The sequence below is a fragment of the Euleptes europaea genome, chromosome 19, assembly GCF_029931775.1.
Source record: "Euleptes europaea isolate rEulEur1 chromosome 19, rEulEur1.hap1, whole genome shotgun sequence".
Classification (NCBI taxonomy): domain Eukaryota; kingdom Metazoa; phylum Chordata; class Lepidosauria; order Squamata; family Sphaerodactylidae; genus Euleptes; species Euleptes europaea.
In genome coordinates, this window is record NC_079330.1 from 7,138,583 (window position 1) to 7,198,440 (window position 59,858).

At 47.3% G+C, this 59,858-nt stretch overlaps 3 protein-coding genes across 6 annotated transcripts in view; 1 reads left to right on the plus strand and 2 right to left on the minus strand.

Annotated features, from left to right (window-relative positions):
- Window positions 1-5,741, plus strand: part of MMP23B (matrix metallopeptidase 23B) — a 16,483-nt gene extending 10,742 nt beyond the window's left edge. Inside the window, exons 5-8 of the mRNA XM_056865202.1 lie at window positions 1,036-1,200; window positions 2,810-2,920; window positions 4,327-4,453; window positions 5,567-5,741. Coding sequence (XP_056721180.1) covers window positions 1,036-1,200; window positions 2,810-2,920; window positions 4,327-4,453; window positions 5,567-5,741 — 578 coding nt within the window. The remainder of the gene's footprint in view (window positions 1-1,035; window positions 1,201-2,809; window positions 2,921-4,326; window positions 4,454-5,566) is intronic.
- Window positions 5,742-10,107: 4,366 nt separating this feature from the next.
- On the minus strand, window positions 10,108-35,776 carry LOC130491452 (cyclin-dependent kinase 11B). 4 transcript variants are annotated; one of them, XM_056865193.1, is made up of 20 exons: window positions 35,719-35,776; window positions 34,157-34,284; window positions 33,180-33,295; window positions 32,379-32,503; window positions 30,480-30,618; window positions 26,696-26,832; window positions 25,711-25,827; window positions 24,746-24,841; window positions 24,490-24,645; window positions 22,590-22,655; window positions 21,632-21,801; window positions 20,462-20,552; window positions 19,788-19,909; window positions 18,816-18,921; window positions 18,572-18,693; window positions 16,693-16,800; window positions 15,997-16,113; window positions 14,815-14,963; window positions 12,341-12,530; window positions 10,108-10,211 (listed from the first exon to the last, which is right to left on the minus strand). In XM_056865193.1, the coding sequence occupies exons 2-20, from the start codon at window positions 34,274-34,276 to the stop codon at window positions 10,119-10,121; spliced, it is 2,340 nt and encodes a 779-aa protein (XP_056721171.1). In that variant the 5' UTR covers window positions 34,277-34,284; window positions 35,719-35,776; the 3' UTR covers window positions 10,108-10,118. The 4 variants fall into 4 exon arrangements, with proteins under 4 accessions (XP_056721171.1, XP_056721170.1, XP_056721172.1 ...); XM_056865192.1 differs by having other exon boundaries at window positions 21,632-21,807; XM_056865194.1 differs by lacking the exon at window positions 30,480-30,618 and having other exon boundaries at window positions 21,632-21,807; window positions 26,696-26,851.
- A 5,764-nt stretch (window positions 35,777-41,540) lies between these two features.
- On the minus strand, window positions 41,541-49,777 carry SLC35E2B (solute carrier family 35 member E2B). The gene is made up of 8 exons (XM_056865198.1): window positions 49,456-49,777; window positions 48,614-48,749; window positions 47,103-47,230; window positions 46,675-46,795; window positions 44,965-45,018; window positions 43,448-43,520; window positions 42,848-42,993; window positions 41,541-41,790 (listed from the first exon to the last, which is right to left on the minus strand). The coding sequence occupies exons 1-8, from the start codon at window positions 49,775-49,777 to the stop codon at window positions 41,541-41,543; spliced, it is 1,230 nt and encodes a 409-aa protein (XP_056721176.1).
- Between the last annotated feature and the right edge of the window lie 10,081 nt (window positions 49,778-59,858).

The following is a 59,858-nucleotide window of genomic DNA, read 5'->3' on the forward strand; positions in this document are numbered from 1 at the left end:
GGTTGGACTGGACCCCCGATTAGTTGTGAAGTCTGAATGCGGCTGATTCACCGAAGTGGAACGTTCTGGCTGAAGTGTGTTCCAGCTGTGATAGGCGATAACGCCGTCTCCCTAGTTATGTTGAAGTCGTTGAACATCTGTTGTGGGTTCCAAATGCAGATGTTGTGAATTATAGCCGGTTTTAAAGCAATGCTCATCTTGCATTCTTTTGACTTTTGTACAAAAGTCCCAGATGAGGTCACTTGTATGCCACGGCCTTTTAACCACAATTCCCCCATTTATACTTCTGTCTGTCTGCCTGTCTGTCTAACATAAAAAGGTAAAGGTAGTCCCCTCTGTAAGCACATCCTGACATTTACTAGGCAGACTATGTTTATGGGCTGGTTTGCCAGTGCCTTCTCCAGTCGTCTTCCCTTTATCCCCAGCAAGCTGGGTACTCATTTTACCAACCTCGGAAGGATGGAAGGCTGAGTCGACCTTGAGCCGGCTACCTGAAACCAACTTCCGTCAGGATCGAACTCAGGTCGTGAGCAGAGCTTGGACTGCAGTACTGCAGCTTTCCACTCTGCGCCACGGGGCTCTGTCCTGTCTAATATATTTATGAAATAAATAAAATCTGCTGCCTAGGATTCACTTCACTATAATGAAATGGACTTTGGGCCATAGAACCTGAAGCCACAATGAATGGTAGACATTAAGGTGTCCCATGATACTTCCCCCTTCCCTTTAATATGCCATTTTAAAAATATCTGGCTGTGCAGCCTTTATCCCTCATGTCCTGAAACATGTTTCTTCTTCCTCCCCCCTCCACCTAAATTTCTTTTCCTTAGCATCTGGGTTGATGAAGAGTTCAACAGAAGTTCTGTTGAACTCTAAAGCTTGCTCACTGCTTTGTTGTGTGTTTGTTGGCGGAGAATTCTGTTGAACTCTCAAGTTTGCTCACTGCTTTGTTGTGTATTTGCTGGTCCTAACAGAAATCTGCTATGCATTTGTGACATTTGGTCCTAACTTTCAGACGTGTTCCCTTTTCTCCAGGGGTTTGGCTTACTGACCTGGTCCACATTGCTGCTCACGAAATTGGCCACGCCCTGGGGCTGATGCACTCCCTGGACCCGAACGCTCTGATGCATCTCAATGCGACGCTGACTGGGAAAAACGTAATCTCCCAGGATGAGATGTGGGGGATCTTCAGGCTTTATGGTGAGTGTGTGGGAGTGGAGGTTGCCAGGAGGAAAAACTGGCATTCTTAACAAACTTACTAACAAAATATTACACGAATTTGGGCAAGATAGCTGCACTGGTTGATTCTCCCTCTCTGTATGTCCATTTTCACTCTTGCCTCTTTGCTTCCAGGCTTCCTGGTTATGGCAGTCTTCACTCCTTCCCTTTTAATATGAGTTTTGTTGGTTGCTAGGCATGCAAATAGGTCTGAGAAGAGGGAGGAAATTAATGCAGTGGCTATGGATATTGCAAAAACACTGGTGGTTCCCTTCATCGGGAGGAAGCAGAGATATTCTCCTATGCATTTCCTAGTGAGGGCCTCTCTTGCTTGCCCTGCCCTCCTCAGGCTTTGCCCCCCAAACCTCCCTCTGGTAGTGAAGAGGAACCTGGTAACCCTAAGCCACCACCTGGAGGTTGGCAACCCTTAATCACTTGCCTAGTGGTGATGGACAGTGCCGGTGTTGAGTGGCAGCCGACTTATGGCTACCCCGTAGGGTTTTCAAAGTAAGAGACCTTCAGAGGTGGTTTGCCATGGCCTTCCTCTGCGTAGCGCCCCTGTTATCCCTTGGTGGTCACCCATCGAAATACTAACCAGGGTCGACCCTGCTTAGCTTCCAAGATCCGGCTAGCGTGGGCTTCGCTTTCCTACCCTGCAGAAAAGCTTTAAGGGCTAGATGGGTTAGTTTGTCCCTCTTCCTCCTGGCTTCGACTGCTTAAGCCAAAATCATCGGTATGGCCAAACCGAGAATCTTACACAAGACAAGATGCTTTTGATTTGGGGATTAGTGGCTTGAACTGCCTCCTCCATTCAGAACTTTTTTGGGGGGCGGGGGGAGAAAAAGAAAAATGTTTTCAACCCATTGCTGCAATTCAATTTATAGCTTCAGGAAAAGGAAACGGCCCGAAGGAAGACAGAGCCTCGCTACCCGCAGACCGAAAAGGAGGCGTCGGAAGGGAATCAATCTGGCTTTTTGTGCGCTTTTTCTTTGAAAGTGATATTTGCGTTGGCTTCCCCCTCTAGCCCTAGATCTCCCTGCCAAAACCAGCTCTCTGCACACTCCCAGGAAAGGGTTTAGAAAGCGGGGCGGGGTCCCAGCTGTGGTGGGTTGTTTTCCTATAAGCAAGTCAACACAAGACCTTTCCCTTCTCATTTGATATAATCCCTCCCAATGGTTCTGCAAAGGGTTTGTTTTTCCCACTCTTCTTATCCACACGTTCATGAACACCCACAAGTTGGCTGTAGGTTTTTTGACCCCCCCTTGTGTCGAAGGTGTGAATAGGCCCCTCCACTCCAAAGATATTCTTCCCCGGTTATGGCCACCACCTAGGGTTGCCAACTTCCGGGTCGTAGCTGGAGATCTCCTGCTATTACAACTGATCTCCAGCCGGTAGAGATCAGTTCACCCGGAGAATATGGCCGCTTTGCCAACTGGACTCTATGGCACTGAAGTCCTTCCCAAACCCATCCCTCCTCAGGCTCCACCCCCAAAACATCCCACAGGTGGTGAAGAGGGACCTGGCAACCCTAACCTTCTCCCTCGGTTGTGATTTCTATTTTATTTTCACCCGATGGCTCCTTTCGTTTCAGGATGTAAAGACCGACTCTTTCTCTGCCCTTCCTGGACTCGGAAGGGCTACTGCAAGAAACGGCCAAAACTGATGAAGAAGCATTGCCCGCACAGCTGTGACTTCTGCTTGGGTAAGGAGTCCTTGTTTTTTGTGAATGGTTGGGTGCCAGAAGCCACCCCCCAGAAGGCTCTGCTGTTAAAGACCCATAAAGCTGTTTTCGACTGGCTCTGGCAGCTGTTGGCACATCTGGTGGCGGAAAGTGCTGTCGAGTCCCAGCCGACTTATGGCGACCCTGTAGGGTTTTCAAGGCAAGAAACATTCGGAGGTGGTTTGCCATTGCCTGCCTCCATGTGGGCTGAGAGAGTTCGGAGAGAACTGTGACCAGCCCAAGGTCACCTTCATGGGGAGGAGTGGGGAGGAGTGGGGAATCGAACCCGGTTCTCCAGCCTAAAGTCCACCACTCTTAACCACTACACCACACTGCTTGTTGGTGCATCTAGACTAGTATTATCTAGGGTTTCCAACCTCCAGGTGGTGGCAGGAGATCTCCAGGCGATGGAAATGTGTTCCCCTGGAGAAAATGGCCGCTTTGGCCATTGGACTCTATGGCATTGAAGTCCCTCCCTCTCTAAACCCCGCCCTCCTCAGGCTCCACCCCCCAAAATCTCAAGGTATTTTCCAACCCAGAGCTAGCAACCCTAGTATTAGCCAACCTGCAGGTTCCCTAGAAATTTTTTAACTAGAAATGCCGGTGAACTGAGTTAGGAGTGTTACAGCTCATCCCCAGGAGGTTGGCATCGCAGCTTGGAGAAAGTGACCGAGGAGTGCATGTCTTCCAACATGTCTTCCTAGGCCTTTTGCCTGTGATAGAAAGGCACATCTTCAAGTGCTCACAGTGGCCTGTCTGATTTCCCCCCACAAGCTATGGGGAGGATGGAAGACAGTGATAGAGCACCCGGTTGGCATGCAGGAGCTCTCGGGTTCAGTCCCCGGCATCTCCAGTTAAAAATATCTCAGGCTTCGGATGATGGGCAGACCTTTCTCTGTCTCCAAGATCTGGATTGACAATAGCGAACTAGAAGGGTCAATCGTCTGACTCAAGGTAAGGTAATATTTTAACTACATTCACAAGTTACGAGTACTCTAGCGATTCACAAGTTGCGATGCTGAGTTTTACGTCATATCGTGTGTAGTGGTTAAGAGCGGTGGACTCTGATCTGGAGAACAGGGTTTTATTCTCCACTCCTCCACATGAGTGGCGGAGGCTAATCTGGTGAACTGGATTTGTTTCCCCGCTCCTCCACATGAAGCCAGCTGGGTGACCTTGGGCTAGTCACAGCACTCTCAGCCCCACCTACCTCACAGGGAGTCTGTTGTGGGGAGGGGGAAGGGAAGGTGATTGTAAGCCAGTTTGACTCTTCCTTAAGTTGTAGAGAAAGTCAGCATATAAAAACCAACTCTTCTTCCCTGTGCAACAGAGCTTACTGGTCTGACTTAAGTCCCATGCATGGTTTTGTTTTGGGTCTTCCCTTCCAGAGTTCCCTTTCCCGACAGTGGTGCCAACTCCACCTCCTCCAAGGATGAAAACAAGGATCGTCCCAGAGGGCAGGAACGTCACCTTCCGGTGCGGGCAGAAGATCATTCATAAAAAGGGCAAAGTTTAGTAAGTATCCTGCTTCTTCTCATAGACCCCTTCTTCAAACCACTCCACCTGGCATCCTGTTTCCAAGAATAATTTCTGAATCCTACAAATGGGGCAGGAAAATAAGAGCTCTGTCCTGTTGTTTGGTTGTACCCCAGCAACCAGTATTCGGGGATATACTGCCTTTGACCATGGAGGTTCCAATTTGCAACCTTGGCTGATTGTGGTTGATTTCTAAATTAATTTGCCCTGATTTCTGTTTTAAAGCCATCTGAGGCAGTGACCCTCACCGCATCTTGTAGTGGAAAATTCCATCAGTTATCTCTTCATGCAAGATATAAAAATTATTTTCTAACAGAGCGGTTCCTCAGTGGAACAAGCTTCCTCGGGAGGTGGTAAGCTCTCCTTCCCTGGAGGTTTTTAAGAAGAGGTTAGATGGCCATCTGTCAGCAATGCTGATTCTGTGACCTTAGGCAGATGATGAGAGGGGGGCACCTTGGCCATCTTCTGGTCACTGGGGGGGGGGTAATTGTGAATGTCCTGCATTGTGCAGGGGGTTGGACTAGATGACCCTGGTGGTCCCAACTCTATGATTCTACTCTGAATCTACTGCCCGTCAACTGCATTTCATAGGGATGAAAACTCAGAGTAAGGAAACTCCTGGAGATTTGGTAGAGGTGCCTGGGAAAGGTGGAGTTTGGAGAGGAAGAAGAAGAGTTGATTTTTATATGCCACTTTATCTCCCTCTTAAGGAAGACTCAAACTCCTTTACAATCACCTTCCATTCCCCTTCTCCTCTGTCTCTATACCGGTCATCATTTTTCTAAACCTCCTGGCCCCCTCAGGCATCTGTTCTCTAAACTACGAACGAAATGTTTAATACGGTCCCAGACCAACAATAAAAAAAACTTTTACCTCTAAACTAAAAAGAAATCTGCGGTGGAAGGGGTGGGGATATTAAAAAAAAAAAAAAACACCTTTCGCTGTCTGTGGAAATCCTGCGCTGGTGTTAGCATTTGCTGCCTGTGAAATAAAAATGTATAAAGTCTCTTAAAAAAAAAAACAGAAATATATCTGTGCCCATGCGTATCCTACCAGCTGATTGTCACCCGCTTCCCCCCCCCCCCCATATAGTTGGTACAAAGATAAAGAGCTTCTAGAATATTCCTATCCGGGGTACCTCTCGTTGAACGACGACCACATGAGCATCATCGCCAACGCCATCAACGAAGGCACCTACACTTGCATGGTCAAGAAGAAGTCGAAGATCCTCACCACGTACTCCTGGAGAGTCAGGGTGAAGCAGTAGCAGGGAGGGCGTTGCAGGAACGTTGGACGCTTGACAACTACATCGCTAATCTGCAAGGCCCACCCTTCCCTTCTCCTCCCCCATCTGTCACTCGGCTACCTTGTTGGGGATGCTGGAACTTCCTCGACCAGAGAAGATCGCTGCTTAAAAACGAAACAAAAAGTGTGTCTGGACAATTCAAACAGTTTCCCTTTTAGCAATCCTCCTGATCGTGGAGATGTTTGTTGGCTGACCACCGTGGTGTTACTGATGACAAAATACAAGGCAATTGCTTAAAAAACTGAACTCTCTCAAAGGTCTGGGCCAAGGTGACATCAGGCTTTCAGGTTCTGAGACCCCGGGATATTTATTTCAGTGGCTGACATCAGTAAAGTGGGGAGAAGTTTCTTTTGATGGGAGCGAAGAAGACCCTCGAGTCGAAGATCATCTCAGCCTTTATGCACCCTTCAACGTTCGACTGCTGCTAAAAACGCAGAAATGCCTTAAATCGCCTGAAAGGTGACAGAGATCATTGCTAGGAAGCGCTCCGAACCGCTTTACGGTCCTAAAGAACAATATTCATCGGCGCATTGGTCCTTAGCCGCCGCTTTTCGAAACTGTAAATGACACAGCTAAGCCCGAGGGGTTGGCTCTTCTGTTTAGCAACTTGGTGTATGCTGAGATGCGTTCTTCTCTCTCGGTTCAAAGCTGACCACAAAAGCCTTTTTCCATTATTAAAAACCCTCAAATTTGCAGCTTCTGGAAGGCTGTAGGGCTGCTTAGGAGTTTTGCCAGTAAATTACCGCTCGTCTGGTTTAATAAAGCGCTTCCCCCCCCACCTGGATTTTGAATTAGTTTTTCCTTCTCCACGATTATCTAGAATTATGGTGGCGACGTGGCCTTCGAAAATGAAATCAGAGGAGTCCAAATAAAGACTCAAGGTAATTAAGCAGAGAGAGAACACACAACTGCATGTTTTGAGTTAACATCCGCCCTGGCTTAGAATTACTCAGACCTCTCTTTTAGGAGACCGCCGTCTGTCTTTAAATCACATACTGGGATTGTTTCCCTCACTCCATCAAACATATTTGGCGAATAGGGTTGCTGACGTGGGTGTAGTATTGCCAAACGTAAAAAAGGGGCAAGCCTTAGAGACCAACCAGAACTCACCCCCCGGAACAGACATTATGCGTAAGCTTCCAGCCTACATAGAATTTCTTGGAAGCGGCTGTTCAAGAAAAATTAAAGCTGAGAAAGGCCGGCCACGTTTAATTTGAAGAATTGGTTTTTATATCCTGCTTTTCCTCTACCTTTAAGGAGTCTCAAAGCAGCTTACAATTGCCTCCCCCCCCCCGCCACAACATGCACCATGTGAGGTAGGTGGGGCTGAGAGAGTTCGGAGAGAACTGTGACTAGCCCAAGGTCACCCAGCAGACTTCTTGTGGAGGAGCAGGGAATCAAACCCGGTTCTCCAGATTACAGCTCACCGCTCTTAACCACTACACCATGCTGGCTCTCAGGACATGATGCTAAACCCTTAGCAGTAGCTGCCTTCTGAGGCAGACGATTTAGAAGGGTTGAAAATGGGAAGCCTGCCTTGCTGTTGTGTGTGTTAAGTGCCGTCAAGTCGTTTCCGACTCATGGCGACCCTATGAATCAAAGTCCTACAAAATGTCCTATCTTTGGCAGCCTTGCTCAGACTTTTGCAAATTGAGGGCTGTGGCTTCCTTTATAGAGTCAATCCAGCTCTTGCTGGGTCTTCCTCTTTTCCTGCTGCCCTCAACTTTTCCTAGCATGACGGTCTTTTCCAGTGACTCTTGCCTTTCTGTTATCTTGTTTAATTTGAAAAGGATAAAATGGCCCTTAATTTTAGCCCAGGACAGTTCGATGCACTTTTTTAAAAAATTGGAAGTTTCCAGCAACGTTACATCGACTCCTGGCCAAACGCAGGTGTTGACTCGGCCTTCGAGCCTTGGGTGGTCTACTGAAGCAGGTGACACTCAATAAGGAAAGCCACAATGGGCGATGTTTCAAGTCGACATTTGACCCAAAAAAGGGAAAAAAAGATTTTAATCTATGAAGAATAACCCAGTCAAATGGTCCCACAGTTTTATAGGCACACAACAAAAATAATCCGCACGTCTAAAAACACACACACACACACACACACACACACACACACACAAGTAGAGGAACATGGCTCAGTCCAACAATTTAGCAGTAAATAAGTAATGATATCTCTGCATGGTCTTCCAGCCCTGACCTGGATGGCCCAGGCTAGCCTGATCTCGTCAGATCTCGGAAGCTAAGCAGAGTCAGCCCTGGTTAGTATTTGGATGGGAAACCACCGAGGAATACCAGGGTTGCTGTGCAGAGGAAGGCACTGGCAGACCACCTCTGTTAGTCTTGCCATGAAAACCCCATAAAGGGGTCACCATAAGTCGGCTGTGACTTGATGGCACTTTACACACACACACGGTCTTCCACAGCGGTGCAAAACGTAGTTTCAAAGGAAAATATTTTATATACAAAAGTCACACGTCTGGTTTTCTTTTCAAATATACAACTGTACAAAGACACACCGCCCTTTTTCTTCTGCACAGGATTTTTTTTTAAAGCACCTTGCCACTTATGAGAAAAAAAATGTTTTGACCGCTGATGCAACAGTCCCACAAATCGGAGAACCGTCCTGGGTCCTGCTGCGGTCATCCCAGGACAGCTCCAGTGCCAGCCTTTGGCCATCCTGTGACGCAAAGGCTCTGATCGACGCCCAGAGTTTCCCCTGTCGGGGCAGTAAGGTGCTCCCCACCAAACAGACACACTGCCCAAGAGAGAGGGCAATTTCATACACAAAGTATCACAGCAAATAATGAAGAACAAGATGTAAAATACCCAGTGCATGTTTTTTTTTTTTAAACATCCAGTATAGAAGAAGAAGAGTTGGTTTTTATATGCCGACTTTCTCTACCACTTAAGGAAGAACCAGACCGGCTTACAATCACCTTCCTTTCCCCCTCCCCACAACAGGCACCCTGTGAAGTAGGTGGGGCTGAGAGAACTCTAAGAGAGCTGTGATTAGCCCAAGGTCACCCAGCTGGCTTCATGTGGAGGAGCAGGGAAACAAATCTAGTTCACCAGATTAGCCTCCCGACACTCACGTGGAGGAGTGGGGAATCAAACCCGGTTCTCCAGATCGGAGTCCTCCACTCTAAACCACCACACCATGCAATTTGTTGGTTTTTAGCAAATTCTGAACTTGTAAATTAAAAAAAAATGAAATCTGGGGCCTGCACACATTACGTCCTGGGTAATTTGCCTTTTTTGCTATGAACGGAGAAGAGCAAGAAGCTACGATGAGTCCCCAAAGCCCTGCCTCCAATTCCAGTAATTGGACCTTCTTCCGCTAAGCATGGCACACACAGTTTCAAGAACATCTAGGCAGCGATGAGCACTAGAAAATGCCTTCTGGAAATTAAGTGCCCCCCATTTTCCTGCAAAGGCATCCCAGCAGCAGCCCTGGAAAAAAAAAAACTCCTCTACAGAGGCATAAATGAAGCCCTTTTCATAAACGTATCAAAATCTTTTCCCAGGGGGAAAGATATATGTTTAAAAAGTTGCCGTTGCTTTTGGTTTAGATCACGTAACCTTTTAGAACATGGTACAGTCAGTCGAGAGTGATTTGGCCTCAGTCCGTTGCAAATAATTGCCGGCAGGAGACATGGGTTTAATTCAGCCCTGCTCTTTCTAAAGCAGGAGTTTTTTTCCAGACCAGCTCTCTATGTATAATAAAAGCCAATGGCTGGAAACTGCATTTCCTCTCATTAAAAAAACCTCTTACACAGACATTGTATTTCAATTTCCAGCAATGAAACTGAGAAAGGCAACCTTGGTACAGAGAATGCATTGCTAAGAATGAGAGAGATGCAGGGAAAAAGAATTAAAGCTTTGTGCAAATAGTTGTCCTTTCCTAAATCTGATGCTTGGAGTGGGGAGGGAGGGGGAGAATCTCCTTTACATAGGATTTAAACCATTTAAAAAGTAATTTTTTTATTCTACAAATTTACAAGCGAAAGACACCGACCAAAATAAAAAGCTTTAAAAATAAAAGGGAAAAAATAAACAGTTCCAAAACTGAACATTCAAGTTTGTTTGTTTTTCTTTAGAAGAGTCCTTGGCTTTTTTTGGATTAATTCCAGTCCGCAGAACGGAACACAGTATTGTATTCCAGACAGGCGAAGAAGCCTTCCGCTCACAGGCAATGTTCCGCAGCAAACAAAGAAGCAGGATCCAAACGGGAGGAAGGCAACAAGACCTTTTGCCAACTGCGCCGGCAAAGGGTGAAATGTTCACCGCTTTCTGCTTCCTCCGTCTCTGTCTTTGACCTGCTGCGCCTTCCGCTTAGAACTTCAAACTGAAGCCCGGGCCGGCAGCCGACGCCCCTTGGTTTGTGGTCGTCAGGTGGAAGCCTGTATCCTTCAGATCATCGTCACCCTAAAAAAGAAAACACACACCAACACTTGGAATGCTTTGCTAGCAGTAGGGTGCAGGATCTGTGCTCCCAAAGAGCGTTTCAAATACATTGCACGTTAGCGCATAAATCTGAATGATGACTGGGTTCAGAAGCAACTTGCACGAGTGGGTTTGAGGGATGGAGAAGAAGAGTTGGTTTTTATATGCTGATTTTCTCTACATTTTTAAAGGAGAATCAAACAGGCGTACAATCTCCTACTAGTCACATGAACACATGAAGCTGCCTTATACTGAATCAGCCCCTTGGTCCATCAAAGTCAGTATTGTCTACTCAGACTGGCAGCGGCTCTCCAGGGTCTCAGGTAAAGGTCTTTCACATCACCTACTTGACTAGTCCCTTTAACTGGAGATGCTGGGGATTGAACCTGGGACCTTCTGTATGCCAAGCAGATGCTCTACCACTGAGCCATGGCCCCTCCCCTGATGATGCATACCTATTCTCTCCAGTATCAGAGGAGTACGCATATATTGGGTGCTGTGGAACACTGGCAAGATGGTGCTGCTGCAGTCGTCTTGTTTGTGGGCTTCCTAGAGGCACCTGGTTGGCCACTGTGTGAACAGACTGCTGGAATTGATGGGCCTTGGTCTGATCCAGCAGGGCTTTTCTTATGTTCTCCTTCCCTTCCTCTCCCCACAACAGACACCTTGTGAGGTAGGTGAGGCTGAGCGAGCTTGAAGAGAACTGCACCCCTCTTAATCACCACACCACGCTGGTGTGGCTGCAGAGTATGGCTTTAGCAGGAAAGGGGAGCCCTGCCTCAGCTGCAGAGGAGGCGTTCTTCAGGGGCAGACGCACTAGAAAAAAGACCCCCTCAACTTTTCCAATCGCACAGGGGTCTAGTTTTCTCCTCAAGCTTCTTTGCTGACCCAGAGCTATCCAACCTTGCAGCAGCGTCTTGGAAGCCCATAAAGTGATATAACACGAAGGCGACAGTTATCCCTACTCTCCTCATGTTTAAGTATACTGCCTCTGAACATAGAGGTTCCCTTTAAATCCCACCAACTGTCTCATCCCTCCATGAATTTGGAATGCTCCTTCAATCTTCCTTTAGCTTTTGAAGCAGTTAAGCTCCAGTTTATGCAGAACACTTTTCAACTGTGATTTTAATTCATTTTCATGTTTTATGTTCTATTTACTTTATAAGCCGCCCTGAGACCCGTAAGACAGAAACGCAGTTAATCGGTGCTTTAATTAAATAAATACATAAACAGCAGGCGAGGTGATAAAAGTATATGCCCGGGCTTTGATGCTTTAGGCGGCAATTGCCTCACTGAGAAGGCTTCCCCAAGGGGCAGGGAGATGGAATTCCTGAAAACTATGAAAACATACTGAAAACTAACAGCTTCATCCTGATATGCTAGTTTTCTAAGTGCAGGGAGGTTCTGAATACAGAGGTGAATTTCACTCTAGCCCTGAGCCCCTCTGCAGAAAAAAAACTCCATTGTTGTGAACTAAAGCATTCTATAAAGCAATAGTGCCACCTGCTGGCGATCAAGGGCAGGGGACTTTTCAAGCAGGCCCCAATTTGTGACCCCACCCAACCAAAGGAGGGGGCCTGACAAAGACCCCCCCCCCATCAAAACAGGTTGTCAACCATTTGGCTCAGACGCCGCTTCAAGAATTGTTCACACGAGGTTGCAGAATCAGACGGTAAATCGGATTGGACCCATTCAGCTGCAAAGCCCATGCATGGATTTGAACTCGAGTCTTCCTGGCCCAACGCTCACATGAACACATGAAGCTGCCTTATACTGAATCAGACCCTTGGTCCATCAAAGTCGGTTTTGTCTACTCAGACCGGCAGCGGCTCTCCAGGATCTCAGGCAGAGGTCTTTCATGTCACCTACTCACGTAGTCCCCTTAACTGGAGATGCCAGGGATTGAACCTGGGACCTTCTGCATGCCAAGTAGAGGCTTTACCGCTGAGCCACGGCCCCTCCCCACTCTAACCTACACACTTCGCTGATTCAACAGCCGTACAATGTTATCACTGTAAGTTTACAAACTTTTTTTTGGGGGGGGGGGAAGCGGAAATTCTCAGGATGTTCAACTACTAGACTTCACCCCCACGAGCAAAAAAAGGGCCTACCAACTGGCTGTATCCTAAGCCCCCCTCGGGAGGCCGTGGACTCGTCCCGCGCTTCACCCGCTGCTGCTCGCTTTTGGCCGGCCACGTTGGGAACATGGACGGGTCGATCGGCAGGGGGGTCTCTTGGAAGTACTCATGCTTTAAGCCATCTTCCGAGTTGATTCTTTTGCCGGGGTAGTACGTCAGGAACCTGGAAAATGAGCCATAAGAGGGCAGAAGTGGATAGGAGCGCCAGAGAAGATACCCTCAAGGAGATGAAGAAGAAGAAGTAAAAGGTAAAGGTGTGCAAGCACTGGGTCATTCCTGACCCATGGGGTGACATCACATCCCGACGTTTCCTAGGCAGACTTTGTTTACGGGGTGGTTTGCCAGTGCCTTCCCCGTTCATCTTCCCTTTACCCCCAGCAAGCTGGGTACTCATTTTACCGACCTCGGAAGGATGGAAGGGCTGAGTCAACCTTGAGCCGGCTACCTGAAACCGACTTCTGTCGGGATCTAAATCAGGTCGTGAGCAGAGCTTGGACTGCAGTACTGCAGCTTACCACTCTGCCAGGGGGCTCCTAAGAAGAAGAAGAGTTGGTTTTAAATGCCAACTTTCTCTATCACTTCAGGCAGAATCAAACTGGCTTACAATCACCTTCCCTTCCCCACAACAGACACCCTGTGAGGTAGGTGGGGCTGAGCTCTAACTGAGCTGTGACTAACCCAAGGACACCCAGCTGGCTTCGTGTGTAGGACTGGGGAAACCAATCCAGTTCACCAGAATAGCCTCCGCCGCTCATGTGGAGGAGTGGGGAATCAAACCCGGTTCTCCGGATCAGAGTCCACCGCCCCAAACCACCGCTCTTAACCACTACACCATACTGCCAACAAGGGGAGTCTCCAGCCCGGCGGTTCAATCGGCAGCGGGTCTCAGACGGTCCGTCAGCCCCGCTTTACTAGGACGAAGCCTTGCGGAGGGTTGTAAGAGCGCACAGGCTTATCCACGCAGGGCTGTGCTGCCACAAACAATTCTTATCCAACTAAAATTTGCTCATCGGACTGAACGGCAGCAGGCACCTCGGGGGGAAGAACGCTGAGCAAGAGTTGAGTCAGACGCCCCAGATGATTCTGCAAAGTGTTCACTTAGCACGATTTCACGCACCATTTTCACGCCCTCGCGACAGATTCTCGTGCGACAGCATGTTGGGGGGGGGGGGGGACCATCAATGGAAAATATTTTTCCAAGATGGCCAAGAATTGTGCGCATGCTCCGGCGTAGCCCTGTTGACTCCAGCAGCACTATTTGGGTGTGTACGATAAAAATCTCAGGAGAGATCACTGAAAACCTGTCGCTACTGGTGCAGGGTGAAATCTCCTGGGTAATAAGCCAGGAGAACAAGGAGTTGGTTTTTATATGCCAACTTTCTCTACCACTTAAGGCAGAATCAAACCGGCTTACAATCCCCTCCCCCTCCCCACAGCAGACAACCTGTGCTGTAGGTGGGGCTGTGACTAGCCCAAGGTAACCCAAGCTGGCTTCGTGTGTAGGAGCAGGGAAAACAAGCCGGTTCGCCAGATTAGCCTTGGCTGCTCATGTGAAGGAGTGGGGAATCAAACCCAGTTCTCCAGATCAGAGTCCATCGCTCCAAACCACTGCTCTTAACCACTACACCATGATGGCGTAACTCTGGCCTAAAGGAAATGAATTTGAAATCCTGCATAAAAGTAACCCCCCTGAAAACAGAGAGCTATCAAAGGCAGCCTAGGCTGGTCTTCTCTGGAGTCTCTGGGTCCATTCCGGAGATGCCACTACCCGAGATCATTCCTAACCAGAAAAGCCAGGGATGGAACACCATCCCTTCTGCCTGCAAAGCAGGAACTGCACCACTGACCTAAGGAGGCTGCACAAAAAGAACCCGATGGAGCTGCTTTATATAGAACCAGAGCTCTGGCCCACCTGGCCTAATATCATCTACTATGACGGTCATCAGCTCCCCCAGGATCTCAAGCAGACTGCCCCAGACTGACTCAAGGTCCCTTTTCCTTAAGAGTCAACCTGGGCTCTCCTGAACACAAAGCATGTTTTCTCCTAGCTCGCTACAGCCTCTCAGAGATGGTCACCAGCATGGTGTCGTGGTTGAGAGCGGCAGACTCTAACCTGAAGAACTGGGTTTGCTTCCCCACTCCTCTACATGAGCGATGGACTCTAATCTGGTGAACTGGGTTCGATTCCCCGCTCCTCCACATGAAGAATGCTGGGTGACCTTGGGCCAGTCACAGTTCTTTTCGAACTCTCTCAGCCCCACCTACTTCACAAGGTGTCTGTTGTGGGGAGGGAGGTAACTGGCCCAAGGCCATCTAGCCAGCTTCAGGATCAGGGATGGGTGGGGTTTGAACCTGGATGCCATGCAGCACCATAGGCTCTGTTCTCTAATTGACTCTTTCAACTCTTCTCCCTCCCTTCCCCCACTCCCTAACAGGGGGCTACTCACTTGTTCATTAGATCAAATCCCTGGTCGGAGAGCAGCGCCCCGAACCTCTTGCGGAGGTTGTTGTATGGGTACTCCGTGAAGGTCATCTTCTTGACTGCTGGCAGCTCGTTGTACCCAGGCCAGATCTTCTCGCTTGGGGTGCCCAGGTCCTTCAGAGGAAAAGGAAAGGCTTTAAAAACGAGGACTTCCCCCATTTCAAGGCACCTTGGGTAATTCACCATGTGAGTTTTAGTAGGGCAATTGAATGCAGAGTACTGTAAAAAGTTAGGCTAGGCCAGCAATGTGTGTAAATGCATGCCAAATGCTGTGAACGCACCATGCAAACCTGCTAAATTATTAAGCACCCTCTCCCCCGGATCAAATTATCACCAAAAGGTGGTTAACCACGGAAGAAACATGGGTCCTGGTCGTCTTTTGGTGGCGGAGCAGTGAAACAACATTCTGGGAGGGGTGATATTAAACCCCTCGTGCCACTGTCCTTAGCGGGGCTTGCGGTGAGCCCAGGGGAAACAGCACCCTCCCCCGGTCTGCTTTTTTGAAACCTTGGAGATTATAGTCACTATAATCCTCCCTGTTGATCACACCCAGCATGGCAACCTCCTTAGGGGACCTACTTTTTCTGACTTCACACCATAACGCGCACATGCGTGGATAAGGAAATAATAAATGCCCCCTGGCTTTCTTCCCTTTAAATCAGCATAGGAAGCCAAAAAGAAATCAACATAACATCACATATCAACACTGCATGAAGTTATTTTGTTAAATTGCAGGCTGGGACAAATCAAAGTGCCAAACTGTGTAGATACACCATGCAATGAAATTGACAAGCCCGAAATCTCTATTGCGGCTGAAACCAATTAAAGTCCCAATATATGAGGATACATCATGCAGAGAAATTGACATGAGCGAAATCTCTGTATTGCATTCGTAGCTTCGTGGCTTTCTTCAGCATTGGTTATTGACAGTGCTATATTTACTCGAAGGTTCAAGCCAAGGATGGTTATCTTTAACTAGGGTTTGCCACCAGCTTCAAGCACTGATTTATTTTAAAAAAAAACCACGAACCAGGGTTAGAACCCATGTTTAGTGCTTTTAAAAAAGAGAGACAGGAAAAGAGAGGAGAGGAATTCAAGAGGGTGAATTCACGAGTAAAGGAATACCACAAGCGCTTGAAAGCTTTACCTTGAAAACTTTGTTAATTTGGTCTATTTCTGACTTCCCTGGAAAGAGCGGCTTCTGGGTTAGGAGTTCTCCAAATATACAACCCACGGACCACATGTCGATGGCTGTGGAATATTCCTGACAAAAAGATGGGGGGGGGGGGGGAGAGCAAAGATTTAGTTACTGTACCTTGGGGAGAAGGAGAGAGAAAAAGCAATAAACAGCTAGCTTATTAGCCACGGTTGCATCAGCTAAGTTTAACCTGGAATGCAAACTGATTTAATTTTACAATTAAATCAGTTCAGACTCTGTTTGCACAGACCCCCAACCATGGGTAGCTTTAAACCAATGTTGCACCCTGCTGGAAAAGGAAACAGAGAGGGGCTTTCAGATAGAAGAGAAGGAAAGAGCCTAAAGGGCACTTTCATTTTTTAAATTGTGGTTTAAGAGTCTAGCAATGTTACAACCACAGCAGCCTTTGAATTTAAGGGAACTGCACTTAAATGCAAAGGAAAGCGGAAGAATCTTTGCCACCAAGTTAACAATGGATGCAAAGATCCCTGCGGTTTACAATCTAATCAGAAGAGTAATCTGCGCATGTGATGCGCTCAATCGCTTAGAGCATTCAGCCCCAAAAGTATTTTTTTTAAAAAGAAAGGAATAATGAAGAAGTGCCTTTTTAGCTCCCAGGCAGGAGTGAATATAAAAGTTACTCACCTTGGCTCCAAGTAGGAGCTCTGGAGCCCTGTACCACAACGTCACAACTACGGGTGTGTACGGTTTCAGAGGTGACCCGTATTCGCGGGCCAAACCAAAGTCTCCAACCTAAAGCAAGAGGGAATATAAGAACACAGAAGTTACTCGGCTGGGTTGGTCCAAAGGTCCACCCTGTTTATTAGCTTTATTTTGACAGCCAGCTGCCTTTGGGAACTCACAAGCAAGGCATAAAAGCCAGGAAAAATCAAATGAAACCCTATTTCTTGCTCTTTATGTATATAGAAGAAGGAGAAGGAGTTGGTTTTTATATGCCAACTGTCTCTACCACTTAAGGCAGTATCAAACCGGCTTACAATCACCTTCCCTTCTCCTCCCCACAACAGACAACCTGTGTGGTAGGTGGGGCTGAGAGAGCTCTAAGAGCTGTGACTTGCCCAAGGTCACCCAGCTGGCTTCGTGTGTAGGAGTGGGGAAACAAATCCAGTTCACTAGATTAGCCTCCGTCGCTCATGTGGAGGAGTGGGGAATCAAACTCGGTTCTCCAGATCAGATTCCACCACTCCAAACCACCGCTCTTAACCATTGCATCATGCAAGCTTCTGCAGCACATGCCCACTAAGGCACATGAACAGGACAACTGCCCGGTGGGATTCAATCAGGGTTCTACCAAGCCCAGCATCCTGTTTCCATCAGGGGGGAGCAGTCAAGTGCCTCTGAATCGGCTTCCCGTTGCCAGGTTCTAAGCACCTGGGACTCAGGTATGCCTCCTCGAAGACAGAAACTCCCTTTAGCTATTGTGGATACTTCTCCATGAGTTTGTCCAACATATTCCTTAAAGCCAGCAAACCTTGAGGTAGTGGGTTTTACAATTAAATCATGCATTGAATGAGCAGCGACAAGGAAGCATGGTTGGAGGGAGAGTTCAACTGTAGATGCTCATGCAAACTGTCTCTGAACAAGCTCACGGAACAGTCATAAATCCCCCATAAAACTCCACGCTGTTTCTCCATCTTACTCTTAAGGACCCGACCGCCAACCCCTGGCTGAATCTGTTAGCGGAAAAACTAAAAGTACTGGGACTCCCAATCTCTGCTCCCTCTGACAACCTGGTTCCATTTCATTTAGTGGCAATCTTGAAGAGATTGAAGGAGTTAGATTGGGCCAGTACAGTTGGGAGGGCCAGACGTACTTGCTTCGGTCTGGTCTTGGGACTCCCCCCACCAGAGAAACTTCCAGAGTTCCACTTTACGGTTTCAATCTTCTCACATTGTCGGGCTCTCCTTTTAGCTTGTTTAAATGCCTTTCCATCCATGGTCATGTTGGGCAGATATACCGGGATACCTTTTCCGGACCGTCTCTGCCCATGTAACACGGGCGAAACTGAAACGCTGGACCGTCTGATGCTCCGCTGTCCTCGCTGGTCTCAAGATAGAAATGCTCTTATTGCTCCAATCCTCACCAGCTTGAACCTCCCTCTACATGCCTGGGTGTTGCCTTTTTTGCTTGGCGACTCAACTAATAGTGCAGCCACATCGAATGTTGCCCGCTTTTTGGCCAGAGTGGCTGCTCTTAAGAAGAAAGAACTCTCAACGCCTACCTCTGGCAATTTTTAGTCAGTTCGCTCCGCCCCCAGTTTATTTTAGTTAGGATTTTTACTTATTAGGCTGACGCCTAATTTTTAGCATTGTTAACTTAAGATTGTATTATCTTTATTATGTTTACTATGTATTATGCTTCCTATCCTCCCTCGTCTTCTCCTCCCTTGGTCAAAGACTGCGGTCATAGACCTAATAATAAATTATTATTATTATAAAACTCCACGCTTCCATGAAATGCTTGTCGGCACCCCCCTCAGGGAAAGATACGCTCAAGTCCTTACTTTTAAGATGCCAGCATGGCTCAACAGCAGGTTAGAAGTCTTCAAGTCTCGGTGCAGAATCCAGTTGTCGTGAAGGTGCTTGACTCCCCGTAACAGTTGAATCATCAGTGTTTTCACTTCGCCTGAAACAAACCAGCAGAGGATCACGGGAGGGTGGGTGAGAAGCCAAGTTCTGCTAGCCCACCCCACCCCATTCTGGCAGGGCGAATTCACCGAGCGTTCAGATGCCGAGAAACCATCTCACCTGGCAAGAAGGGCTGCTTCATCGTTTCCATGAGGCTCTTGAGGTCGTGCTCTACATAATTCATGACAATATAGATTTTGTCCATGTTGCTGCCGACGACAATTTCCTGGAAATCAAAACAAGACGCAACAGTGATAATTTATTTACAATGTTCTGTCCTGCCCTGGGAGCCGCGGGAGTCCCTGGAGGCAGCTGACAACTCACTTGAAGCCATCAGAGAGAAAACAAACAAACAACGGCAATCCAATTCAGCTAAGGTTAACAAAACGCAATCCAGCAGATAAATCGGCATCAGGGTAAAAAAAAGCCAGTCAATCAACTTCCCGCTAAAGCCTCAGGAAACATCATTTGTACTCCGTGTCTGAAAAGATAGCACGATGGTGACTTGATAGATATAGCCGGGAAGGATCTTCTACATTTGGGGGGGGGGGGGAAGAGAGAGAACCACAGGTCCTGTCAACCTATCCATCCGGCTTCTGTTCCAATCAACAGGACTAGAAGAAGAAGAGTTGGTTTTTATATGCCGACTTTCTCTACCACTTAAGGAAGAATCAAACCGGCTTACAATCACCTTCCCTTCCCCACAACAGACATCCCCTAAGGTAGGTGGGGCTGAGAGACTGTGACTAGCCCAAGGTCACCCAGCTGGATTTGTGTGTAGGAGTGGGGAAACAAATCCAGTTCACCAGATTAGCCTCCGCCGCTCATGTGGAGGAGTGGGGAATCAAACCCGGTTCTCCGGATCAGACTCCACCGCTCCAAACCACCACTCTTAACCACTACACCACATTGGCTCTCTGCATTCCATGTATCTCAGAGATCAGCTTTTCTCAGCTGTAGCGTCACAGTCAACACAATGGACAGATGGAGCTTTCCATGCACCGGCCTTCTTTCCATTACTCTGCAAAATGCCATTTTCAAAGAACAAGACAGATACAGGTGAAGAGCAACATCACAGGCCACCGGCCTTACCCTGACGGTGACAATATTTGGGTGTTGTGCTTTCAGGATGGTGTTGATTTCCCTTAGCGAGGTTATGGGGAAACCTTCTTTCTCCTTTTCCATTTTCAGCCGCTTCAGGGCCACGATCTCATCTGGAAAGAGAGGCGGCAGCGTTATTTCTACCGCATGTGCTGCGGGCAGCCTCAACACACCCCTGCAAGGCGGGCCATCGCAACTCCCATTTTACAGAGGGAGGTGACGGGGAACCAAGTGGCATAAAGGCTGCCAAAGAAGTCCCAGATCAATTGTATGTTGGCAGAGTATGCTAAGTCCTAAGCAGTGCAGTCTGATCCGCAGAGAAGTGGCAGACTCTCTGATTAAAGATAAAGTTAAATGTGTATTAGGGAACTACATTTCAGATACGTAAGCTGAGAGACAGAGATTGCCTCTAGCTGTCTAACTAGCTAAAGAGGGAGAGAGAGACTTCTGAGAAGGAGGAAATTAGACCTGAGAATATCAGTCTAAGGACAGACAAGAGGTGTAACAAAAGGGAGGAAAGGTCTCTAACCTTACAGCCCTATCTAGCTGTCCACTTGCCCGCCCCCCCTGCTGGGTCTTCTCAATTCCTTTGCCCGCTAGACACCGTCACTTCCAACACTGAAATCTCAAACCCCGAAATGTGGTTTTGCCAAAGGGAGACCAACCTGTTTTTTTGTCTTTTGCTCTGTACACCACACCGTACGTTCCCTCCTCTATTCGGTTCAAGCACTGGAACTCCTCCACACTACGACAGCCCTGGAGAAAATTGCGAAGAGGGTATTCAATGGGCAGGGCTGAGGGCATTTCCGCTCCAAAGTAAAACAAAATTCTGTAACCTCCATTGACTGCCGCCGCCGACGAGGAGTTCATTTTTATATACCAACTTCCCCTACCACTTAAAGGAGAATCAAACCAGCTTACAATCACCTTCCCTTCCCTTCCCCACAACAGACACCCTGTGAGGTAAGTGGGGCTGAGAGAAGAAGAAGAGTTGGTTTTTATATGCCAACTCTCTTTCACTTAAGGAAGAATCAAACCGGCTTAAAATCACCTTCCCCTCCCCACAACAGGCACCCTGTGAGGTAGGTGGGGCTGAGAGAGTGTGACTGGCCCACGGTCACCCAGCTGGCTTCATATGTAGGAGTGGGGAAACAAATCCAGTTCACCAGATTAGCAACTGAGTGACATTTAAGTCATATCCAGCCCTCGTAAAAATTGAGTTTGACACCCCTGCAAGAGACTGACAGTTATTCCTTCCAGAAGGGACCACACCATCTCCTATGACAACCCCTTTCTATTTTGCCATTTATCTTTTTCCACCGCCCCATCACAGACCCCTTTGTGCACAGAGGTGGGATGTCCACTGTATTCCATGAAGCTGCCTAATACTGAATCAGACCCTTGGTCCATCAAAGTCAGTATTGTCTACTCAGACCAGCAGCAGCTCTTGAGGGTCTCAGGCAGAGGTCTTTCACATCACCTACTTGCCTAGTCCCTTGAGAGCCAGCGTGGTGTAGTGGTGAAGAGCGGTGGTTTGGAGTGGTGGACTCTAATCTGGAGAACCAGGTTTCATTCCCCACTCCTCTACATGAGTGGCGGACGCTAATCTGATGAACCGGGTCGGTTTCCCCACTCCTACACATGAAACCTGCTGGATGACGTTGGGCTAGTCACAGCTCTCTTAGAGCTCTCTCACCCCCACCTACCTCACCAACCAACCAAAGGAAGAAGGGGTGAACTCTCTTGCAAGGGATGTCTCGCAACAGGTTCTCGGTCCTTTGTTGATAGCTCCGCTGGCTATGGGCAGAGACAAGCAAAAGTTCCTCCCCCCTCACCTGAAGGGCAGGAAGGTACTTGGGAAGCTCTTGCTTCAGCTCCACGGGTGACGACACAGGCGAATCGGGGAGGTAGTCTCCTTCCGTCATGGCATTGGACTGCGGGCTGGCCTCGGCAACCTCCTCCTCCTCCGCTTCGCTCCCCACCGAGTCCCGATCGAACCTCGACTCTGTAACTTCAAAAGTTAGAATCAGATTGTGGAAACAGGCGGCCGGTTAGGATTTCCCGAAGCCTTGGAAGAGAAAGCCCGTTTTTGAGCACCCCGCAGGAACCAGGAGAACAATGCTTGTAGGGTTCCCAACTTCAGGATGGGAAATTCCTGTAGACTTGGAGGGTAAAGTCTGGGGAGGGCAGTTTGGGGAGGGAAGGGATCTCCGTGAGGTATAATGCCATAGAGTCCACCCTCTAAAGCAGCCATTTACTCCAGGGGAACTGATCTGTCATCTGGAGATCAGGTGTAATACCAAGATGAAGGAACAAGACCTCAATTATCCCCTGTGGAATCATGAAGCTGGCAAGAGAAACTGGCCGCTTAGCTAATTCTGAACAAGCACTGTTTAGCTGTTATGCCAGAGTAGGACCTGAGAGACCCAGGTTCAAATCCCCGTTCAGCTGTGAATTTCGCTGGTGGCTCTAACCCAGCCCCTCTCCCTCAGCCTAACCTTCCTCACAGGGTTGTTGTGAGGATACAACGGAGAAAGGAGAGAACAACCCTCCCTGAGCACCTCGGGGAAAGGATGAAGATGTAGCAGAGAGACTGATTTGATCTACTTTGGGTTCGAGTGACGGCAAGGTTTCTTTACCCCACACCATGAAAAGTGGCTGAAAGAAATCTGTGATCTTAATGTACAAACTCTGGGTGGTGACCCTCCTAAAACCAGCTTTTGAAAAGGGGCTGCTAAAAGCAAAGATCAGAGAAACCGCAGCACAGAGCTGAATTCAGGGTTTGCCCCTTACCGACTGGGATGTGGTCGCCATTCTCCCGCTCCTCCTCTTCGCTCATTTCTTCGTCGCTCACCTCTTCTGTAAGACAAAATGGGGAAAAGCGGGCTTCATCGAAAGACCCTGTAAAAATAAGGAAATGGAGCAGCAGTGCTTTGTCCACCGTTCAGCCAAGATGTCCCTCACTGCCCAGGAAATAACGAGCCACACAATCCAGCAACTTCCCCGCACGGGAAGACTTGAGTCGGAACTTTTCTTTGTGAACCTTAGAATCATAGAGTTGGAAGGGACCACAAGGGTCATCTAGTCCAACCCCCTGCACAATGCAGGAATTTCACAACTACCTCCTCCACACACCCCCAGTGACCCCTACTCCATGCCCAGATGGCCAAGGTGCCCTCCCTCTCATGATCTGCCTAAAGTAATAGAATCAGCATTGCTGACAGATGGCCATCTAGACTCTCCTTAAAAATCTCCAGGGAAGGAGTGCTTACCACCTCCTGAGGAAGCCTGTTCCACTGAGCTCTAACTGTTAGAAAATGCTTCCTAATGTCTAGGCGGAAACTCTTTTGATATAATGTCAACCCATTGGTTCTGGTCCGACCTTCTGGGGCAACAGAAAACAACTCGGCACCCTCCTGTATATGACAGCCCTTCAAGTACTTGAAGATGGTTATCATATCCCCTCTCAGTCTTCTCCTCTTCAGGCTAAACATACCCAGCTCCTTCAACCTTTCCTCACAGGGCTCAGCCTCCAGACCCCTCACCATCTTTGATGCCCTCCTCTGGACATGTTCCAACTTGTCTACATCTTTCTGAAACGGTGGTGCCCAAAACTGAACACAATACTGAGGTCTAACCAGAGCAGAGTAAAGCTTCCTTGGCTTGGCAGGTTTGTTTCTCTGCACGCCTTCCTTTCAAATCGGTTGAACAAATCTGGGCTCTTTCAGAGCGGAGCTCATAACAAGGATAGTCCAGTACAACTCTCCGTAGGCTGCAAATGCAGGGGCTGAGGGCACAACTGGAGCATGTGCAGGGGTGGACCACTGCTCTTAGGCAGTGCGAGACATCAAGCCTGTCCTCTGTGTAATGTGCAGAAGGATCTCCAAAAGAGATCTGCTTGTTAAGCAACAGAAGCAGCATCAAATTTTTAAACAATTTGGCTCTTGCAAATTACTCTTGCTGCTCCCTCCTTTGTCTCTGCTTCTCTTAAAATCTACAATCTGAACTTCTCAGTATTATAGAAGAATGCAAAGAAAAATTGATGGAGTGTGCTATCATGGCAAAAATGACCTACATGATCAATATAAATAACGGCACGAAATATGAGCAGTTCCATGAAAAATGGAAATTATTTTATAAATACTTTGAGGTTTAAAACTAACAAAAATAAAATGAAGTAGAAGCTAACAAATGCTAACAATATTTAACCTAATTTTATTCCTAGAGAATAATCCTCATCGTTGCAATAAAACAGCAGAGAATGGTAAAGAAACAATCCTGATGGTAGAGCTATAACAGAGATATTTAATATGTATAACAGCTTACAAAATGATCATTTTTAGATTATATCATATGCTTACATATCCTTTTCATTTTATATTAAGAGTGAATATTTGATTACAAAATGGTCCATAACTGTAGGATAACGTAGTCTGCTAGACTTATTCTTGTATTTAATTTTTTTGGTAACCGTATGTTGGACATTTATATATATATTTCCCGCCGCCCCCTTTTTCCTTTTTGTACTCTTCCTTTACATAATAATAAAATTTAGGGTGGGGTGGAAATAAACTTCTCAGTGCAGGGCTGATTTCGCAGACTTTCTGTTGCGGAATTGTTTTGGTTTTTGATCATTTAATCCATAAAGCCAAAGAGAGCAGCGGTGTGCCCTTCGAGTAGTTCTGCCACTTACCAGCAGACTGTTCAGAGACTTCTTCAGAATTGCTCCCCGTCTCCTCTTCCTCTTCCTCCTCCTCTTCCTCCTCCTCTTCCGACTCCTCGCTGCTGGACTCCTCCTCCTCCTCCTCTTCTTCCTCTTCCTCCTCCTCCGAACCGGAGCCCGTTTCCCCTGCAGCAAGGGGGAAGGAGAATCAGCAGTCTAGAGCGGAACACGCATGGCTGTTTCCTTGGTGCGGACTCCGTGACCTCAGCGGGAGCTGGCAGCCTACCTGACGATGTCTCTGCTGAACTGGTTTTCCGCTCGCTGTCGCTGATATCCTGCAGATCTGAAAGGGGATCTCTCTCTTCTGGCTTTTCCTCTTTGACTGTATAGAAAAAAAAGCAGCAGTGGGTGAATAAGGGTTTGAGAAATCCCTCCATTCAAATGTACTGACTAAGGGAACCACAAGCAGCCCTGTATGTTCTCTTGTTTCCAAAACACTGGATTTCTGCACAAAGGTTATCCAAATTCAGGGTGGCCAGATCCAACCCTTCTCCCACTATTATCAGGAATAACATTATTATTAGCCCAGATTTTGATTATCTATGATTTCATAAAACCATAGAGATGGAAGGGGCCATACAGGCCGTCTAGTCCAACTCCCTGCTCAATGCAGGATCAGCCTGGAGGATCCCTGACGACTGTTCGTCCAGCCGCAGCTTGAAGACTGCAAGAGAGGGGGAGCTCACCACCTTCCCAGGCAGCCGATTCCACTGCTGAACAACTCTTACTGAATATTATTTTCCTAATATCTAGTCAATACCTTTCCGCCTGTAACGTAAACCTATTATTGCGAGCCCTATTCTCTGCTGCCAACAGGAACAGCTCCCTGCCCTCCTCTAAGTGACAGCCTTTCAAATACTTGAAGAGAGCAATCATGTCCCCCTTCAGCCTCCTCTTTTCCAGCCTGAACATTCCCAAGTTCCTCAGCCTTTTCTCATAGGGCTTGGTCTCTAGGCCCCGGATCATCCTCGTCGCTCTCCTTTGCACCGGCTCCACTCTGTCCTCATCTTTTTTGAAGTGAGGCCTCCAGAACTGCACACAGGAGTCCAGGTGCAGCCTGACCAATGCAGTGTACAGCGGGATTTGGATATGATTTACTGAACTGCTTGAAAACTTTTGCCAAAACCCATCTGGAAGGAATCTAATGCCACACTGGCACATCAGAACATGCTTCTCTAGGTTAAATTTTACCTGGCTTTCGGATCTCTCCTTGTTCCAGCTTCTCCCGTGGCTGCCGTAGGGGGCTGCGGCTCCAGACTCGGCCTTTCTCGCTGTATTCTTCTCTCACTGTTCTGTGATGTGCTGAAACTGGCAGAGACAAGGCAGACAGTTTTGCTGGGACGGATCCGAAAACCCCTCCTCTCCCATGCTGTTTTATACACACTAAACTTTCCCGCTGTCAAGTTAAATTGTGGAACTCCCTGCCCCAGGATGTGGTGACAGCTGCCAACTTGGAAGGATTTAAGAAGGGAGTGAACATGTTCATGGAGGAGAGGGCTATTTATGGCTACAAGTCAAAATACTAGTCATGATGCATACCTATTCTCTACAGTCTCAGAGGAGCATGCCTATTATATTAGGTGCGGTGAAAAACAGGCAGGATGCTGCTGCAGTTGTCTTATTTGTGGGCTTCCTAGAGGCACCTGGTTGGCTGCTGGGTGAACAGACTGCTGGACTTGATGGGCCTTGGTCTGATCCAGCTGGGCTTTTCTTATGATCTTATGCTCTTAAGGTCAATCTGCAGACCAGTGCCCAGAGATGTAGCAAGTCCCATTACAGTCCTAGATTCTTCATCACCCTGAGACTTTTTTTGGAAGAGCAGTATATAAATATTTTAAAGGAAAGAAACGAAACCCTCCCACGATGACGGAACGCCCTCTTGTAATCTCAAATACACCCCCCAAAAGTCCGAGCATTAAACAAAAGGAGTCTGATGATGCATTTAAACAGGAACTCCCAATCGCCTAGCGTATTGCCACAGATTCGCTTTTCTAAGTTTCAGAAGGAAGCGGAGACTCTTGAAGAGATGACTCGGACAGCCAAAACCACGCGCAAAGTTTCCCTGCGCTTTTGCGTTAACTGTGACCAAGAGCCGACCCAGGCAGAATTCTACAGCATGCACTTGCCCTGATCCAACGCGCCGCGATGGAGCAGCGCATTCCTCCGAGCTACTTACTATCTCGTCTGGCTTCCCGCTCTTTCCGCCTTTCCTCCGCTCGCCTTTCCCGTTCCTTTATCTCCCGCTGCTCTTTCTGCTGCTCTCGCATTTTCCTTTCTCGCTCCCGTTTTCGCTCAAGCTGTTCCAGGCGGTCCCTACGAAGGTTGCGTGGACCTGTGTTATTTTTATTAGTACGCAATCCAAATGGAAAGGTTTGGTCTTTTGCTCATTCTAAAACCATTAGCGGCTTTACAAAAAACAACAACTTTTCATAGCGAGAAATAATAAGGGCTGGGAGTTTGACCAGCCAAAGAGAAAACGGACCAATTGGACAATGGTCGAATATTTTTAAAGCATCAGCTTTTTCCCAAAACCAAAACACGCTTCAACTATCCACAGGCTTAATATTTATGCCAACTACAAAAACAGATTTGTTAAGAATAGGGCTGGATTCAATTTTCAATACTTGGGAAGTATTGTTAAAAATTTGTAATACTTCACCACTGCAAGTTTTTAAAAAAATCTCTTCTGTTTCATTACAATTTAGCTTGTTTAACATCATTATTGAGATATTGTCGAAGGCTTTCACGGTCAGAGTTCATTGGTTCTTGTAGGTTATTCGGGCTGTGTAACCGTGGTCTTGGTATTTTCTTTCCTGATGTTTCGCCAGCAGCTGTGGCAGGCATCTTCAGAGTAACTCAGTGTTACTCCTCTGAAGATGCCTGCCACAGCTGCTGGCGAAACGTCAGGAAAGAAAATACCAAGACCACGGTTACACAGCCCGGATAACCTACAAGAACCAATCATTATTTTATCAAGTATTGTATAAGGTATCTTATGATTAATGCTAAGAGTATTATGATAATCACAATTTAATGTCCATTAGTATAGCACTATTTACTGGTCATAACTGCTATTATTGTTTATTACATTATCTGTTTACTCTTTCTTTTATTTGTTCTTTGATCTAACTGTAATTGTTGTTTTGATATGGCTATTAATTTTTTTTCTATTCTGTTTATATCGATACAATATAAAATCTTTAAATAAACAAACAAAAAAGAATGGGACTGGATTGAAACCTTCATGGCTGGATCCAAAGGCCCCCCTTCCACCCTCATGAGCAAGAGGATGGCTTCCAGGATCAGAAGGGAATCTTTAACCCCCGGGTCTGGACAGACCAGAAATGAACTTAACTGGTAAAACGACTGTAATGACTTTAACAATACTGGGCAAGGTCGAACAATTCTACAGCTGGGATTGCAACAGCCTGCAATTGCAACATTTAAATAAAAATGCAGCTAAAGTAGAAATAAGAGCCCCGTGGCGCAGAGTGGTAAGCTGCAGTACAGCAGTCAGAAGCTCTGCTCACAACCTGAGTTCGATCCCGGCAGAAGTCAGTTTCGGGTAGCTGGCTCAAGGTTGACTCAGCCTTCCATCCTTCTGAGGTCGGTAAATGAGTGCCCAGCTTGATGGAGGTAAAGTGTAGACGATTGGGGAAGGCAATGGCAAACCACCTGGTAAACAAAGTCTGCCTAGTAAACGTCAGGGTGTGACGTCACCCCATTGGTCAGGAATGACCCGGTGCTTGCACAGGGGACTACCTTTACCTTTTTAAAGCAGAAATAAAACAAAATCAACCGCTAAATTGGCCAACAAAAATAAAATGTCTCAATAAAACTTTGAGATGGTGTGCTGTAGCGGTCACAGTGACAGGCGATGAGTGGATTGATCTGGGTTCAAATCCTTCCTCAGCCCCGGAGCTTGCAGGGTGGCCTGGGGCCTGTTTCCCAGCCTAATCTATCTTGCAAAGTTCACGTGATGATAAAATGGGCAGGGGAACCCATCCTGAAGCTTCTTGGAGAAAAGTTGAGATAAAAGCCCAACACTCACATTTTCAGATTTATTTATTTAAAATATTTTTATTCCTTCTTCCTCCACAAGCTGCCCCCTTTCTGGACTCCCCCCCCCCCCCAATTAATCAGTTTGACTGCTTTGGAAAAACCTTTGAGACATATATGCAGCTTGTAAAGCTAACACAGTATTATGTTTACTGGCCAGGCATAAAAACAAACATGCTGAATCGGACCCGGTCTATTTAGGACGTCACACACTGTTGCAACTCAATTTCCCTCTGAAAAACAAAATATCTGTATAGTTGCCATATGGCACGTTCAGCGCACTTCATCGTGTGCATGACTTGGTTGTAAAATTTATGACAGCCCTGTGAGGTGGACCAACAGTACTCTCCACAATGCAGATGTGGGGGGAGGGGCTGAGACAGGGAGCAGCTTGCTTGAGGCTACATGCTACGTTCATGGCACAGGCGACATCTAAATGGGGCCTTCCTGATTAGTACCTCAACAATAGCCAATCAATGGGAGAAAGCAGCATGCTGAAGCTCAACCCACCAGCCACTGTGAGCCTTGTTCCGCAACTTATTCTGCCTGAGAGTTTGCCAGGCATGCAGGACTGTGTATAGAATATTGTGTTCAGTTTTGGGCGCCATAATTTCAGAAAGATGTAGACGAGCTGGAACACGTCCAGAGGAGGGCAACAAAGATGGTGAGGGGTCTGGAGGCCAATTCCTATGAGGAAAGGTGGAAGGAGCTGGGCATGTTTAGCCTGAAGAGGAGAAGACTGAGAGGGACCATGATAACCATCTTCAAGTACTTGAAGGGCTGTCATATAGAGGAGGGTGCCAAGATGTTTTCTGTGGCCCCAGAAGGTAGGACCAGAACCAACAGGTTAAAATTAAATCAAAAGAGTTTCCGTCCAGACATTAGGAAGAATTTTCTAATGGAGCAGTTCCTCAGTGGAACAGGCTTCCTCGGGAGGTGGTGAGCTCTCCTTCCCTGGAGGTTTTTAAGCAGAGACTAGATGGCCATCTGTCAGCAATGCTGATTCTATCACCTTAGGCAGTTCATGAGAGGCAGTTCATGAGAGGGAGGGCATCTTGGCCATCTTCTGGGCATGGAGTAGGGGTCACTGGGTGTGTGTGGGGGAGGTAGTTGTGAAATTCCTGCATTGTGCAGGGGGTTGGACTAGATGACCCTGGTGGTCCCTTCCAACTTTATGATTCTATGACTAGAAACTTTTTTAAAGCCAAAATTCTCAACAAACCGACCCCTGCAGCCAACAGCAATTCAGTAGCTTTCCCAAACATTCAGGGTATTACAGCGCACATGCAGCTCGAATGAAAACATATAAGTGGTACTTGTACCTTTGCTTATATTGTTAAAAAAAATCAGCAAATTGCTAGTTTATGTTGTTAAGTAATTATCACATCTCCGCAGATCTGGGGATCATTTTTACCGCTGTCAGTCAGCTAGGCTGTGTTCAGATGTCATGCCAAACCATGATTTGTAACAAACTCTGGCTAGTCTAATATAAGTAACAAGCCTGTGTGTAAACCCTGGTTTGTCTGATTTTGGTCTTTCTCCAGTCTTTCAGCATGGAGAGCATTGTCCCTATACTGCTGACTCTGAAATCAAGGGACCAGTTTGTGAATCTGGACACTGCAAACAAACTGAAATTAGTGGTTTGCAAGCCAGCCACAAACCCTCGTTTGAAATCCCAGTTCAATGCCAAACAAAAAACCCTGGTTTGTTGGACAGTCTGCATTCAGATGTCATGACTAACCAGGGTTTGATCAAGTCACAGTTTATAAACCACGGTTTATTGTGATGTCTGAATGGAGCCAACGTATCTTAAGGACAGCTGTCATGTTAATGTTGATCAAATAAAACCACTGATACTGGGTTGAAGAGAAAGAATATATTTGGCAAAGGGGTTTGTTTACCTCTCTCTCCTGGAATGTTCCCTAGCCATCTCCCTCCTTTTCTGCCTTTCCCATTCACGGCGGGCCTTATCCTGCTCTTCCCGGTGCCTTTTCCTACGTTCGTGCTCGCGCTCCTTCTCTTTCACCCTAGCATGCTTCCCTAATAAAGATACAAAGAAAAGGCCAAACCATTACCTGCACCCCTCCAGGAAACCATAGGAGAGAAGAATGAAGATATCAAAAAACTTATTTCCCAAGGCAGGCAAAAAAAAAATCAGCCACCAGGGCTAAGATTAGCTACTGATGACTTTCAAAATGAATGAGACTCATCCTCCATATCCGCGTACTGTCAGTAAACCAACGCTGCTAAATAGAGCCTCAGTGTACAGAGGGAGTATACCTTACTGGCTGGTGCCGGGGAGAAACAAAAGGGAGCGGCCGCCGCTTGTGTACCCTGCTTGGGAACGTCCAGAGGCACCCAGTCGGCCACTGTTGGAAACAGGATACCGAACTAAGTTTATTAAATTTCTGCCCTGCCTTTCCCTTGCAGCTCAAGGTGGCTTAGAATTCTAAATTGCAGTCGTCCATAGTAAAAAATAAAAACCCCACCAATGCACCCAAACTCCAAAGAAACCACCTGCAGCTCAAACTGCCACTGAAAGCCATAGCAAATAAAACAGACAGTGCTTCCTAAAAACCTCCAAGGCTTATGCCCCCCCTTGCCTCTTCACAGAGCTCATTTCACAAGGTAGGAGGAGCCAATACGGAAATGGAACGGGCTCTGGTAGATGACAAGCGGGCCACCGTACGAGGGGGGAGGGGACACAACCAGAAAGTAACAGATAGGAAGGCTGCTGGCTGCTGCGACACCAACATTTTAGGTTTATTATTCTGGTGTGGCAGCAAATGACGTGGACTATCAAACCACCCGCCCTTCTCCCTTAGAAATCTACGGTGATTTCACAGCACAGTAACAACCTCAGGAGCCAAAGGCATTACAATCCTGCATTCGGCCCTTAGAAAAACCAACCGTTTGAACTGAATGAATTTGAAGAGTTTCTTTCCTGTGCTGTGATCCACTTGGAAGATTTTCAGATGTAAATTTTTCAGCAGGAGTCCAATGGACCAGGGGTTTTTGTAGAGACTTTGCATTATGACGGTTCACTGCAATCCTGAGCATGAGGTTCTGCCACACAGGGAAAACAACCCTGCTCCCAACTGTGCTTGCTAGATTTTTAATGTTATTGTGATTTTGGGCAGGGGTCAATTTCAATTTGGCCAAAGGAACAAGCCTGCAAACGTCCACCATTTGACAGAGGCAGCCATCACAAAGGGACAGCGTGGCTAAGCAGAGCTTCGTTTCTTATCACTTAGCCACCCTAACTCACTGGCTTGCTATCCTGCCGTTTGGGAGAGCCTCTCCCATTGGAAGAAGGCATTGAAACTTGAGGAGCCGACTGATAAGACTCCAGCCACAGCACTCCAGAGAGGAGCCCGCAAATTCACTCGCCATGTTCAACATGGCACGCATTTGTATCTACTCCCCCCCACCCGAATTTTGGCAAGCTGGACTACATCCTAGTGGGCGGTACTGAACTCGAGGGTCTAATACAGTATAAGGTCCTGATTTCATTTACACGGAGGTCTGGAACAGGCAAGCAAGAGCTCTCCGCCTGCCCGACAACTTGGGGAAGGGAACACAGAGAGAGCAGCTCACCAGAAAATCAGTACTTGAAGACCTGACCTCCCCCATCGCAACATGGGAGCTCACCCGCAGCACAGGGCCGGTGTAGACAAGCATTGCCCCACCGCCGTATTGCACACCAGGCTGTAGGGACTGCCTTACTTGCAAAGATTCAATGTACCAGCCAAGCAGCGTTAAAACACAAGCAACAGAAAGCTAAGAAGTGATTGAAGCACCTTCTGCTGAGTGGCTGCGATGCCTCCGCTTCTCTTTCCTCTTCTCGTCTTTCCTGTGGTGGGCTTTCTCCTTCCGCGACATCTGCTGGGGCGGTTTGATAGCCAGGGAGTCGTCTTCCTCTCCTCTGCAGTGCCCACAGGCAGAGCCAAACACAAAAGCAACAGGGACACAAATTATTGCTCACGTCCTACTCTTCATAAGGGAAGCTCAAAGCAGCTTTCCTAAGGGCTTCCAGGAAATGACAACAGCAATGGGACGCTTAGTTGTAATTATGAATGAAGTTACTAGCCCACCTCTCCCTCCTTCATCACTTCTGGCACACTGATAGCTTGAAAGAAAACGTCAATTCTTTTACACGCCCTTATGTGGAACCAATGTCTAGCCATTTCTAGAAGTTGTTTAATGATAACAGAGCAATTTAAAAAAAACACGCACACACAACCTGCAATTCAGAAAAGCAAATGTATTATCTTTCTGAATGGCAAAAAATTATCTGGAAGAAACTCATCAACAATCAAATACGACAGCCTCATTGCCAGCTACTGATCTCTGTGAAGGCTACTAGCTTTGCCCAAATAAAGAAGAAAGAGAAATAAGAATAATGGGAGGAGGGGAAGGGGATGGAAACAGGAGAAGAGTTGTAACTACACATCAACTGGGCGACGTGCTGTTTGCTACAAACAACCAGAGGAGTGGCTATTAACCACCCTAACATAACTAGGTAGATCAGAGGTGGGCATCCCATTAACAGCTATTACACCTGAAACCTAATTAGAATACCCTTGCTGTGGGTTTCTTACCGGTCTTCCATAGAGTCCTCCCTCCTATATGGCGAATTCCTGATAGTTATTTCCATGCGGTGATCTCTCAGCTCTCCCTCTTCAAGGGAATCGCGCTTTGAATCCCGATCATCAGACTACAGTTGGGTGAAGGGGGGGGGGGGAGAAAAAGAAATGTACTTGCTTTGCCGTTCTTAAATTGTTCAGCTATTTTCCCATCTTGGCCTTGAACAAGAGTAGTAAAAGAAAATCAGCCACCATTTTTCTATCGCTGCCCCATTGCAGGTCAGAGGTTTTCAAGTTCTTGCACAGGATGGGGTGAAATGTAAGCCTGACAAACTTCATCTGTTACCGAATCAAATTATTTAACAGAAAAACACAACTATGCTTTTTTAGGGTGACACCTTTATTCAAGAACACGGTTTTGTGAACATCTGTGTGCCCTGCTCATCAAACATACCTGCCTTGTCTCGGGAGCTAATAACTAAGCCACAGTAATCCGACAGGGTGGATTTCTAACTTATATACTGTTACTTGGCTGGACAGTTATACTCTCCTTTATGTCCAGGCCTATATGTGATTTACCTTTCGGGGCAGGGGAATTATTATCTGCTGCACAGACAGATTTATCGTACAAGTTAACCAGAGAAGAGAAAACAATGACTAAGTACTGACACTGGAAGGCACATGAGTTGGGGATTTAAGGGCTTAAATGGATGACAGCAGATTTGTGATGTGCAAATTACACTATATGTAGATCTTGCTGCTGAACCCAATGCTAAATCATCATTCAAATGGAGAGGAAATTGGAATTCTAAGCAGCACAATAGCAACCTTGACAAAGGAGGTGTTCATCTCTTAGTACACGGAAGCACAAAAGGCCATTGCTGAAAATACCAGAAGCAGCCCTGATATAATTGGGGTAGGGGAGCTGGCAGGAGAGGAAATAAATTAAGCCTTCTGCTGTTACTCAGAATCACCGGGGGGGGGCAACTTACATTTTTTATGCGCTTTATGTCTGCTTTCTCCTCTTGTTCCTTTCGGCGTTTCTTCTCCTGGAGAATTTCATCTAACGTTTTCACTTTCCAAGATTCCTTTTCATCACCCATTTGCGTCATACAAGGCACTGGAAGGGAACGCAAACCACCCAATGAGGCTGCTATCAGATCATCCTGAGTCTCCTCTCCTTCCACAGGGGCCAGTGGTCCACCAGATGACTCTGGTCTGCCTTCTGCCCCATCCCTGGACACCGCTTTCATTTCGGCTCCCAATATAATCATTCATTTCGTTCGTTCCATTTGTCCGCTGCCTTTTCTCCCCAAAGGTTGCTTATGCCCTCTCATAGTGGGACCAAAGCACAATAGCCTCAGTTTAGTCATTTTAGTCACCCCTCCATTTTCGCTGGTTAGGTTACCCTTTTACAGCGCAACAGTATCCTGCTGACCGCCGGACAGAGGGCCAGAGTGGTGATTAAGAGCAGTGGACTCTAATCTGGAGAACCGGGTTTGATTCCCTACTCCTACACATGAGGTTTGATTCCCTACTCCTACACATAATTTATAAAGAGCCCCGTGGCGCAGAGTGGCAAGCTGCAGTACTGCAGTCCAAGCTCTGCTCACAACCTGAGTTCGATCCCAACGGAAGTTGGTTTCAGGTAGCCGGCTGGAGGTTGACTCAGCCTTCCATCCTTCCGAGGTCGGTAAAATGAGTGCCCAGCTTGCTGGGGGTAAAGGGAAGACGACTGGGGAAGGCACTGGCAAACCACCCCATAAACAAAGTCTGCCTAGCAAACGTCGGGATGTGACGTCACCCCATGGGTCAGGAATGACCCGGTGCTTGCACAGAGGACCTTTACCTTTTTACACATAATCTGAAGAACCAGATTTGATTCCCTACTCCTATACATCAAACCAGTAGTAGAAAAGGGCAAGAGTCCAGTAGCACCTTAAAGACTAACAAAAATATTTTCTGGTAGGGTATGAGCTTTCAGAAAACATTTTCAGCTTTCAGCTACCAGAAAATATTTTTGTTTGTCTGCAGTAGTAGAAAAGGGCAAGAGTCCAGTAGCACCTTAAAGACTGACTCACACGGCTACCCACTGTGAATTAACATCAAACCAGGTTTGATTCCCTGCTCCTAATCTGGTGAACCGGGTTGGTTCCCCCACTCCTCCACCTGCAGCCAGCTGGGTGAGCTTGGGCTAGTCACAGGTCTCTTAGAGCTCTCTCAGCCCCACCTGTCTGTTGTGGGGAGGGGAAGGCGATTGTAAGCCGCTTTGATCCTTCCTTAAGCGGTGGAGAAAGCCGGCCTAGAAAAACCAACTCTGCTTCTTCCTCAGAACTGCGCAAACCCTCCTTCCAAATTATGCCCCCCCCCCGCAATCTGTACAAGGGGCCTGACCGCTTCACTACGCCACAGGCCCGGGCCACTGCCTGCCTGCCTCCCCGCGAGGGGCCTCCACACACCCCAACCACCCCCTTTCCCCTCGCCCCATGGATCCCCGGAGCGGCAGGGGGGAGGGAGGGGGACCCAGGCCGGCCGCCTCGACGCCCCCTCTCACCGTTCTCCTCGCCACTCGCGTCGCGGCCTCCACCACCCCAACGTTGGAAGTTGAACGTCCGGAAACCCGGCGCCCGTCTAACGCGTCACTTCCGCTGCACGTCGCGCGCCGTTCGACCCGACAGGGAAGGGAGGCGGGGGAGAGGTTCATGATAGCGCGGCGTTCACAGCGCGAGGCATCCCGACCAGACTGAAACATTAAAAGTAAAACCCGAGTGACGCGTCTTTTCTACGCTTCCGGTAGAAGGGGGAGGGGAAACGGAGAGCAGCCATTTTGGTCGTCGCGACGCTCTAGGACAGGTCGAATTCTCTCTGTTTCAAAAGTCCTCCAGTGACGGGAACGGTTCCGTTTTAGGCCGGAAGGACTTCGAAAGGGGAGCCGCTCTAGCCGTCGGGTGACAGGGCAAGCGAGTGGGCACGCATGCGCAGAGGAGGGTGGCCTGGTCGGCGGCTTGTAGTGGGGACTCCGAGGCCGTGAGTTCGAATCCCCACCAGGACAGTGACTGGCACCTGAGGACTTTTGGCTGGATTATTTTAGGACTATAATGCCAAACTTAATTCTTCAAATATGTAATTGCATTGGTTTCTCAAGTCATTGCATTCTTTAAAAAAACTTTTTTTTTAATTTCAATTTTTTTTAAAGTCACGATGTGTGTTTTTATTCCTCCCCCATATCAAGAATCCGTAGGCAACACTATTATAAAATGGAAAATTATTTTCCTCTGCATTTTTTTTTACAGTGATGCAAAGACCCAAACGGTTCTGACAGCGATGCTGAATTCATTTCAACTGCCCACCCCCATCCAACAAATTGCTCCCCCACCATTTGGGACAAACTCTTGATGTGACCCCTCATTTACATAGAGCCCAATGGAGTAAATGAAGACCAGAAGGTTGGGTTGAGCTTCACGGCTTTCTTTATTGGCCAAGGAAGAACGAAACCGGGTGATCACAGACTTGATGAGCTCTGCTATCTGGTCACACCGAGGGAGGGGCAATGCAACAGGTTATGTAGACAACTGACATTCCAAATAACATCCGATGCTGCTTGTCATTGCCACGTCATTAGCTTATACTGTAATGCCTGTAATCATTATTATCTGAATGTGTGCTTTTGTGTTCAGTTTTCATAATTGCTCTTATGGAAATGCTAGGCCTAAAGTATAAGAGCAGGTTTGAAATACTATGCATTCATGTGCACACATACATGAGGGCTTTGGGAAGGTGGCATCCAGGAGTCAGTAAATCAGGCTGTCGGTGTCTGGTACGGCCTTCCACCAAGACACGGCCCAGAATTACCTACGGCCTAAGGAACGTTCCCTGCCCCAGATCGTGTAACCAACTAAGTGCCTGACTCAACCCCCACTGATAGGCCTATGCTAATCCAAAGGTGTCCATTATTGGATCTTTGTATGTCTATGCTCTGTATTGCGTGTATTGTACCACCCCTGACCAGAGGTTATAAATGCTGTGGCAATCCTTTGTTTGAGGGTGAAGACTGTCCAGCGCATTTGGGCAGTTTTATCCGGTATGTATATTGGGCCCAATAAACAACTGCTTTGAACTATCAACCTCCTACTGTGTTATATAATTCGGAATTAACATTATGACACAGGCATTTCAATACCCCGCCTGTGTGAGCATGGCTACATTTGAATACAGCGCTATTGTTCTCTAGCGAGTAGAAACTAAACCTAAAGGAAGAGGGGAGGGGTAGGTGGGAGTGTGTGTGTGTGTGTGTGCCTGCTAGCTTGAAGCTTCAGAGAGGGGGGGGGCGTTGAAGGCTATCAGAGTCTTTCGTTAGCAGACAATGGAACCTGTGAGCATGTTTGGTTGCTAGGCAAGAGGCACCAGAAGAGGGGCCATTGGGAAGCTGCTTCTGTAGGTATGCGTGTAGCCTGCGTGTCTGAACGTGGTTACTCAATCACATCACTCTCAGCCTAGCCTACCTCACAGGATTGTTGTGAAGGCCACATGGCAGAAGCAAGAAACATGACACCCTGAGCTTCTTAAAGGAAGTGTGGAAAGTGCCCTAAATAATAAAATATAGTGTGTCCCGAGTCCATTAATACACTATATTTTAACTTGCTTATTTACACTCTCTTTTTTTAAAGCCGGTTTTCCTAAGCTGTATCTGTAAGTTGCATACAATTCCATCCTAACTATGGTTTGACAGACCTAACTGGTCAAACCATAGTTTGACAGACCATTCATGCTTGTTTTTTTATGTATGTGGTCATTTTAATTGTTGTAATTCTGCTTTTAGCATTATCGGAGGTCTCTCGGCACCTCTGGTGTAAGCCAGTGGCTAAAGAGAATGAGTTGCAAATCCAGGAGGTTGCTGAGTCACACCACACCACAGGCAGCAGAAACAAAAATTGCAAGATGTGCAGTTTTCTGACATAAAGGCAAAGCTGAGTATCCAAATAACCACCTAGAGAACCGCCTGTATACACATTCAGCCTGGTTTATTTGTTCTTAACAAAACAGGATCCTCAGAAGAGACGATGCACAAAAAACAGAATTACGTAATAGATTCCCCCCCTTATTAAAAAAAACAATTGCATTCAGTATGTTCTGTAGCTCATGTGTGTGCATCTCACACAGGGCACAATGAATTATCCACAGGATCATTCGACTGGAAATTTGAGATAAGATGTCACAGTGGCATCGAGCCAGTTAGATTGGAAATAAAAGCTTCAAAAGCTCACAGACGTTCGTGGTCCGGTCAATACTGGAATAGTGAACAGCCAGGAGAGTGACAAATCGGTATGATCGTTCTCAGTCTCAAATTGGCATCCAATACGTTTATGGTTTGGCCCCGTCGTAGAGGCACTGGCAAAAATGTTTGTGTCTTCAAGAGCCTTCAGAAAGAGATAAAGGTTTGCCATTACAGAGGAACGGGCGAGAGAGATTCCCAAGCCAACAAGCTCTTCCTGAACTGGGGAATTAGTTGCGAGTTTGAGACCTTTGATTAAAGACTGTATGGCATGGCTACAACTGAGATTTAGCAGTCATTCACAGTTTCAGTTACCATGGTCTCCTCCCCTCCTGAGAAAATAGTGGGTAAAGGAAGGTACTGACAAATCCCTTGGTCAGCCTCTCAAACCTACAGAACCCTGGGTGCGTTGAGAAAGAGGAATAACCACAAGACTAATGCCACATTGCCTTCTACCTTGGCAAAAGTCTGGGAGAACATCCCAGTGGATTTCCTAAGACTGTAGCAGGTCACACCGGTAGAGGCGAACCTTTGGACAAGTCAAAGGTTGTATCGCTATTGATCACTACAGCCAACCGAAGCCTGCACTTATTATCACAGTGTCCATGCGACACCGAATACACAGTAGTCCCTGTGATCATTAGAGGCAACCTTTCATCAATCTATCACATTAATTGATACTAGAAAACCCTTTTAATCAATGAGAAAGATTGCTGCCCCCAGATCTTTAACCAGATAGTTTCCCCCGCCAAAAATTGCCATCTTGGAAGAGGCATTGTCTCACAAAGCAGGGGATTCCTCTTCGACAACTGCGAAACATGTTATGTCATCTACACATACGTTCTATGGGATTATTTTGTGCTTTGCTATGCAACGCAAGAAGCAATTGCTGAGATATATGAAGTCAGATTGAGTCAGACCGCTGGTCTGTCCAGCTCAGTATTGTCCACTCCAGCTCAGGCACAGAAACACCTTTCCTTACACAACATGAGACTTCACAAGTGGATGGCTTCAGAATGGCCGGAATGTACAATGGCGTCTTGCTCCAAATAAGTAAAGCAAACAAATAAAATGACATACAAGCTAGGTTGTAATTCTGCAGAAAAAGGACAAAAATCTGGGCTGGGTTGCAGAATCCAACTTCTAGAAAAAGGTCAGCTTTTATCATGAACTAAACAAAATAAAGTTTCTAGTCCTCATGGTTGTACCCATGTTTTTGAGATCCTGGGGAAACTCTTAGGAGCCAGAGGGGAAATGCAGAACAAGGTAGGTTGAAATCAGAGGGCAGACTGCCCTATCTGACAAAGAGCTTTGCTGTTCTCTACAAGGAGTTTAAGCAGAAGGGGTAACAATGAGAACCGAAAGTCAGTTATGTACCATCGTGCAAATTACCTCAATTCAGACAGTTTACAGGAGTTGCAAAAGTCAGTTTCTCTCAGAACAGAATTTCGATTTCCTTTTCAACGCACGCACAGCCCTGCCTCCTCGTCCTCATGAAGGGGGGAATATCAGGCAGACACTCAAGGAAAGCCGGGGGTGGGGGGTGGGAGTTGAAACAGGCAGTGTCTAAAGCAGCCCACAGAATCAGAGGGCCAGACCAGTCCGGTCCAGGCAGTCATCAAATCCCACCCTCCCCACCCCAATACAACAGCTCCACACACCTTCACCCACTCGCCTTAGCAGTTTACGTCACCACCCAAAGGAGAACTGGGCAAGGTTCCCTGGGCTCCCCGAAGCACCTAAAGACACAGCAGCACAGCGGTGGGCAAATTACAGCCCCCAATTGCCAAGCCTTCCAGAAGGACCTTTTCACCTGGGACCCAAGATGCTCAACCATTCGCCAGGGCAACGGGCCTGGACAAACGGGCCCTGAGGGCAGGGTGATATACGGGGATGGGAGCGAGGCCTCGGCCCACCGTTTCAGACCCGTTCTCTCCCATGCTTTTAAAAATCTTGCATGCTAACCTGAAAACCAAAGGGGTTGCAAAAACATCTCTGCCATATTTTTTTTTAAACCCAACTGCTCTGCCCCACCCCCAATTCCGCTTTGCAGTATCTTCTCCTGGAAGAATGCCTCAGTTGCTCGTATCAAGGCAGGAAGCACCAAAACTCTGAAGCACTGAAAAGACCCTGCAGCAACCGGGTTTTAACCCCCGGTCCCCAAGAGTCAGTTATTTATTGCATGACTACATATTATATCTACATTTTTTAAAAATTCAAGTTATTCACCCTCCCATTCTCTGATGCACCTCACTGCCTTAAAATCCTGCTCTAAAAAACACATTATAAACCTCAATTCAAGGGGCCGCTTTAAATCCTGCTCTAAAAAATACATTATAAACCTCAATTCAAGGGGCCGCTGAAATCGACTAGGGGATGCAGGGGGTGGGGATCTGCTATTAAAATTGCTGATGTCACCTTAAGGATGGTTAAAGGTCTTCAGCGGGTGTTGCTCAGAGAATTAGTGGTATCCGTTCCATCAAAGTGAACGTTTGGCCCGTCAAAGTGGGTATTTGGGGGCGGGAGGTTAGCGGGGGTGCAGATGGGACACATAATGAGCTAGTGGTTAGTGTGTCGTTGCCCCCCCCCCCCACACACACACAGATCCCTTTTGCTGGTTTGACTTCCAGAAGACTCTCTGGATATCGTCCTAGAATTTTGCACCCTCGGTAATAGTCGACGCCAGCCAGCATGCGGATCACAACCGGCCGACGCCTCAGTGCTTCCAAAACACAGCCGCTTTGGCTCATGTACACAAGGCAGAAAGTCTGACTGTTTCCGTGTCTTGCTTCCATGTAACCGAAAAAGGCTGTGGTGTTTCTCACGCTTTGATGGAGGGTGCGGGCCGAGAGACCTTTATCGATTTGCATTTTGCTGTCAGGGAGGCAAGAGTCGAGCTCGCTTCTCAACAGTTCTTCTGCTCTGTATTCATTTGCCAAAGAACTCCTGGCTGGATTGTCCTCCGTTATACTCGAACGTAAGATGTCCTCCCCTGACCCCACGCCACCTCTGGACGGCAAGTACAACAGGCCCCGGGCACAGCCAATTGCTGGGATAGCGCTCTTCCAAAACCGGAGTTCCACCGTGGTAGATCAAGGGCCATCTCATTCGTATGGTTGTAAGTCCGTAGGAATCAGGGGCTCGGCGTCTTCGTTCTTGCCCTGGGGAGGCTGGTAAGTCGATGCCGCTGCCAGTCCCTGGATTGTTTCTTGCTGGTGTTGCTTCGCTTTGTTGTACAGCAGGACCCCAAGCGTCACCAGAACTATCCCGATGGCTGAGAGGCTGGTGATTTTGTTACCGAACACAATAATACTTAGCCAGATGGACAGCGCGTGCTTCACCGTACTGGCGACACTGAAGAACAAGAGAATGATTCATACTCATCATTAACTTTAATGACAGCGATCAACTGACCAGCAAAATCTAAGTCAATTACAGATGCACATTTAAGTTGCTTATAGATGCAAGTTTAAGTCGATCATAGATGCACATTTAAGTTGATTATAGATGCAAGTTTAAGTCGATCATAGATGCACATTTAAGTTGATTATAGATGCAAGTTTAAGTCGATCATAGATGCACATTTAAGTTGATTATAGAGGCAAGTTTAAGTCTATCATAGATGCACATTTAAGTTGATTATAGATGCACATTTAAGATCTTAAATCTGCTCAAATTTCCATATGAATAAAAACAGGGGAGGCGCACATGTCACAACTTGAAGCATCTTAGAAGAAGCCCCACTTCTTCCTGTGTATAAGAAAAGGGGGGGAAAGGAATGCCTCTTCTAACAGGAATTTAAAATTACATACAATTGTTTCTAGAGGGTGCGTGCAGGCACCTGACATGGCCAAAATAATCTCAGAAGAGGCGTTATTTGCTCTCCAAAGAAAGCCTTTGTATTTAGATTTGTATTCGAAAGGTATTTCTTCCTGTGTGGAGAACTCATCTTCTAAGATGGCATCTGCTGTGTGCATTTTTTTGATGAATACATTGCATATAATTAAGCCATTTGTTTTTTTAAAAAACCTGCCAGCCTGTTTATTTGGGTCATGTTTTAAACAAATCACTGGACCAACAAATCAGCTTCAGTGGAGCAGCCAGTTCTTAAAATTCACACCACACCTTTTTAACAAAAGAGGACTTGAAGTGGTTTCCGTAATCAAATTGGGCAATGGGAATCATCAGTAACAGCTATTTTTTCCTGTGAGCACAGAACAGTCAATCTGGAAGGAGGCCAACATCTGGCCAACATCTGTTTTTACTATTTGGGAGGCTCTTTTGTGAGTTTGGAAATCAGGGAGGGTTGATTGTTGTTGCTCCTTACTGTTTTAGTGAGTGTGTGTGCTTTTTGGCCAACGGCACAGCCAGATCCCATTTTAACCCCAACTCTCTCTATATATATTCTTACCTAAAAGTCACTGGCGAAATCTTGCCCATCAAGGCATAAGCAGTCACACTCTGAAGATGAAAGAGGACTCCATCTATCAGGAGCAGCACAATGATATCTTGATTGTAACGGAAGCTCCTTCCGCTTTTCCCAATGACTGGCACATCCTAAAAAGAAATGGAAATCCATAAAGGCAGAAGATCTTGGCAAAGGGAGAGTGAAGCTCTCATTAGGCCAGGAGCCTGCAGTATGGGGAAGTATCATAAGAAGAAGAGTTGGTTTTTATATGCCGACTTTGTCTTACCACTTAAGGAAGAATCAAACCAGCTTACAATCACCTTCCCTTCCCCTCCCCACAACAGAACACCCTGTGAGGGAGGTGAGGCTGAGAGAGCTCTGAGAGAGCTGTGACTAGCCCAACGTCACCCAGCTGGCTTCATGTGTAGGAGCAGGGAAACACATCAAGTTCACCAGATTAGCCTCCGCTGCTCATGTGGAGGAGTGGAGAATCAAACCTGGTTCTTCAGACTAGAGTCCACTGCTCCAAACTCCACTCTTAAACACTTCACCATGCTGGCTCTCATGGGGAGGTGGGGGGAGAAGAGTGGAGAAAAACCTCACCATAAAAAATATCCACGCTGGAATAAGCATGATCACTGCAGCCGTGCTGGTGTAGAACTGAAGTTCCGGTGCTCTGTTTCAAAAATGAGGAAGGGGTGAGAAAGCCTTTGCAAGGTCACGCAGAAAAATCACGGTTACAAATGTCAACCAGGAAAAAAATGACAGATTTTTGAGGCACTGATGGAATTAAAAGATGGACTGTCGAAAGGGGTCATGGATAAAGGTCAATAACATTCTGGTAAAGGGCTCAACAACTAGTCTGGCCAACTGGTTAAAGTCAGAACTGAACTTCCTTGTGCCGAACACTAGATGCCCAACACAACTCTCCAACTCTCTTTTCCTAAAAGAGGCTTGCTGTCAGCCAGAAGCCTGCAATGGGGGACTCTTCTACCACAACTGGCAGAAGTCGGTTAGAGGGGTTCCTCAGTGGAACAGGCTTCCTTGGGAGGTGGTTTCTCCTTCCCTGGAGGTTTTTAAGAAGAGGTTAGATGGCCATCTGTCAGCAATGCTGATTCTATGCCCTTAAGCAGATGTTGAGACATGGAGTAGGGGTCACTGGGTGTGTGTGTGTGGGGGGAGGTAGTTGTGAATTTCCTGCATTGTGCAGGGGGTTGGACTAGATGGCCCTGGTGGTCCCTTCCAACTCTATGATTCTATGATTCCATGATTCTACTAGAGGAAACCACACAGGACTTAACACCCACCCTTCTTGAACTCCCTTCTATGAGGAAAGGTTGAAGGAGCTGGGTATGTTTAGCCTGAAGAGGAGAAGACTGAGAGGTGATATGATAACCATCGTCAAGCACTTGAAGGGCTGTCATATAGAGGAGGGTGCCGAGTTGTTTTCTGTTGCCCCAGAAGGTCAGACCAGAACCAACGGGTTGAAATTAAATCAAAGGAGTTTCCATCTAGACATTAGGAAGAATTTTCTAACAGTTAGAGCGGTTCCTCAGTGGAACAGGCTTCTTCGGGAGGTGGTGAGCTCTCCTTCCCTGGAGGTTTTTAAGAAGAGGTTAGATGGCCATCTGTCAGCAATTCTATTCTATTCTAATTCTATTCTGATTCTATGCCCTTAAGCAGATGATGAGACATGGAGTAGGGGTCACTGGGGATGTGTGTGTGGGGGGGAGGTAGCTGTGAATTTCCTGCATAGTGCAGGAGGTTGGACTAGAGGACCCTGGTGGTCCCTTCCAACTCTATGATTCGATGAAGTCTGAAAGCGTAACTTGGAGGGGGGAACGTGGCATTTTGAGAGGTACGTACAGTCATGTACCAAGGTCAGGGGATTAAACGAGGAAGTCAGCACCTGCAGGGGAAATTTTTATCCTCTCGTGGCTGCTTTGAAGTTAAAGGCATTGGGAGATGCGATCGCAGATGGGTCACAGTGGACTTGCTTCATCCCCAAGACACACACAGCAAACCCACCTGAGAACTCTAGCCTCAGCTGGACCCCCCATGCAGCTATCAACCTAGTTAATCGGCCTACCCCAAATGTTTGCAGCACCACTGGTACTTACGAGAATCGGTACTTGTCTCCGCTTAGTAGTTTTTTGGAGAAAACATTTTGCAAGCTGCAAGGGAAGGAAATCAGCATTTTTATTTCTTAGCACCGCTGAGAATCTGGGGAAATGGCAAGTTTTCCTGGGCCGTGCTCCCTGCGTTCAGTTTTTAACCGCCTCCTCCCACCAGTCCAGCAAAACACGGAGGAAGCTGCCTTACATCAATTGGCTCTGCAGAAACAGCGGCTGCCAGTCATGGTAGGCAATACAGAACTAGACGGATCCTGTATTGCCTACCATGACTGGCAGCCGCTGTTTCTGCAGAGCCAATTGACATTCGGAAACTCACTTATATTTTTTAAATTGCACCCAACAGGCTCAGTCCTGACATAATGGAAAAGGGCGGTTTAATTCAGGGGTCCCCAACCGTTCTGAGACTGAGGGCACCTTTGGAATTCTGTGGTGGATGCAACCACAAAATGGCTGCCATAGAAGCGAGGTTATGTTTAACTCTAATAGTAATTAAAAAGGTAAAGGTCCCCTGTGCAAGCACCGGGTCATTCCTGACCCATGGGGTGAAGTCACATCCCGACGTTTACTAGGCAGACTATGTGTTATGGGGTGGTTTACCAGTGCCTTCCCCAGTCATCTTCCCTTTACCCCCAGCAAGCTGGGTACTCATTTGACCGACCTCGGAAGGGTGGAAGGCTGAGTCAACCTTGAGCCGGCTACCTGAAACCGACTTCCGTTGGGATCGAACTCAGGTCGTGAGCAGAGCTTGGACTGCAGTACTGCAGCTTACCACTCTGCGCCACGGGGCTCTTAATACACTTTCACATTTCGGGCAGAAACGTTTTAACTGGATGCCTTTTAACCTGCACAGCCAATCAGAAGCCCTGCTTGCCTAACCCCGCCCACTTTCTAAAAGCACTTGGCGGGCCCCAGGAAAGGGGTTGGTGGGTACCATTGTGCCCACGGCCACCACGCTGGGGACCCCGGGTTTAATTAAACAAACGACGGTCAGTGCGAACATCTGAAACGTGGGACACTTCACTAACCGTGGTTCACGAGGGTCCATCGAGCCAGGGTCTAAAACCAAGGTCTCAAGTAGGTTTGTTAACCACACTTAATTATGATTTCACATAATGTATCAATGTGGACACCCTGCCTTAATCCTGACTCCTTGCTGGATGCTGCCCGTGCTCCTGGCTACAGAAATACCTGGGAAGAAGGAAGGGGAGGAAACTAGTCTCTGTCGAGGCAAAGTAGGATCCGAGTGATCGTCCGTAAGTCAAAAGCTTGTTTCACAAACTAACCACCGTTCAAACAGACTGCGACTTTCGTTTGATGCCTGAAAGGAGCTATATTTTTGTCCATTGAAGTAACTGCATAACCCACCACATTGCAGCCATGAGGAGAGATACAGGTGTATTTGCCATAAGGGTCAAAATGGGGAGAACCATTCAGTACACAAAAATTAAAATTAGAACAAAGATGTCCTGCCAGATTTGTGATCTGCTCTTTTGATTCTCTTGATATTAAAAAAGGAGGTGGGATAAAGTCCTCATCATACCAGGCCATGGCTTTCCCTAGCTCATTATTATTGGTACCTAACCTTGCATTAAAATCACCGGGCATAAGAAGGGCTGCCCCCGGGAGCTTATCCGTTATTGAGTCCAAATATCCAGCTATATGTTTGTCTCCCTCCACAGCCTTTGGGATACTCACCAGTCCATAATGTTTGTGGACATAGCCGCGGAGAAGCCAAGGATATTGAAGCTCAGTTCAGTGGCTGTACACAAAGCAAGTCCTCCCATGACCGGAATGAGAGAAAGGTTCACTAGTAATCCTGGGCATATCGGAGAAAGGAACAGAAAACCAGGTGTTTTAAAAGCAGCTTTTAACACCAGGAAATGAAAACAAAGAAACAATTGGAGCAAGGGGAAATAATATTTTAATACGCTCTGTAGCCCCAACACGTTTTACGTCAGCTTCTTCAGGGGGAATCTTTTTCTACTTCAGCATCCCATCAAGCGATAAAGCAAATGTGAAACCCAAGTCTTCCAGACACGAGTCCAATACACGAACCGTTCTGCGGCTCCTTGCTTTAGTCAAGCAGCCAAGCAAAAATGCCAGCCGCTGTCCGCAACACTTACCAGTGTATTCTCCTAAAATCATGCGGGACATAATAACAGTAAAAATGGGCGCGGAGCTTTTTACTGTCTCGGCAAAAGAAACAGCAACATTCTTCAGGCTGACCAGGCCTAAAACCACAGTTGAGAACCTGAAGAGAGAAAAGGGGGGAGAAAGATTAATGCGAAATGATTCGCACACACAAAAAAGACCCTTATCTTCTGAACAGGCCATTTTTGCATGGTAATTAGCAGCACGTTCCAGGCTGAATTGCCCCGCATATTTTTTTGAATTTTGCACGCAGAACAGTCATTCCGGAAGTGACTGCGAAGTCAGCACAGACCTGCTTCACATTACTAAAGAGCCCATTTAACGCGATCTTTGGTGTTTGCCGCGAAGAATCCCTCTCAAGGAATCATGCAAAACAACAGAGGTGCGTTAGCTATGCATACGCTAATGGCTTTGCAAACAGGAACAAAGGAGCAGGTGTGTGTGTGGAACTTCTCCTTTTGCGTAGGGACCGTGAAAAGGCATTTTTAAAGTCACATTTTTAAAAAGAGCTTTGAGTGAGCATCAAAATTGACGATGCAAAAATGGCCTTTGTCTCTGTTTGGATGCCCAGCGTCTCCAAGGAACTCAAGTGGTAGCAGATGTGGGAAAGACCCTTCTCTGCCCGAGTTCCTGAAAAGCTACTGCTGGCCAGAGGAGATAGCACAGAGCTATATGGACCAATTGTCTGGTACAAGCCAGGTTCATCTGAGTATCTCTTTCTTGACGAGGAAGGACAGTAACTCAGTGAGGAAGGGTTGTGGCTCAGCGGTAGAGCACCTGCTTTGCGTGCAGAAGGTCCCGGTTCAATCCTTGGCATCTCCAATTAAAATCTCAAGTATTTATTTAATACATTGATACCATCTTTCTCCCCAGTGGGGATTCCATTTGATCCTCATAAGAACCCTGTGAGGTAGGTTAGGCTGAGAGGGTGTGACTAGCCTAAGGCCACCCAGTGAGCTTCCATTGCATGAGTGGGGATTCGAACCCAGGTCTCCTGGATACTAGTCCAATGTCCTTAACCGATACACCACACTGGCTCAGAGGACCTTTCGGTACCTGAGGCCCTGGAGCACTACCTGTCTAAGGAGACCATACTGAGCTGGATAGTGGCCTGACTCCGTATAAAGCAATAGTGGTCTGACTGTATAAAGCAATAGTGTCCTGACTCTGTATAAAGCTATAGCGGCCTGCCTCTGTATAAAGCAATAGAGGACTGACTCTGTATAAAGCAACTTCCTCTGGTAGGGAAGGCCTTAAACTCAGAGGCCTGCTGTCCACTATGCATACAGAAGGGTCCAGGATTCATAACCAACATCTCCAACTCAGAGATAAAAACTTGACAGCCAGCATGCTGAAGCAGTTTGAATGACACACACACACCCCGGCGCAGAACTTTAGCTGACTGCAACACTTGCTGGTTTGTGATCGGTCAACGATCTGTGTGTGGGGTTTTATTGGGGGGGGGGAACATCCGAGCCCTTACCTCATGAGCCCAACAAACAGCATGATCATGATAAAGTTGGGAGGGTAGGTGAGACGTGTTTTGTGCTGGTACAAACAACAGGGGACAAACATCTTCATGCAGCCGATGAAGGTGGTGGAGAGCATTTGGACGGCACCTGAAAAGAGTTGTTGAAAAGCAGAATTAGAGCAGGACTTCAACTGGGGCATGACCTCTTGCCTGCGGAGGACCCGGGCCAGTCATATTGCTGACATCATCAGTCCACAGTGTTCATAAGGCCTTTTGAAGCAGCCAGAGCTGGTGTGGCACAGTGGTGAGAGAGTTGGACAAGGATCCTGGGAAATCCTGGGTTCAAATTCCCACTTCTACCTTGGAAGCTCTCTGGGACAGCTTGGGCCTGTCACAAACTCTCAGCTGACTCTAGCTCCTTTCTGCTCACTGCAACCAGAAGAAGCAGAAGGGTTGTAGCTTAGTGGACGAGCCTCTGCTTGGCATGCAGAAGGTCCCAGGTTCAATCCCTGGTATCCCCCATTAAAGGATCTGGCAGGAGGTGATGTGGTAGACCTCTGCCTGAGACCCTGGAGAGCCGCTGCCAGTCTGAGTACACAATACTGACCTTGATGGACCCAGGGTCTGATTCAGTAGAAGGCAGATTCATGTGTGTGTTCAGGATCAATAAAATATGTAATTGCAGAATAAATTACGCAAAACGAGAGATGCAAATTGATACAGTTAGCATAATATGAGTTGCAGAATCAAGAACTGCAGAATTTGATGTGTTGTTTTTAAGGGCCTACATGAGGCCTACCCTCACCCTCCCAAACCCGGAACGTCGTCCACTATTTCATGAGAACGGTAATTACCCAGCATGCTTGGCTCCCCCTCCAGCAGCGTAAGAATATATTTATTAAGAAAAAGAGTGCAAAAGCTGAAGAAGAACCACAAGCTGAGGTAGATGAGCGCATGGGAGTTCCAGATGCCCAAGTCCGACTCGATGACGGTGGTTTCCGTGATGGTGATCTTCAGCACGTTCTCGTTCGGCATGCTGTCGCTCCTGGAGATGACAAACCTTTCACTCCGGTTGTGGAAAAGGGAACCCAGCTGAAAAAGGCCTTTGCTTTTGGGCTTCTCCTCAAGAAGAGGAGAGGCGGTGACGGCAGCGTCCTCCAGGGTCTGACTGGCCATCTTGATGCCCGCAAGTCAGCCTTGACACAACGACCATCGGTCAAAGGCAGCCCTCAGCGATGGGGGAGCAATTCTTCAGCTCCGGCAGGGCGGCCCCCGGAGGTTCCCCTTGCTCACAAGTAACTGTAGGTCCTTATTCCAGGGAGGCGTTCCATTTCCTGCATAAAGAACTGTATTCCAAAAAACCAGAGAAAGAAAGAAAATAAGAACAGTTGGTTTTTATATGCCAGCGTGGTGTCGCAGTTAAGAGCGGTGGTTTGGAGTGGTGGACTCTAATCTGGAGAACCGGGTTTGATTCCCTGCTCCTCCACATGAGTAGCAGATGCTAATCTAGTGAACTGGATTTGTTTCCCCGCTCCTCCACATGAAGCCAGCTGGGTGACCTAGGGCTAGCCACGCTCTTTCAGCCCCACCTCCCTCCCAGGGTGTCTGTTGTGGGGAAGGGAAGGTGATTGTAAGCCAGCTTGATTCTTCCTTAAGTGGTGGAGAAAGTCGGCATATAAAAACCAACTCTTCTTCTTCTTCCTCTGGACACTGGTTGAGTGGGAGGGGGACTGGAGGGGCACCGGGTTCCCCCCTGGCCATCGGCAGGGGACATGGGAGTAGCGTTGCCAGATCCAGGCTGGGAAATTCCTGGAGATTTAGAGAGGGAGGACAGGGGCCTCAGTGGAGTACAATGCCATAGAGTCCACCCTCCAAAGCATCCATTTTCTCCAGGGGAACTGACCTCTGTAGTCTGGAGATAAACTGTAATTCCAGGGGAACCCCAGGTCCCACAGGGTGTCTGTGACTAGTCCAAGGTCACCCAGCTGGCTTCATGTGTAGGAGTGGGGAAGCCAACCAGATTAGAGTTCGCCGCTCATGTGGAGGAGTGGGGAATCAAACCCGGTTCTCCAGATCAGAGTCCACTGCTCCAAATCACCACTCTTAACCACTACACCAGGTCAAACAGAAGACGGCTATGGTCCGGACCACATGGGACTTCAGAGTACTGTGTGCGGCATGTTTAGATTCAGCCCGAGAAAGATCGGTAGTGAGAATGAGTAGACTTTTGCATTCATTCTCAGCTTACTGCTCCAAAGAAGGCCTGATCGTTACTCAAAATCAAAAGTTCTCCTTTTTAATACGAAACGAGGGGACAGAAAATACAAGTAGTCAACTGCTGGTCCTAACAGTTGAGCAGGTTAGATATCTGGGAGTAACGTTTCAGGCTAATCTTTCCTGGAAGGTTTGTCTGAATTTCGGCCAGTTCAGCTAGAACCAAGTCAGGATTTGTTTATTTTTTATTCCACGGGAGGACAACACGTTCCAGATCTAATCTGTGCCTTCAGCGCTAATGCTCCTGAGCACTTATTGTATGCAGCCGGTGTCTGGACATTCCCTCGCCCATGTTACCTCGCTGAACTGCGTTGCTTAAGGAATCCAATCAATCAATCAATCGACCTTCATTGGCATATTCTCAGAAATATAGCATAGACGGCACACAAGAATCCTCAATCCATACATTTCCCATATAAATTTGATTTAAACTTTGATCCTAGTCTTGATAACTTCTGTCAAAAATTCCCCCACCTTTAACGTGACTTCAGTCATTCATTAAAAACCGGCATGTGGAAGTTTCTTGGCTAAGCTTAAGGAATTTTTCACCCAGCCCAACCCCGCCATATTGGAAGGGAGCAAAGCGGAGACGGAAAATGCTTGCAGCAATGAAATCCAGGTAGGGAAGCCCAACCCTACCGGTGAATTTCCTGCATTGTGCAGGGGGTTGGACTAGATGACCCTGGTGGTCCCTTCCAACTCTATGATTCTATGAAACAGGACGACTGTCCCAAGGTCACCCAGCGAGCTTCTACAGCAGAGTGAGGATTTGAACCCAGGTCTCCTTAATCCTAACCTGATGCTCTAACCACTAAGCCACATTGTCTCTCCTTGGATGCTGCCTCACACAGGTACTGCTCTGCTCTCTGCACCCTTGAATCATGTCTCCTGTCACCCTTTTCGGCTTTTTCAGTTTCAGTGGGTTGTAAAACGTATTTTCCTCCCTTCCCCTTTTGATGCTTGGGCAAGCAATTTTCTCTGCCTCACCTCCTGCGATCTGTAACACGGGGGGAACAAGACTGGCCTACCTCACAGTGTTGTTGTGCAGACTGAACAAAGGTCTACATCAAGTTCTAGAAACACTAAATCTTATTATCAACCTTTGCACAACTATCATAGTGTTTTTTTATCCTGCGTCTCTCAACCAAACTGGCTCTCAAAGGCCGCAGTAAATAGAACCAGCAGATGAAAACGATTACAGTACAAAATACGCAGAAAAGCAACAAGCAAGAATACCCCAAAGCTTTAAAAAAATAAAATAGCAGACATCTTTAAAACAGCAAAAGAAACGGTAAAATCAGGCAGCGTCTTCACAGAAATAACGTATTGTATTGTCAAACAAACAGGAGTAGCATTCAACAATCGAAGAGGGTAAACATAAAACCCAGTTGCAAAATACATACATGCACACAAAACAGCAACCAGCCTGGAAGACCCGAGTTCAAATCCCAGTTCAGACACAAAGCTCCTTGGGAGGATGACCTCGGATTAGTCACCCTCGCAGGGCCGTCACATGGATGAAATGAGGGAGGGGAACAGACCGATTCAGAACAGAAAGATCCTGTTCGAAGCCTCATCACAGGCAAGCTAGGACACGCCGGTCTCGAAAGGGAGCCTCCAGACGAATGAATTAAGCGATCGAGTCATGAAATATTTACGCCCAACATCCCCGGCTGCTTCGAGCCTGCGGCCTTAAGCGCTTTAATCAGTTTTATTGACCTTTTCCGCCGGCTTCAAACGGAGCAGCGAAAGGCGCACCAGTGTCTCTGTGCCACGTCTCAAGAACACTCTCTCCGCCAGAATGCACATAGGTTTATGTTGTGAAAAGCACTGAAAAGGACGTTGTGGGGCTGCTGCGCTGGGAGAAGATTGCTCTAACCAACAAGAAAATAAAGGCAGCATTCCCATTTGCGTCTGCTGTGACAAAGAACTGGGAGTCAGGTCATTTTTAAAAAGGAAGAAGAAGAAGAGTTGGTTTTTATATGCCGACTTTCTCTACCACTGAAGGAAGGATCGCACCGGCTTACAATCGCATTCCCTTCCCCTCCCCACACCCTGTGAGGTAGGTGGGGCCGAGAGAGCTCTAAGGGAACTGTGACTGGCCCAAGGTCACCCAGCTGGCTTCGTGTGGAGGAGTGGGGAAACCAACCCGGTTCACCAGATTAGGGTCCACCGCTCACGTGGAGGAGCGGGGAATTGAACCCGGTCCTCCAGATTAAGAGTCCGCCGCTCCAAACCATTGCTCTTAACCACTACGCCACGCTGGCTCTCAGTTCTGTTAGATGGACATGCCCCTGAGCAACTCCACGTAATTGTGATGTGGGAAAACACTCAAAGAGAGAGAGGTCACAAAATGACACATGAAGCTGTCTTATACTGAATCAGACCCTCAGTCCATCAAGGTCAGTATTGTCTACTCAGACCTGCAGTGGCTCTCCAGGGTCTCAGGTAGAGGCCTTTCCCATCACCTACCTGCCTGGTCCCTTTAACTGGAGATGCAGGGGATTGAACCTGGGACCTTCTGCATGCCAAGCAGATGCTCTACCGCTGAGCCACGGCCCCCTCCCAGACAGAGCAGATCCCATCCATCATGGCTTTAAAACTGCCTCTGATGACCAACCTAGCTGAGCAATAGACCCGGCCTACTTGTCTCCTCAAGTGCAAAAATCTCTCGGGCTCAGAGCAGATGCCTAAATAGTTTTGAGTCCAGCGGGCTTAGCCCCCTGCGAACCTGCTTCAGCATCGAGGCAAGAACACCCAGGTTCGAATCTCCACTCAGGCCACGAAGCTAAATGGGTGACCTCGAGCCACGCGCCCACCTCACAGGGTTGTTGTGAGGAGGGGAAATGGGATCATTCCAGGCATGGCCCGAGCTCCTTGGAGGAAGGACGGGGTACAAACGTAAGGAATGAGGCCGTCCGGTCGAAATCTGCCTCACAGTGTGGGAAGAGGAGAAGAGGGTTTGGGGGTGGGGGGATGCGCGTTCAGGGCAGGGTCTACTTTGCTGCAAGAAACCGTTGAGGAAACTCATGTGGAAAGACCACAAACAGAATTCTTGCGGCAGGGTCATGTGAGAAGCCAGGTGCTCTCCCTCTCTCCCTCTCAGCCTCGACTACCTCACAGGGGTGTTGTGAAAGTAAAATACAGAAAGAACATAAGAAAGGCCATGCTGGATCAGACCACGGTCCAGCATGTACAGCAGTCTGTTCACACAGTGGCCCAACCAGGTGCCTCTAGGAAGCCCACAAACAAGACGGCTGCAGCAGCACCTGCCTGTGCTCCACAGCACCTAAGATAATGGGCATGCTCCTCTGATCCTGCAGAGAATAGACATGTGTCATGACTAGAACGTAAGAAAAGCCCTGCTGGATCAGACCAAGGCCCATCGAGTCCAGCAGCCTGTTCACACGGTGGCCAACCAGGTGCCTCTAGGAAGCCCCCCAAAAAGACGACTGCAGCAGCACCATCCTGCCTGTGTTCCTCAGCACCCAATATAATAGGCATGCCCCTCTGATCCTGGAGAGAATAGGTATGCATTATGACTAGTGTTCATTTTAACTAGTAGCCATGAATAGCTCTATCCTCCATAAGAAAGGCCCTGCTGGATCAGAGACCCAGGCCCATCAAGTCCAGCAGTCTGTTCACACAGGGGCCAACCAGGTGCCTCTAGGAAGCCCCCAAACAAGATGACTGCAACAGCACCACCCTGCCTGTGTTCCACACCACCTAATAGAATAGGCATGCTCCTCTGATCCTGGAGAGAATAGGTATGCATCATGACTAGTACCCATTTTGACTAGTAGAAATGGATAGCCCTCTCCTCCATGAACATGTCCACTCCCCTTTTAAAGCCTTCCAGGTTGGCAGCCATTGCCATATCCTGGGGCAGGGAGTTCCACAATTTAACTATGCACACATTAACAGCACACAGGAGACCACAAGGGACACAGAGAGAGAGAGAGACGGGAACTGGCACGGCCACGCCAGGAGTCTGATCCAAGGGATTATGACAGAGCGGCATTTCTGATCCCTCCGCCCCTATTAACCAAACAAAAGCATTGCAACTGGAAATCAAGAGAGCGCTCCTAAAATATATACATAACAACAATCTCAGTACGAAGTCCATGGCCCTGCGGAGAATCCCAGCAGCCAGGACAGACAGGCACAATCAGTTATGGGAGTCTCTCCTGTCGACAAACTGCAGCCGGCTCCCTTTGGCACACTCCCCCCCCCCTGTCCCCGGAAGCCTGATATAATCCTAGCATCTTGAAGGAGACAAAGACAACCCCACGGTGCCTAACGCCACGGCTAGAGCTTCCCACCTACGACAATTTGCCTGGCCCCCTAATGCGGCTCCCGCTGCGTCCAGACAAAAAAAACCCTTGACTCAGAACTGCAGCCTGCTCCGATTCCGGGTTGTATTACCGTCTCCAGCGCAGGGCGGGTGGAAAGAATCCATCTGAACAATAATGCTAAACCCTTCAAAATAGCTTGGCTGCCTCTTTCCCTGTAGAGAAAGGTCAGGGCGGAAGAAAACGGGGAAAGGAGGAACATTTTCCTAACACTGCAACATTTCGAGCGCTGCAAATAAAAGAACTAACTCACTAACTAAATCAGTGGTTCCCAACCTTTTTTTGACCAGGGACCACTAGGACTTTTTTGTTTGGTGCAGGGAGCCCAAGGTTCAAAATAAAAATTCCGAGAATTTGAAAATAAACTTTAATCATAACTGTTAAACATTAAACTTAGAATAATATTTGAATATATATATTTTATAATCGAAAACCTTTAATTGAAAATATTAATTTATTATGGGTTTATAACTTTGTTTCGCGGACCTTAATTTAGTTCTCGCGGACCCCTGGGGGTCCGTGGACCCCCCGGTTGGGAACCAGTGCCCTAGTGGTTCCCAACCTTTTTTTGACCAGGGACCACTAGGACTTTTTTGTCCGGTGCAGGGACCCCAAGGTTCAAAATAAAAATTCAGACATTTAAAAATAAACTTTAATCATAACTGTTAAACATTAGAATAATATTTGAATATATATATATTTTATAATAGAAAACCTTTAATTGAAAATATTAATTTATTATGGGTTCATAACTTTGTTTCGCGGACCTTAATTTAGTTCTCGCGGACCCCTGGGGGTCCGTGGACCCCCGGTTGGGAACCAGTGAACTAAAAAAATAAAAGGTGGCCACAGAAAGATATTTAGGGAATTTCTCTCTCGCCTTTCTCCTAGGGTAGGGTTAGACCGGATTGCGGGAACCTGGGTTCGAATGCCTTGCAGTGCCATGGAAAGCTCACTGGGTACTCTCATGCCAGTCCCTCTCTCTCTCAGCCTAACATACCTCACAAGGTTGTTGTTGTAAGGAGGAAGAGGAGGAAGAAGAAAAAGAAGAAGAGGAGGAGGAGTTGGTTTTTATATGCCAACTTTCTCTACCACTTAAGGGAGACTCAAACTGGCTTACAATCACCTTCCCTTCCCCTCCCCACAACAGACACCCTGTGAGGTAGGTGGGGCTGAGAGAGTGTGACTAGCCCAAGGTCACCCAGCTGGCTTCGTGTGGAGGAGTGGGGAATCAAACTCGGTTCTCCAGATCAGAGTCCACCACCCCAAACCACCGCTCTTAACCACCACACCACGCTGGGGAAATCCTCTGGGCTCTGTAGAGGAAGGGCCAGATAAAAATACGATAGAATAGATAGAAGTAAATAGTATCTGAGCAGACGGCAGTGACAACAATTTACGAATACACCGGAACAAAACGGAGGAGAAAAACAAATCTATCTAAAGTCAAGCAGCAGCAGAAGCTGGTAAAACAAAAACAGCCACCGAGCAAAATAGTCAGGGAGCTAACACACACCAAAAACATCAAAAGGACATAGAAGTTCTCCACCTCAAATACTCTATGAAAGTAGGATGTTTCAAGGTAGTGTCAGAAGGGAGGGAGTGGGGGATTAGGATGAGCCTCTTGCGGCAGGGAGTTCCACAGACTGGGTGCCTTGGAAGAAGTAGTGGGTGTTTTAGTCTGTTTGAGTCACGGCACCCAGACTGTGGAACTCCCCGCAATGACTCAAATCAAGAATAAGAGGCAGGGGTTGGCTCTGATACGGTCTATTTAGGACATTTCTGACATAAAACTGAAATATGTCTTTCGTTATTTGAGAAACTGTTTAATCCGCCCTGAGCCTCAATAAGAAAGTTGGGCTATAAACAAAGTAAATAAACAAACAGGATGAAATCACCTGTCCTATTTTAAAGAACAGTCTTCAAGGGCAGACAGCCTGTGCAGTGTGTTAACAGTAGTCTATGCTGAGTGTTGCCAAGATTCTGGGTTCAATCAAGGCGATTTAAATTAGCCTGTTTAAATCAACGATTGAAATCCAAACTGGCCATTGAGAGATTTCCTAAATTTGGATATTCCCTAAACAAAAGTGCTTACTAATTTGTCGTTACAATGGTAAAAAAAATTAATTTAAAACTGAGCAGAATCTTAGTACGCTGCAAGTTATTCAACTTAACATTTTTCCAAAATCTATTTTAGAAAATGAATTGCTTATTTTTTGATAACTTAAAGCTCGTAACACCAAGTAGGGCATTTATTCCAACATGCAGCAAAGACAGGGTTGTTTTAAGACAGGAGCTTGTTAGAAGAAAGGAATGTCTTTTCTCCCCATTGTTCTTTACTGGTTTAGTCTGCACCTTCTTGAGTCATGTAACTGCCCTGCCCAACCTCATAAACCATCTAAACAATCTCACCCAGAAGCCAGGACACGTGGGTCAAGGTTGTCTAAAATACAGAAGATAAATATCAGCTTTAACTGGTGTCCAGAGTCCTAAGGATATAGCAATAAACTGCAGTTGCAGAGATCAGAAAGTCCCCAGCCAAACATTTGGAGTAAAATGTTCAGCCAGATCATAGAATCAGAGTTGGAAGGGACCACCACCGTCATCTAGTCCAACCCCCTGCACAATGCAGGAAATTCACAACTACCTCCCGCCACACACCCCAGTGACCCCTACTCCATGCCCAGAAGGTGGCCAAGATGCCCTCCCTCTCATGAACTGCCTAATGTCACAGAATCAGCATTGCTGACAGATGGCCACCTAACCTCTTCTTAAAAACCTCCAGGGAAGGAGAGCCCACCACCTCCTGAAGAAGCCTGTTCCACTGAGGAACCGCTCTGTTAGAAAATTCTTCCTAATGTCTAGACGGAAACTCTTTTAATTTCAACCCGTTGGTTCTGGTCCGACCTTCTGGAGCAACAGAAAACAACTCGGCACCATCCTCTGTATGACAGCCCTTCAAGTACTTGAAGATGGTTACCATATCCCCTCTGACTTCTCCTCTTCAGGCTAAACATACCCAGCTCCTTCAACTTTTCCCCATAGGACTTGGTCTCCAGACCCCTCACCATCTTTGTTGCCCTCCTCTGGACACGCTCCAGATAGATGTCACCAACACCTGGGGTAAACGGCCAAAAGCTCTAGGCCCCCAATAACAAACTCTGAGGTAGATGAGGCTGAGAGCTTGTGTCTGGCCCACGGTCACCCAGCAAGATTCCATAGCAAAGTGGGGATTTGAACTCTAACCACTACACCATACTGGCTGTCAAGTATTCAATGAGATATTTTGCATACGAGACCACATAGCTTTTAAAGTGGTAAAGATGCATTTCCGCTGTGCTTGAACCCCCGGCAGCTAAGAATACCCTTCCCAAGAAACACACTGTTCTTGAATTTTAGTGTCCTCGGTATGGCCTGCAAGTGGGTTTGGTAACCAATTTTAGCTGGAAAAGGCAGGTAAAGTTATAATAAATGGATAACAGCAATTCTAAGGAGGGCAGCGACCCTTCTCTAGGATCGCTACACTGAACCTTCATCTATAGAAGCAGAAATTGGCTGGTGGAGACAAACCACAGGATAGAATAGATAGAAGTCAACAGAATTTGAGTTGACAGCAGTGGTAACCATTTGTCAGAGGAGGGGCCGTGGCTCAGTGGTAGAGCATCTGCTTGGCATGCAGAAGGTCCCAGGTTCAATCCCCAGCATCTCCAGTTAAAGGGACCGGGCAAGTAAGTGATGTGAAAGACCTCTGCCTGAGACCCTGGAGAGCCGCTGCCGGTCAGAGTAGACAACACTGACTTTGATGGACCAAGGGTCTGATTCAGTATAAGGCAGCTTCATGTGTGTTCATTTACGAACACACCGGACCAAAACCAAGGAGAAAAACAAATCTACCTAAAATCAAACAGCAGCAGAAGTGGATAAAAAAACCCTACTGACCAAAATAGCCCACGCAGCCTTTTTTATGGCCTCTACAGAAGTATTAGAGGAGCCCCATGCCACAGGGTAGTAAGCTGCAGTACTGCAGTCCAAGCTCTGCTCATGACCTGAGTTCAATCCCAGTGAAAGTCGGTTTCAGGTAGCCGGCTCAAGGTCAACTCAACCGAGGTCGGTAAAATGAGTACCCTGCTTACTGAGGGTCAGGCGTAGATGACTGGAGAAGGCACTGGCAAACCATCCCATAACACATAGTCTGCCTAATAAAGGTTGGGATGAGACGTCACCCCATGGGTCAGGAATGACCTGGTGCTTGCACAGGGGACTACCTTTACGGAAGTATTTGGCTGACCCAGGTCAGATCCAGCAAGACAGTTATTGTACACTTCAGATACATTTGTGACGGGGCAGATCTATTAACCAGACTGGCTAAGAATAGAGCTTCCGTGTTCAGAGGCAGTGAACTTCCAAACAGAAGAGTTGGTTTTTATATGCCGACTTTCTCTACCACTTAAGAATCAAACCAGCTTACAATCACCTTCCTTTCCGCTCCCCACAACAGACACCCTGTGAGGTAGGTGGGGTTGAGAGAGCTCTAAGAGCTGTGACTAGCCCAAGATCACCCAGCTGGCTTCGTGTGTAGGAGCGGGGAAACAAACCCATTCACCAGATTAGAATCCACCACTCATATGGAG

Coding starts and splice junctions, on each gene's coding strand:
- LOC130491452 (XM_056865192.1), bottom strand. CDS start 34,276: ATGACGCAAATGGGTGATGAAAAGGAATCTTGGAAAGTGAAAACGTTA. Junction 21,808..22,589: donor TGGCGACCACATCCCAGTCG/GTAAGGGGCAAA, acceptor TAACTTTTGAAG/TTACAGAGTCGAGGTTCGAT. Junction 14,964..15,996: donor AAATTAACAAAGTTTTCAAG/GTAAAGCTTTCA, acceptor TTTCCTCTGAAG/GACCTGGGCACCCCAAGCGA.
- SLC35E2B (XM_056865198.1), bottom strand. CDS start 49,777: ATGGCCAGTCAGACCCTGGAGGACGCTGCCGTCACCGCCTCTCCTCTT. Junction 43,521..44,964: donor GGAGACAAGTACCGATTCTC/GTAAGTACCAGT, acceptor TTTTTGAAACAG/AGCACCGGAACTTCAGTTCT. Junction 41,791..42,847: donor ATTTCGCCAGTGACTTTTAG/GTAAGAATATAT, acceptor CTTGTTCTTCAG/TGTCGCCAGTACGGTGAAGC.